This window comes from Rhyacophila brunnea, unplaced genomic scaffold, assembly GCF_057557595.1.
Source record: "Rhyacophila brunnea isolate RB1 unplaced genomic scaffold, BYU_Rbru_1.0 scaffold_13, whole genome shotgun sequence".
Lineage (NCBI taxonomy): Eukaryota > Metazoa > Arthropoda > Insecta > Trichoptera > Rhyacophilidae > Rhyacophila > Rhyacophila brunnea.
In genome coordinates this window covers 14,708,659-14,780,747 of record NW_028232785.1, presented here as the reverse complement: position 1 = coordinate 14,780,747, position 72,089 = coordinate 14,708,659, and the positions used below count along the sequence as shown (strand labels likewise).

Sequence of the window (72,089 nt, the reverse complement as noted above, 5' to 3'; positions counted from 1 at the left end):
TAACAAAAGTAGTCTATGGTTAAGGATTCCTTAACTTTATAGTATATAATTACCAGATGGTTTTCGGTTACTTACCAATTTTACTGTAAGTACGAATTGAGCATCGGGCTCCAAGTGCCAGTTAAATTTTATTACCTGTCATAAATTGGCAACTCTGGCGGAAGCAATCATGGTCTATAGTCACGGCTGCCATATTGGTTTGTGGATTTCAATTCATCGGTGTGACTCGACAATCTTTGATAACGAACATTTTCAATGAATAAAATGGACGTTAAACGTAAAGCAGGTAACTTTCAACCCAATGCAGATGAGCAACATCGGTTCAATGTCTCCTTACAGGGAAATAATCCAGTATTAAATACTTGCATCAAACAAGAATATGTTAATGATCTCTGCCACGCTGCAGAGGTTAGTTTTTCAAAGGTTATTTATTATAAAAACTGCCTACCTTTTAAGTTATTAGCGATAGTTTTTTTTCCAACCATAATATTTGTGTAGGTAATAAATTATATTGTAAATCTCTAGACAATCAACATATAATGACGCCAACGATATCAGTAAACAGGAACAAAGTTTATTATCGTCATAAAAACACATTGATATCCTTTTTTTATTTATAAAATAAATGTATTTTTGTAGATCCCTTCAAAGTACCCTTCCACTGTAAAATTTGAGACTGATTTTGAGTGGGTAGACTCAGAGAATGAGATTGTTCAAGAGGATGTAGTGCAAAGCAATTATGATTACCCCCAACCCACTTGCTCTTATTCTGAATGCAACCCAGGACGTCAGGTAAAATATAACTATCTATTAATTTTAAATAATTATACGACCATAACAGTAACACAGAAAAAATAAGATGCGCAATAGGGCAACGAATTCGATTAGATGTGGCGAAAAACATCGGGAAAGGCATCGGGACAACCTGTATATAAGAAACACCGCTCTTTTGGAATACCATGACAAATATGCATTATTTAAAAACCTATGTAAAACTCATTGTTATTCCCACAACCCTGCTACTACTAAAACCTCAATTACATTGAGCTTCTTTAAGAGCTGTTTATTGGCGAATTTAAAAGCGGGCGATTCAGCTACTGTGATTTGATGATTACACACAAAACTTTCCATTCGCTGAGAAGCAACAAGCCAGCGACTACGTTGACGGAACGTAGTTCGTTTTTTTATCGGGAGGTTGGTACTGCGCTCTACTGCGCAGACGCAGTAGGCCCACACGCCGGCGTGTAGCGTGTAAAGTTGACCGGCTTTCAACTTTTCTCGGTAGAGTGTTTACAACCTGTTTATTAGCTTATTCGATGATTACACTAGGCGACTTTACAGGCAGATTGTAAATTCGCCAATAAACAGCTCGTAAAGAAGCTCAATGTAATTGAGGCTTAAGTCGTATACTAATTTACAGGAAGTTGGTTTTAAGAAAGTGTATGTTGCTGATACAAAACCCTAAAGCAAACATAAGAATCATCAACCCGGCTGCTCTTATTTAGAATGCACAACAGTAAATCAATTATATACACTATTTTCTATGAAATAACAATAAAGTTAGGTAGTATGACTTAAACTCAGCAAGGAGGTACTAGTCTTCTGCTAAAAAATATGTAGGTCGTCAGTGAATAAGATTGAAAATGATTAGCATTATTCAGCGCTCGAAATGGAAAATTTTACGAACCGGAGCGCTTGATGATTTTACGAAAATATTAACATAGTTATCTAAATTTATGAGTATTTTATAACAATAAGTGTTAGGTTTTTATGTTTTATGGCCGATCTAGCTCAGACGGTCAAATTATTTTCCTACGAGATTTTATTAATCGGAACGGCGCTCCGGTGCGTTCCGGTCCATTTCGAGCCCTGGCATTATTTGTAAACATAGATGAGAGACTGGTTTTTTATTATGAACCCCTAAGTCAAGTGAATACATGCAGCCAGATTCCGTCGAAGTGCTATCTTTAGGTCTAACGCACACTTAGAAATCTGAAGCAGATAATATGTCGTATTTGGAATATAAGCAACTTGAAATAAACATACTGATATAAATTATCAACACACCATTTCTTTCAAAATTTTATCCTCCCTGTATGTCAAAATTCCTACATATCTTTAAGGTGTGTATTTTTTTTTTTAAATATTATTCTCCTATATATCCATGTTGTTTGTCTTATTCTTAATGCAATATAGTCTACGTTCTTTTAGTTGATTCCTGCAACCACTGCCATGACATACGCTAGTCTCGGATTGACAGAGAGGATCCTAAAAGTACAAGAGTCATACGATGAAATACATATTGACTATCAAGACATTAAAAAGGAAATGGAGTGTTATGAAACGAATACTAATAAAGTCAGTCGCACTGCTAAACGTAAGCATATACAATCTTACGTCGAGGATCCCAAATTATTTTTAGCCGTACTAAAGTTAGAAAAAAAATCGTTCCATAACGAAAATTTTGCGTGCAGTTTTTGTTTTGATTTTTTTGCATCGTTATCTCTATTGAAGCATCACAAAGCGTATCATAAAAAATCAATGACGGCTAAGACAAAACATTACAAAACTATTCGTTCTGATTTTAAAAATCTAGACCTAGAGAATGATTCTGGTAAAATGCCATTTAAATGTGACCAATGTGATTATTTTTGTAGACAATCTTGTCATCTTAAAAGACACAAAATGAGTCATTCTGGTGAAAAACCATTTAAATGTGACGAGTGTCATTACTCTTGTATACAATTTGGTGATATGAAAAAACACAAAATGACTCATTATGGCGAAAAGCCATTTAAATGTGTTCAATGTAATTATTCAAGTACAACAACATCTAATATGAAAATACACAAAATGACTCATTCTGGTATAAAGCCATTTAAATGTGCCCACTGTAAATACTCATGTATTCGATCAACTACCATGAAAGTACACAAATTATCTCATACTGGTGAAAAACCATTTAAATGTGACCAATGTGATTACTCTTGTATAACATCTAATAATATGAAAAAACACAAAATTACTCATTCTGGTGAAAAGCCATATAAATGTGATCAATGTGATTATTCAAGTACCGAAATATCTAATATGAAAATACACAAAATGACTCATTCTGGTACAAAGCCATTTAAATGTCCCCACTGTGAATACTCATGTATTAGATCAACTACCATGAAAGTACACAAATTTACTCATACTGGTGAAAAGCCATTTAAATGTGACCAATGCGATCACTCTTGTATAACATCTAATAATATGAAAGTACACAAAATGACCCATTCTGGTGAAAAGCCATTTAAATGTAACCAATGTGATTACTCTTGTATACAATCTGGTGATATAAAATTACACAAAATGATTCATTCTGGTGAAAAACCTTTTAAATGTGATCAATGCAATTACTCATGTGTTAAATATAACAGGATGAAATCGCACAAAATGGTGCACTCTGGTGAAAAGCCATTTAAATGTACCCAATGTGATTACTCTTGTATACGATCTAGTGATATGAAAACACACAAAATGGTACACTCTGGTGAAAAACCATTTAAATGCGACCAATGTAATTACTGTTCAACAACATCTGGTAGCATGAAAAAACATAAAATGTCTCATTCTGCTGAAACCATGTTAGTGTGCCCAATGTAATCACACATCTATAAAATCTGATTCGAAGAAAAAACACAGAATGACTCATTATGGTGTATAGTTATTTCGATGTTGTCAGTGTTATTCACATTGTGCACGTTCGGAAAACATGAAACTACAAAAAAGTTACTCATTCTGGTAAAACGCAATTAGAAGTGATCAATGTATTTACTCATTTACTTCTAGTTTTATAAAATCACAAAAAGGCTCATTCTCCTTCGACTTCGTAAACATTGACAGCACATCACTCAACTTTTGTTTATTAAGTTTTGTTTATTATTTTTAAATTATATTTTATTTTTTTAAGCATGGTCAGGCATGGATCCTAAACACCCATACAATGTTCTAGCCTGCACGTTTTGGGCGCCGATTTGAGATATCCCGAGCTCTGTGCTAGCTCAGGGTATTGGTTGAACTCAGGATTCACAAAAATAAATTAAATAAAACGTCTTTTTTTTTTGGTGATCATGTGGCTTTGTATTTTCAAAGGTAATCTTTTTTACAAAAAAAGAAACTTATGTTAAACAGTGACATATGTATTAATTATTATCGTCTCTATTGTTCCTGAATTAACTATATCTTAATATTACTTTTATTCTAATTATTAATGGCCGATATTCATTTTATTTTTGGCGCGAGAGTTCGCGGACTCAATTCCGCGTCTGCTGGCGACTACGTAATTTTTTTGACTCCTTTAAATGTTTTTTTTCGAACGGTCGCCTGATAGTTCGGCGTGTACATCTATGCAAAAGAAATCTCATGCTATCTCTCTTCCACTCTTGCATCTTTTGCATCCATCTCTTTCATACTCATAAAAAATCTTTCTATTACAAAATTATTTACAATTTTAATGCTATGAAACTTAATATTGTACTTAAAACCACTGGTTTGAAATTTTATATCTAGGTACATATTATAATTAGTATTCTAAATCTAACATTTTCCTTTTATTCGGATAGTCAAGTGATTTATTTATTTCGGCTCTTTTACTCATCCGAGTTCACTGACCGCAGAGCAAATATACACTCTGCTTGAAGATACGTGAAGTACCCACATATAGACAAGTTAGTTACATAACTGACTCTTTTATAATAATTATTAATATTCTATTTTTATATTTAATATTTCTACTATTCTACTTTACTATCTTGATCTACTTGATTACTGTCCGACTACAAGAAATCGGCGACAATAGGACGTCGCTGTAGTCGATAGAAGACTTCTCAGTGATGTACTTGTCATGGCGACAACGCGTGCTAAAGGCGTGTTTCAATAATGTTACGGCTCTCTTTTTAGATGCGGCTCCTTTCATTCTTAGCAATAAACCAAAAGTTAACAATATAATAATAATTATAACATCACTGTAGCGAAAAATGAAATGATAAATTTGGGGGCGCCTCTTGAATTTGAAAACGGAAGTGCGATTAGCTTTATTGGTAGGGATTGTTAGTTCATAGTTTTAACTTTTAACACGTGGACAAGATGTTCTTGATCCACAATATAATATCATTTATATATTAATATGAATACTTTGCTGATAGTTTACCAATTTATTTCCCAAACAATAATTTTAGATAGTACTTGTAAGTGTTTGTACGTACTTATTTTTTGTAATACTTTCTTAAAGATTGATATCGGAAAATACAAAATGTTTTAAAAAATATGCATACAATTATGTATGTTTTTTGCTTTAATAATAAAATGAGACAAACATGCAAAACTTTTTCTTTTAAATAATAAATATAAGTAATATGGCACCTAGCGTTTATTTTTACACAATAATTTTAATACTCACAATCTTATTTCTTGGAATCACTTTTGTGGGACCCACGTGCTGTAACATTATATTAATGTTTGAATTGAGTTATCTAGGAACTGTAGTCATTTAGGTCATGGTATGTGATTCATCATCATGCATTCACGTTTTGGCAACGCTATAATCTTTATTTCGCCTATCAAAATCCAAGTTAAATACTTCTCGGTTTGGTTCAAACAATACACATTCCAAGTAGGTAACTACTAATGAAATAATGTATACTAACTAATGAAAGTACTGAAACATTCACAAACACACAGGGTTTGAGAAAATCACATGAATACGTGTATTGGCGCTAAGTACCAAAAACAAAAAAACTGACATTTTTATAGAAAAGTGTTCTACATACTAACGCCAATAACTTCAACTATGGTCTAAGTGCCTCAAGCAAGTAAAAAAATACAGCAAACTATTAAAACCTGTCGACGTTGTAAGTCCGTTTGCCTGTTTTATTTATAATGGTGTAAATATCACTACAGTGGTCAAACTCATTCAATATAAAATGGCTGACGATGGTGTGTTGACACTTGCGAGTTCTTAATACCTAAAATTATAGACGCTGCCGTGATTGCTTCACACTGTAAAACCACATTTTTCAAAAGGTCTGCTTCATGAAATTTTACTGCAATGACTCAGTATTTCGTAACTACAGACAATACTACTTTTTGGTACTTAGAGCCTTAATTAACACACGTATTCACATTATATAGGTATCATTATGTGTTCATTATATACACGTGTATTTATAGAGTTCTACACGTGTATTTATTCGTACTTTCTATTTTTCATTTTAAAGTGATTTCAGGCGGAAATAATTTTCGACTCTATATCAAGGTCTAATAATATCACTGCGCTAAGATAGTTATTGAATTCTCACAGCGTAATTCTCGATTTCTAATATGACATTTTTTACATTAAAAATTTGTTGTATATTATTAACTTGTTTAACATTAACATATCATTAATCCTTAACTACTGAGTGTTATTATTCTTACATATTATTGCTTCTTTATGGCCTTTCGGCCGACTTTATTTCTCTTTCATCCATAGCTCAATCTGAGAAGTTGTTTAGCCTTGTCAGTGAGAACTATGGGACTTATGTACATTTTATTTCTGCTTTGTCGTGAGGTTGTCGTACTATTATTTAGTGGCAGAATTGATTATAAGGCTAGATTTGTATAGTTATCGTCGCTATAGGATTGGTTTCCCGAATATCCGGTCGAAATTGACCTCTTAATGCAGAATATTTTTTTGTATCCAATTGGACGAGAACCATCCTTTTCTTTAAATTACTTTGTAATGGTAATGAATACATCATTCATATGCTGTAAAAATAACAATTTAAATATCTCCATGTATTTAAATATAGGATTATGAAATTAGTTTTTTGTCTCCTGAACATTTAGTCTATTCGGGAAACCAATCCTACAGCGACATTATGTCGGCAAACTATACTCTTTTTAAACACCAACTAAAGGTCGGCGTTTTGATTTGTGTCACTCGGCATAGAAGAATCTCTGAGTGGTGGACGTAAACGCAAGTAAAATTCTACGATTTCAGGTAATCCGTAGGTGCGAACCATGTTCTAACTATTTTTAATTATGTATTATGAATATTAGATAAATAAAGTTATAATAAACTATAATAAAATACCTAATAAAAAATTTATATCAAATACATTACCAACGAATTATTTACGTTATATCAGATCGGCTGGATACTTTAATTTTACTCTAACGCATAACAAAATGATGAATAAAATTTTATAATAATTATTAGATGCATTATAGTTAATAATTTTAATTTATGAACTACACAATTGTGTACAATTTTGTGTGTATTTTTTTTATTCTATGATAATAATAATTATTAATTGCGAAGCCAGAGAAGATTACGTAATAAAGAAAATGCGAAACAGGACAATCCTTAAAATAGATAACACTCCACCCGGATCAACTGATAGCTATTTTTCGTAATAAAGGGTGTCAAAAATCAAAATGTCCAAATTTCAAATTAAATTGATAGGTTTACAGTATCCCAGCTCCCGTGATAGTATATAATGTGTTCTCCGTTAACGGTAATTTACACTGTTTAGATGACGTCATGTTATAATAGTGTAAAATATTGTGCTCTGAATGTTTAAACTCATTTATGTGTAGGTATTTTTCCTTAAGGCTATACTTCAGTTGAGGCATGGTCTAAAAACATCTGGCTAGGCGATGCGCGGATTGTGCAAATGACGCGTGCCGAACGAAATATAATTTGTCATAAAAATTCAACATGCATCCATTTAATATTATGTATATTGTTATATTACTAATAATAATAATAGTACTTATATTCATTGACATGTTTTCTTTTTCAATTACATAACTAAAGTTTTTTATTCATCTTTACACGATTTAAGAATATATTCATCCGACGCCATGACAAAACAAATCGACGTGCGCACACCTCGACTATCGGTCTCCAGTTGGCGACGAGTGCGAAATTTCGTCGCACCTACTGCTGAAAATTATTTGCCGTTTCACTGAAGTACGGTCTTAAGTAAGTTGTTCTTTCTGCGATATTGAGGTAAGGTGAGAACACACATTTTTAATTACAGAGATATTTTTATTTGGCATTTATTTTTACATAAAATTAGTTATTCGTTTAGTTTTTAGCACAGTTTTAAAGCAGTAATATTGTATGATTCCACTCAGATAAAAGATGTTTTATTACTTTTGCTCAAGTGTTATGCTGTCCCTTCAAAAAGACCTAACCGAGGCGAATTTTGGCGCTCTTTGATGCGTATTGAAACACCGATACTATTTCGATAGACGGCAAATATTTGCCGACCAACGAGTATGTCGCCTTTCATAATGGAAAGCAACACGTGATCACTAATATTCACCTGACTTGAGCCACTTTGAAGAGCCAGCATTATTTTCAATTACCGAAAAAGCATTTAATTACACATTTTCACACTTATTGGTACACCACACAGGTATTACACACACTTACAAAGATTGCCGAAGCAAAGCGCCGGCGGCGGAGGATTTCCTCCAGGACATGCTGCAGTACATGCCGCTGCTGAGCATGGACCTGTAAAGAAGAATTTAAAGATTCGTTGAATTTGAAAAAATATTTACTTATTGCAGATTTCAATGATTAACACTGGCCACGAACCGAGATCGATATCGGCCAGAATGTCGAGTGTTGTCGGAAAACTCAGAATAAAGTACAACAGTATCACAAAGTATAGTCGGATATCGACAACATTAGCATTGAAACCAATTTAATATGGATTTTTCGTAGAACATTTCACCGAGTAGTAACTTACGTTTATTTTTTAATTAAAAAGTTTATTCTCTTGAGAGGGGGTAAAATTCTTGTAAGTATATAAATTAATGTAGATATTAATGCGTACATACCTACTTTTAAAATAAATCATCCACAATTCTTCAGGGAACCTATTTACAATTAGATTTTATTATAAATATAATAAGATTCTGAGGCATTCCTTACATATTTATGTTGATTTTGCTTGCCAACTACGGATTTTGTGTATGAGTTAAATAAATTATTGTACCAAAAATGTTATTCTTATGTACCTTAATTCCTTAATTATATTATAATGAGATTTGATATTCCATACAGTACCGACTACCTATTATAATTTAATTATGTATAACGTAATATTGTTATTAATAAAATTATTTTATTATACCTACATCTGAACTTTTTCTCCCTGATCTGAATTTTAAGTTCCTCTTACTATCTCGCCGAATTAAAAGCACTCTTTACAAGACATTTGTAAAGCCAGTGCTCACCTACGCAACGGAAACCTGACATTAACTCTGCAAAATGAACGAGCCCTGAACATCTTTGAAAGAAAAATTCTCCGCCGTATATATTGACCGATCAGGGATGGCACCAATTGGAGGAGAAGATATATTACTGAGAACTACGGGCTGTACGAAGATTGCAGCGCAGTTATATGAATTAAGATTGGGAGACTGCGATGGCTAGGTCATGTGCACCGTATGAATGACAATGAACCGTCAAAGAGAGTGATGTCCAGCAATCCAATAGGACGTAGAAGAAGAGGGAGGCCAAAGATTCGCTGGTTAGATGGAGCTGCCAGTGACTGCCGTATTCTGGGGGTACCAAACTGGAAAGCGGCTACACTGGATAGGGACAGGTGGAGAGAGCTGTTGGAGGAGGCCAGGACCCACACCAGGTTGTCGCGCCCCTGATGATGGTGATGATGAACGTAATATTGTTATTAATAAAATTATTTTATTACACATCTGAACCTTTTCTCTAGATATTTATGTACTTAAATATTATTTTTCGTCATAATACAGGAACTGTTAGATAAGTTGTTTTAAAAGAACAAGTCGTCACTGTTTTAGCAAAACCATATGTGCACTTTCTCAAATTATGTAGGAGAAGGATAAAACTGAATAAAAAAATAGTATTACAATTAAACATTAAAATTATGAAGATTACTTTATTATAATCAGAAAATGGTCTAAGATTATTTTTTTTTATAAAAATCTTTTATTTTTAATGCAAAAATAATAAAAAATACAATTTGTGATGTCACATAAGTTGTTTTGAACGTTTTGTAAATACACATAGTTTAATTTATTCATCAAAATGTGAATATTAATAAATGTTGCACTCCTGAAAAACTGTTACATAAATAATAGTTAAAAATGTATTTCGACTGCGATATTGGCAATGATTCATTATATACCATACCATTATTATATCATTATACAAGGCCATCGAACGGTTGCAGTGATAAAGTTGAGTTTGTAAAAAGATTGTTCCATCTGGTAGATACATTAACATTTTAATATCATATGTGTCGCTAGTTTTCTCAAATACAGTCACATGACAAGGGTGAAAGTTTATATTATTTCGAGTATGGAATATTTAAAATTAATAATTCCACATTTTGATAATGCAGAAATGTTAGAAAGCAGTAGTTCTTCAGCAATTCACAAAAAAGTCAAAAATACCAAAAAGTGGACTTGGCTGATTTTGAAATGTAACGACACATATACAATAGGATCTCCGATTCGTTTTCCTGGTCTGATTGAACTTAATCCAGATTTAATCTTATCATAATTCTTAAAAATTAAAAATCAATGACATTAGTTTTATAAGGTTGTTTTGGTCTTGCCAGCCGCATACGTGCTATACTTATATACAGACGGTGAATATATTGGAGGCTTAAAATACTTTTCCAAGGTGGCATGTACACTATCGGCCTCCATCATGCTGTGGCCTTTTTCTAGAAAAAGCTGTTGAATCTCGATGTTTTCTCTCTCTAGAGATGTCACTTAGAGCAGTAGCGAATAATTTATTTCGGTTTTGATATCCACACCCATCCGATATTAGAATTACTTCATTGTATTTTCCTGCTTTCGATGAGATGAGACAAATTCATTAGCCCCACCCATACAGAATTATTCCCGACCATTTCCCTCTTGCCATACATATAGCTCTACGTCGTCATTATTAAGAATATGGTGAAATTGTGTTGTTGCAGCTTTTGTTTATAATACATTGTTGATGCCTGTGTTTATGGACATAGCAGCACACTTTGGAGACCCACCTTGATTACTAACCGTCCAGTAATACTTCTGGTACTCTCCTTCATTTTTAGTCTTTCTAGCATCATTTTCTTTTAAATAATGTGGCTATTGTATTCCATTTCTGAAACAGTCTTCATTTTATAACCACAGCAGATGGCAGCGATGGCACACGGATCTTTCCGTGGTTGGTGGATACTGATTTTTTGGTATTTAAGAATTAAAAAAAAAAAAAAAATTCTGCTGCTTTATGACTATTTTCCAGAGACCATTTTTTATATTCATCATGCATTTGAAGATCTTGGCATAAAAACATCAAATGTCCACTTTTTTCCATTTTCATTTTATTGCATTTCTATATTCCCTGTGTATGATTACACACAACTGTGCAAAGATATATTTTTAAAAAAAATCCTAAGTCCCTCAAATCTGCTCTCCAAAATATGCCACTTTTCTAAAAACAGCAATAGTCCAGGCATTTTTGTGTAAAAACAGTAAAGGTCCAGTAGTTCTACACTTTTATCACCAGGCGGCGTTAATAATGTTAGTATACATTCCATACAATTTAGTGTCTGAGCTGTCAAATTATCCTTGATTCTTTTAATTATTGCTTTTAAAAACGTTTTCTTATGATTTTTTTAATATTTTATCATGGATATTACTAGCATAGACATCTGAAACGTCTCGAAAGAGAAAAATTAACAACACCAAGCAACGTTTTTGCCAAAACGGTGACTTTCATTATTGTTTAGTTGATAGTTCAGATCAGTTGAATAGGGTGGTATTGGATGCAATAAGGAAAATTCTAGGCCCTTCATTATAAAATCTAAAAATACCGGAAAAGAGATTTTTTTAATATCAAATATAGGTTCAAACTTTGGCATTTTTCGGTAAAAATTTGTAGGCTAGTTATAATGTACAGTATAGACCAGGATAGTAAGGGAGAAGTGCTTTGCGAACATTTCAGTTTCTCTCTGGGCTGTGGGATAGATTTAATGTAGTGAAGAAAAATCAAATGCAAGTCACGATTGCATTTAAAACAACACAATGGTGGATTAATTCCATTGAAAGGAGCTAAAAAAAATATATTATTAGTATTATGAGCTAAATATTTACAAAACCCAATAAATGCATCGTTTAATTTGCTGATAGTGAAGGTGTCAGACGAAGCTAATCGGTTTTCTTTTATCGTGTTAACTATCAATTCATGGTGGAAATCCATTGTGTTAATGATTTAATTTAATAAAACACATTTTTTTAGTACTTATTCCACTTTTAATAAATAAATCTGGATAGGTTTCGTCCGCCTTAGAGGGACATTTTCAACAGAGGCGGACGAAACCGGTCCACATTTATTTATTTAAAGTGGAATAAGTAGATAATAAAAAAAGTATTTTATTAAATTAAATCAATAATAATAATATGAAGCTAATCATTATTAACCCGCACATAATTAAAACATTTTTTTAAATATTTAATTCTTGAGTTTTTACATACATTGAAATCGTTTGTTAATAGGTAAATAATATGTTCAAACCTTATTAAAAGTTGTATTATGATTAAAAAATAACAGAAATATATATTCTTTATTTTATTTAATAAAATTATAGTTTTAGTCATACTATTTACATTTCGATCTTTTCAATTTTGCAATAAAAACAACAAATGTCCATAAATTGTGTAAAAACAGCAAATGTCACACTCATTCTTTTTTAAATATCTATTTAACCAAAATAAATTTAATATATTTTTTACATTCATATAGTGCATATAAGGTTTCTCTATAATTCCTCATTGTTCAATTAATAAAATTTTTCTTGACAACCAAGATATTACGTTTTTACCCTCTCCTGAAAAAAAAGTGTTTTGTGACATTTGCTGTTTTTATGCCAAGATCTTCATTTGTATTTTGGATCGGAAACACGATTCCATATACACCCTGGAGGTATTTTCTCTGAAATAATGGCTGGGAACTTTGGGAATTAGATCCTACCACAATGTAACATTTTCTCCACAAATCTCTCCCGTTTTGATTTTTGGTTGCACTACCAATTATTTATCTTCCGTCAGACCCTTATTACCTGTCATTGTTGCTTTCAATTGGCCACCGTCATCGAGACGTTTGTAGTTGTTTACCCAACTTTTAAATTGCCGTCAAATTCTTCAACATTGCCAATGGGCGATAACTTTGCCCATAGCACAAAATTATCTGTAATAGCACAAAAAATGGCACAAGTATGAACAATTAAAAAAAATTGGGAAAAACATTATGATTTTTCTGACAATACTCAGAGTTTGGCCTGTTATGCCAGCGCTCCATTGGCGAGCCAAAAGTCCGACGACAATAAGTCTTCAGATTTTTCTACGTTCTGCTACTGGCCAACAGACGTTCAACGAAACGAGTATATAATTAATTTGACGAGTAAAACAGTCGACTTTGACAGCATAGATAATATACGTATATCTGACAGTTAAATCGTGATGGCGTTAAATGATACCGACGTTTTATGTTTTTTGGGTTATTGGGTGGCAGATAATGTAATAACGAAGCAAAGGGTACACAAATACTGGGTGAAACATTGGATAAGGAAACGAACGACATTATCCCACACAAATTTAATACGAGAATTGCGTTTGCAACCGAGCGATTTCCGCAATTATTTGCGAATGTCGGAGGATGTATACACAGAACTGTATAATTTGGTCTCCCCATTTATTAAAAAAAAAAATACTATGATGAGGGAAGCTATTTCTCCTCATGATAGATTATGTGCAACCCTGCGATTTTTGGCTGCCGGCGGAACATTCACTGACTTGCATTATAGAACTGCGATTGGAAGACAAACTCTGGGCAAGATAATTCCCGAAACTTGCCAAGTCATCATTGACGTTTTGAAAGGAGAATATTTCAAGGTGTGTATTATATTATACGTCATCTAATAAAGTTGGGCAAATTTACAAATATATCATTAACAAGTAGACATTGGTTGGTCTTATAAAGTGAACGCTTAGTGGATTGTTTTACCTATATAAATCATAGACGGCAACATCATAAGAATGGCAGACAAGATGCATTTGAGATAGGTATATATATAGTCACAAATAAGGCCATCGTTGACATGCTAAATATTCAATAGACCATTAGAATGCTGTACCTAGCCAGGACTCTCCATATAGGCTGTAAGCAAGCTGCTTAATTATTCCTGTTGAATGTATTGTAATACTAGTCATATGCTTCGAAAAGCAAGCATGGAATTTGATTTCTAAATGAGGCCACATAATAATATAGGTTTGCTAACATAGCTCAAATACTTACCATTTGTTGTATCGCTTAAGCTAAGGTTTATAGGCATAAAAACAAACAAAAAAACAAATATTTTTACAAGATATTTATTCATACAAAAAACATTAATTTATTATACCGGCTTTTGTACATTTTTGCTTAATATACGATAAACTGGTTGAGTATGAACAGTAGTTGCTGGCATTATTTTGTCACTTTGTCCCATAAAGGCAACTTCATGCATCAGCTTCTCGGCCAGCAATCTTTGTCCCTGTGACATCGATCGTAGTTTCATGGCCATCATTTTGCCAAAAACATCAAATTCATCTTCAGTCTTGCTTAGTTTGTCGGTGATTAATTCTAACACTTTGTTGGCGCTATCATTCGATTTTTTTCGTTTGAACGATGGGGGTTCTGGTGCTCTATTGAGATTCGACCTTGGAGTAGTCGACAACGTGGATGTTGAAGGCGAATATTCTATCTGTAAATAAAATGTTGATTATTTTTTGTTGCAGTTCCCTGATACGCACGAAGAAATGGAGACGATTGCAGAAGAATTTAATAGTAAATGGCAATTTCCAAATTGCCTGGGCGCAGTTGATGGGAAACACATTGCAATCGTGCCACCTGCAGGCGCCGGCTCCCACTTTTATAATTACAAACATTTCCACAGCATTGTTTTGATGGCGATTGCAAATGCTAATTATGAATTTATTTATGTTGATGTTGGAACAAATGGACGTATTTCTGATGGAGGCGTACTGAGAAAATCTGATTTTTTCAAACGTTTAGACGAAGGCAGATTAAAAATACCTGCACCAAAAAAACCTACTGCTAATTCTGATGCACTGCCATTTGTTTATATTGGCGATGAAGCCTTTGCATTACGTAACGATTTCATAAAGCCGTATTCACAAAGGCAATTAAATCACAGTAAAAGAATATATAATTATCGGACATGCAGAGCCAGGCGAATTATAGAAAATGTTTTTGGCATTTTAGCTGCTAGATTCCGCATTTTTCAAGCTCCAATAAACATGAAAATTGAAAATATCAATACAGTTGTATTAACTTGCTGTGTGCTGCACAACTTTCTTCGTCGCAAATCAACACATACTTATACTCCTTCTCATGACCTTGATAGGGAAAATCCTGAGACAGGTTTAATAGAGCTCGGACTGAGGTCACAGGACACCTTAGCGCCTTTGGAAGCAACGACTAATCGGAACTCGACTGCCAATGCTAAGAAAGCGCGAGGAGATTTCGAAAAATATTTTAATACTACCGGGGCTGTCACATGGCAAGAAAGTATGATAAGCAATAGATAAATTAAACCAATGTAACAATTTAGTTAAAATGTTTTACCTCAATACAATCTTCGTTGTTTAACGAGTTGGAGTAACTCTCATCAGGAGACATGTTTTCCAAATCGTCCACCATGCTGGATATTGAGCTCGATTCTGTAAAACAAAATGTAAATTGTTAAAATACAACATAATACTCAAACTTGTTTTTTATTATCTCTCCCCTAAGTACCCATTCCTTCATACGGTTAATATTGATATTGGTATAATTGGTGTAATCCAGTATATCGGGTATTTTCAAAATGTGTTTTCCGCTGTATTCCTCATAACCAAACTGTACCATTAATTTTGATTGATGATTGACGATTTATTGATTGTCTCTGAAGGAACCTAACTCGAGCGATTTTTGATTTTATGATCATTTCTTTTCTTCTTCTTTCGACCATGTCCGATCATAATATGGACCTCCACGGTGTGGAGGTTTGTATTGACAGATTTTGTTTTTACGAGAAATGGATGTCAGCCACTTGCTCAACATATTAGGTCCATACTCTGACTCATACACAAATTGAAATTCAATGTGTACTTGTCAGACCCAGGATTTGAACCTGGGACCCGACCACGACTCAATAAGCCGCGCTTCCACCGCCATGATCGTACCTATATATTATTATTTCTTACCTACCTCAGCAAAGAATAAATAATTTTATTGTGACTAGAAATGATTCATAGCTGTATGTTTTAATTGCTTAATAGTAGCTAATCTAATGCGATGTCACTTTCAGAGATACGACAATGTCATAGTCTGCACGTGTATAATAAATAGCTTTAAAGCATTCCCTCGTACCTATATATTATTATTATTTATTACCTACCTCGGCAAAGAATAAGAAATTTTATTGTGACTAGAAATGATTCATAGCTGTATGTTTTAATTGCTTAATAGTAGCTAATCTAATGCGATGTCACTTTCAGAGCTAGGTACGACAATTTCATAATCTGCACGTGTATAATAAATAGCTTTAAAGCATTCCTACGTACCTTCCATTTGGTCGTTCAAGAACTCCAAATTTTTATAGTACCACAGTTTGGGTAGATAAACTGCGTCTGTGCCGGCTCCGCTTCGATAGGATGTCCTTACTTTATTTCTCTCCTTTCTGTAACCCGACCTCAATGTCTGTATTTTCTTTTTAACATCGTCGACCCTTGCCTGCGGCTCCACCTTGATTAAAATCTCCAAAAGTTCCGCATACGCCAAGGACTTGGCATCACGATTCTTTTATAGTGGGCTGGTCGTCTTCCACAACGATGGGTTGTCTTTAAAACAACTAATAAAATCTTCCAAGAAACTTTTCGAATGCACTCGTAGATCTACCATTGTTGTTATCGATGTGAGATGTCCGAACACTTTGAATGACAGTAAAATAATGATGGCGCTGTCGTCCGTCGGCATAGATATAAATAATGTGACGGTAAAGCGTGGTGAACGTACGAATTTCAGCTGCTCGGCGAGTAAAATATCAAACATGTTTGAAATCCAACGAGCCTGGTCTGCGGATTAAAAAGTCCGCAGACCTGGGGTGCTCCACGCGAAAAAAAAGTCCGAAGACTGTAAATCGTCTGACTTGCGTGCCAATGGAACGCCGGCATTAGTAGCTTCACTCAGTTGCAAGTAAAGTTGTATCCCATCGGAGTTGGCGGGTATTTGAGTGGTGCCAAAAATAATAAAGTTCTAATTGTTGCTACTGGGTTTACACATAATTCACGTAAGTTATTCTTGTTACATATTATTGATTGCTATATAACAAACATTTATCTTAGGGTGTTATTCAATTATCTCGTCAGAAACACGAACAAATCATCTGGGCAATGTTACCGACACATTCTCAGAGTATCCTCTGTCAACATTGCCCACCTTTAGGGTTATCACTTTTGCAGTATATATATACTTATATATATATATATATTTATTAGGTAATTTATTTGAGTTACTTTTTGTTGCGTGCTTTAACATTTTTGTTGTTTCTAGGATGAACAATACTGGAAGAGCCAAACCTCGTATTAAGAAACGAAATAGCAGACGCCAAATAGGTGCCCGAATGTACAAAAATTATTCAAAAGAAATGTTGGAAATGGCAGTTGAGCTGGTTAGAAAGAAAACGATTAAGTACGTCATCAATTAATAGATGCAGAAAAACAGTTCAGCATACCCAGAAGAACAATTTTAAACAGAGTCAACATGTGCCACTCAAAAGATGTTGGATGTCCGAAAAAACTCTAATTAGAAGAGGAGCTAAAGCTTGTTAAAGTTTTCATAGTTGTTGCAGACTTCGGAAGTCCATTAACAAAACTGGAACTTAGGTTATTGGTTTTTGACTATTTAAAGAAAAATTCACGATAAGATATTTTTAACGGGAAACCACCCGGAAAAGCTTGGGTTGAAATATTTTTGACAAGACATGCTACATAACTAACTGTCAGATCTACGCAAAACATTAAATAGGTTCGGGCTGAAAAAGGATAACATGATTTAATAGAGTATTTTAATAATTTAAAGGAAGTTTTAAAAAACATACCTTTAATGAATATAATGAATTTCGACAAAACAAACCTATCAGACGACCCAGGGGGAACGAAATGTATATTTCGAAGCGGTGTTAAATACCCAGAAAGTATCGTTAATTCAACAAAAGGCTCCATATCCATAATGTTCTCAGCTACAGCTAATGGTACATGCTTGCCAACTTATGTTGTGTACAAAGCTCAAAATTTGTACACAGCTAAATGGTGGCCCATCTGATGCCAGATATAATTCTACTAAATCCGGGTGGTTTGACTCACTTGTATTTTAAGACTATTTCAAAACAATTATACTTAATCTATCCAGCCACCTGAATGTCGATGTGATAGAAATATGTGAAAGAAAAAATATAAAATTCGTATTTCTGCCACCAAACTCCACGCACCTGGCGCAGCCGTTGGATGTACCCTTCTTTGGACCTTTAAAAAAAGAGTGGAGGAAAATTTTGTTCAAAAATATAAAATAGAGAATCTGCAACAGATTACTAAAGAGTTTGATTGAAAATATTCAGTTGAATGAAAGCAAATAATATTAAAAGTGGCTTTAAATCAACTGGAATCTATCCATTCAATCCGCAGCCTGTTTTGAAGAAGATTCCTGAGTACCACGAATAAGTAAATACATATGGGATTGATATAACCTTATTGAAATACCCGAAGGAAACAAAATCTCCGAAACCTATGGATTTTAAAAGTAACAAAAAAATTGTTATTGAACCAGGAAAATCAATAAGTCTATATGATATTATTCAACATTCCACCTACGAACCAAATCAAAATTCTACTGGTTTCAAAATGGAACAGTTTTTCGATGAACAATCTAAAACAAATCAAATTAAAAGCAAATTTACTATCATCTCAAACGAAGTAATGAGAGCAGCGGTTCCCATAACCATCCTTTGCTAAAAGACAGGAACCATGATGCATATTACCACAATAAATCGTGGTTGTGTTGAAGAAAGTCATACAGACGTCAGCAGCTGCTCTAAAATACAAACACAAACTATTGTTAAGCGTGTTCAAGACCAAGTGAAAAGCAAACGTACAACTAAACTAAATAAATTGATTGCCGATAGTTCGTATGAATCAACTGAAAATAATTTAATTGACTATTCTGTAATGGATTCGTATTATGGTGAATTACAATTTTCTTCAGATGATGATCTAGAGGATATTTTTGAAAACAAACCCGAAGAAACTACCTGCTTAGACATGTCTGATGAACCTGCAGTTGGAAAATATGTCTTAGTAAAATTTAATACTGATAAAAATAAAAGATATTACGTAGGTAAAATTTTGACATATAATGACAATAACTGTTTTGCAACAAAATTTTTAAGAAACAAAATAAAAGCTCGTTGTTACTGGCCGGCAGTGGATTATGTGGCTGATATTTATTCCGCTGACATAGAGAAAGTATTGACGCAACCTAAAATTAACCGTCGTGGTGTACTGGAATTTGGCTTTAATTTTATGAATTATTCAATTCATTAGATTTGTATTTGCATTTTATGGGTATGTACCTACCTGTAATATATAATTTTTATTCTGAAGCATTATTTTCATGGTTATTTTGTTACTTTATAAAAGCAGCATTATAAATACTACTTTACCTACTGCATTGAAATATGAGAATTTATGAAAATTTTAGTCAAATGCTACACACCTTCGCCTATTCTCAATTTAAGTATGGAAACAATAAATATCTATATTTTTCAAGATATAAAATCAAAATCACTCACAATATGTATGTACCTTAGCCAAATGAAACCAACGACACCAATATTTGAACAAAAATTGTGAGTATGGAATGTTGCAGCATTTAAAAAACAGGCAATTTCCTGTTTTTTAAAGAGGTTTTAATTCTTATTTCTGTATTAATGTGTTTTCTATCAATACTGTACACGGTGACAAATTCTCTATCTAAATCAATTTTAAGATACTTAATTACCCTACTGATAGTCTATATACTGACGTCCCAATTTATTTTTAAGTTATTACTTATTATGCATGTTCTTTTTTATAAACTTTCTTTCCATTCTCTTAAACTAGGTACCTGTTTTTTTTCTCTTGTCTCATTTTTAACTTCTCCCTCTACTGTATTTATGCGATTTTAAATAACAGTACCTAATAATGGTTGGTTTAAATAATGCTTTATGTGTCCATTTATTGTTGGGACTTGGGACCATCTCGTTCATGTATTTTATATTCACCTTAACTCTGATTGATTGACCTTAATAAATAAAAAAACACTAAAAAGGATTTTTTTAAACATACCTACCTAGCTAACTATATATTTTAATTTCTTACCTAGATGTTCTGTGATAACCCTGGATTAATGCTAATATTTGTATGAAAAAAATCCATAAAGGGGTTTGTAACATTGCCCAAAGATTTATTCTACAAAGTATTGTTTATTATGCCTCAAACTTTATGGGATCGGTAAGTTTAGCCAGTTCTACATAATAGTTCATAAGGACGTAAGAGTAATGACTATTATTCAATGTACAAGATCAATGGGCAATGTTGACAGAAATGGCTGATAATTTTGCCCGCTTCAAAAAATTCAAATATTTCCTAAAATAATTGCTTGTTTTGTATTTTAAACAGTTTTTCAAACTTATAATGATATTAGTGATAATTTTTAAATAAAAACGCCAGCGTACCATTTTTTTTTTTTGGTAAAAATGTACAAGTACGTTAAAAAAGTGCGCAATGTTGGATGATTTGGCGGTAATTCTCGCCTCAGGGTATATATTATTAAAAAAAATGGCAAACGCGTAATCTTGAATAATTGCGAGTTATATTGTTTTTTTATCTGCCATGTAGGCATTTTCCAGATATTATTGAATATTTCCTGTCTCGCTTCTTATGAAAATTCCCTACAAAGAAATGTCCTGACGGTTTTTTTCAATCACCATAAGTGAGCATGCATCTTTCAATCTGTCGTGCAAAACCATTATGCACAATATAAAACCAAACTATGTGTGGCTACACTGTAAAAAAACATTAAACTCTCGATATCAAAATACCATCTATATGTTACTATAATATACACATAGTGTTGTTTTTGTAAACTGTTGTTTTTGAACCTTAGGCATAAAGTCCACTAAAGCAGGCTTTCGGGGCGCACGCGCATTTTCTATGTGAAATACAACGTAATCAAATACGCCAGCGCACACTGGATTTGACGACGCTTTGTGCCCGCCTGCCCCATGAGTCAGCGTTTTTGGCTTCTCAGCGATACGAATTAACGAAAATACAACGTAGTTTATTCATTGAACACGGCAAGCTAAATCACGCTCCTCGAAGCGTCGTCGATAACATGGGCGAGAAGCCATTATTTAGGAACAATGAACTCTTTGTTTAGTTATTGCGTGTCCGATATTAATTACAAGCCCCGAGAAATTTAATAATATTTTTATTGCTTTGTTATGAGAGACGCTGATAATATTAATTATTTTGTGCTCCTTGAGCCCCTTATTACATTGGTGAAGGGTAATGCGCGGGTGGGAGGGGGCCTACTCAGTAGTTAGCGCACCGAACGCTTTTTTGGTGGGCTTTATGCCTTACACATAGCTGTTTTTTATTTTAGAAATAACTTCGGAGCGAGTTTACCCAACACATAGTTAATTTTACTGGCATATAGAGAAAAAATAAGGAATGACACGGTATTTAAAAGCATTTTTGATAAAAGCAACACATAGCTGGTTTTGCTAAAACGGTTACGAAATGTAAAGTGGTTATTTTACTGATGCGATCATTGCAGAGCATTTTAATGAGCTGGAAACAAGAACGGCAATATTTATTTTTGTAAAATGTCCTTATTATAGGTATGTACTCTATTATAAAATAACATTTTAGAATAGTGTTTTAAGAAGGTATACATGTTATAAGAAAGAAAAAAAAGATAAATTCTTGACTTGTATTGTTTCAACATTTAACGTTCAACAACATGCATTTACCTGCTATGTAATCATCGTAAACACCAATCAACATCGCATTGGAATATTTCAGCCAAAATGCGTAGTAAAGTAAATAACATTTAGAATCGAAGGCGATGATTGGATGCACAAATACATTCACTGCCATTTGATAAAATTTATTTTATTCAGATATTATTATAAAAAAATTGAAATTGAACCACTTTTTTTATTCAACAAATATGTACTTAATTTATAAGATTATATACTTAACGTACATTTTTTTATTGAGCATACACATATCTCAGAAGTGTCTTCAAATTATGTACACCACTGAATTATCTTTTTAATCCCGAAATCGTCAAAAATTATTATCAGCAAAAACTTACATTCACCAAAAAAAAAAGAAAATTTTTTTTTTTACGTTTACACAAATTCAAACTATGGTACAAAATTAGATAAATAGGCGGCAATATTTGATCGATTAGTTGAAAGAAAATAAAATGTATTTTATTTACTTACCAGGTATTGTGACTATAAATGGCACAAGCGGTTTGCATTTTTTAATGGAGGCATTGCAAACTGCTGCCGTGACAATTAATGCGATGACAAATACGAATTTCATTTTGATACAGTCAAACAAGCTATTTTTCAATGTATCAATACATCAAACTGCGAGGGGAATATAAAAAAATATTTTAACGCAGCGATCTTATATAGTGTAAAACCTACCACTGTTTTTCAAGCGGAGAGAATATTTATTTTTGTTGACAAAAATGTAGTGTCATAATATATTCCATACCTCTTTTTCTTCTCATCGTATTGAACATTTTCTTGAATAGCAATTAGTATAGAAAGTGAGAAAATCATAAATTATAATTACTTTAAAGCAGTGTTTCCCAACGTGGTCGTACGCCCCCACCAGGGGGCAGTTTGGATGTTTTGAGGGGAAATGACAAATCATTACTATTTGGTAAATTTTAAAACGTATTTTTGTAAATATTTTTTTGATATTGCAACCATGACTTTCCGAGAAAATTACTGCTGCCATTCCCATCATAATATTTAGTTGAATGCTGTCCTTTAGCGCTGTAAACAATTTGTTACTCGTAAGAAATCGTTTTATCACAAACTGTGGAGATTTAAGATTAAAATTGACTAAATTAGTACCTCACATAAAAACTTTTTGCAGCTAACATCAAGCACAAGGATGGCACTAATTTTCTTCCGAGTTGTAGGAACATCTAATATCTATATGTATATTAATACATAGGTACTTACTTAATTAGGTTATTGATGCTTTACATACTTTGGCCGGATTGAAATGAATGGTCTGCATTCGTTCGTAATTTTACCGAATATGTTGAGGCGTCTAATTCCAAAAAGCGATAAGTCCACATTTGGACAAAATCGAGAAAAAAATACGGACGTATTCTTTGTATAATTTTACACAATATGTATTGATCTATAGATTCCAAAATGCGACATAACCCTACGAAAAAAAATATTTTAAGTCTCGATTTATTACAAAAAGCGCCAAGTCCGTGTTTCATATTATATTTAAAGCTTGGTTGATTTCGCGCGTGTTTAAGTCAACCAATCTGGTAAACTCGTGACAGTACCACGGAAATATGTGCCTTATGCGGAGTAAATTATAAAGTGAGGTGCAAATAGCGCTACGTCCAATTTTATTTTGCCTATATTTATTACATTCAAGAGTTTATCGGCTGAAAAAAATTGTTATTTGGTTCTAATTTCGACATAGAATACAACGGAAAAAATAATCTCACGTTAAAACAAATAATTGAAGCTTGAAACATAAAAACATTGTTTCCCGAAAATATTGAATTGTGGACTTGTCGCTTTTTGTAATTAGAGGCCTCATATGATTTCTGTGAGGCTTTCTACCAATACCAGATGGTAGTATAGCATTGATATCAAACTCCACGTTTCTCACTCATTGATAGTGTATCATGTTGCAAGTAAATTAAAATATATAATTTGACAATAACTTACAACAATAATGTTTTCTGTAACAAAGGAGAGCCAACATACTTCCGGATCATTGTAATCGGCCTACTTACAATTTTTTTTTATTACAAATATAAAATATTTTGTGGTATTCCTTAGCAAAATTCGTTCGTATTTCTAGTTTATTCCTGTGTTTGTCTTAATATTGTAGGAGTCATCATCATCAGCCGGGGTCAATCCACTACTGGATGAAGGCCTTCCCAAGCTTTCTCCAACTCTCTCGGTCTTGTGTCGTTCGCTGTCACGCATTACCGCCGAACTTCACCAGTTCGTCAATCCAGCAGTTTTTAGGGCGACCTGTGGCCGTTTCGTGCCCCTTGGGTACTAAGCTTCAAATATTTGTATTAACATGAGATTATTTTTTCCATTGTATTCTATGTCGAAATTAGAACCAAATGGCAATTTGTTTCAGCCGATAAACTCTTAAATGTAATAAATATAGGCAAAATAAAATTGGACGTAGCGCTATTTGTACCTCACTTTAAAATTTATTCCGCATAAGGCACATATTTCCGTGGCACTGTCACGTGTTTACCAGATGATACAGCATAGGAGACGACCTTTTCAATATTGAACGTTCCCTTATTGATTGACTTAGACACGCGCAAAATCAACCAAGCTTTAAATATTATGAAACACGGACTTGGCGCTTTTTGTAATAAATTGCGACTTAAAATTTTTTTTTCGTAGGATTATGTCGCGTTTTGGAATTTATAGATCAATACATATTGTGTACAATTATACAAAGAATACGTGCGTATTTTTTTCTCGATTTTGACCAAATGTGGACATAGCTTTTTGGAATTAGATGCTCAATAATTGTTAAAGCCGTCAGAGGCAATAACTTCTTAAAGTACCTACAAAACTTCATTTGATATCGATTCTGAAGAGCATGATATGAAGTTTTTGACTAAAACTTCTCTCCTAATATACCTAGGTACCTACCAGAACTTCAACGTTGCACCATCTGGAGTAGGTAACAGGGAAAAAGAAGTAATTCATAATTCAAATAAGGTGGAAGAGTAAATGCCTGCAATTAGAATGAGGTTTTATGTCATTCCAATAGTGTCTTATATGTTTAAATATGGTTGCATAAAGATATAGGTATTACATTTTTCAAAAATATTTATACATACCAGCTTATTGTATTATAATAACTTGCCTATTTTTTATTATGGATCATAAAGTTGAAAAACCGTAGGTTAGTATACCTAATTATTATTTATTGGTTGCTTTTTTCCTTAAGAGACTGACATTGCTACAATCAAAATCATAAATAAAAAGACAAATGTTAAGTTTTATAATGAATTTTTTTGTAATATAACACTTTTTTGTGTAATCGAAATATCAATTTTAAAGTACCTAATCTATTATAAACCGTAATATTTAGTGAGCATTACACCGGTTTGGTTGTTTTTGTTCGGGATATTTTGACGGGGTACTTAGTGAAAATAGAAAAATGCGAACTTTTCACGTAATTTCAATAGAAAACTTACATGAAAAATCATGGAATTAAATTACTCAAAGGTATTCATTTGAAAATTGTGGAAAAAAATGGCTTTGTCATAAAACTTGACGGCCGAAGCAATACAACATAAAATTTAATCAGTTTTTTATAACATTATATATTTTTGCTTACTTTAACCATTTCACTGATAGACATTATTTTACAAGGTGGACACTTGTAGGCAAGCTATTTTTGAATTAAAATAAAACCGTTTAAAATATGAAATAGGTAAAGAACGATTAATATTATATGTGCACACCTACCAAAACAACATATAGTTTCCGAAATTTATCATAATATTTGCACATAAATAGGATATCTATATTGTTGAGAATATATACACAAACAGGGTTGTCACAACTTCCTTGTTTTTATTTTCTCGTAACACAACCGTGGTGACATCAACATAAATGTATTGTTCTTCAGTTGATGTTTTAGTAGTAAAATTATGACGACATAACTGCAAGGTTTTCTGCCTTCCTTCCTTCATGAGCCTTTCCCGACCAAAAAGGCTCATGAATAATTATATGTAAGAAATATGAAAAGGTATCACATAAGTGTGATTTTTATAATTTCATAAGTGCCACTCGCATGCTGCGAGTTAATATGTATTTGAATTATGTCTATAATATTATTAAATTAAAATCGCTGATCAAATTTAAAATGTTATTTCCAGTGTATGGGATTACACCGCGAGCCACACGTTCGCGTGAAATGGTATTTCACTTTGTAATTCGTATGAATGATGTCAGATATCTTCTTTCTCAAGTAAATGCTGTATAACCCTTTGTGTTAAATATAGATAGCGCTATTCATGTATTTTAACTCACACCTTGTTGTATAAAGCCTAGTGAGTAAGAAAGAGAACACTCTAAAACAGTTTCTCTATAGTCAGATCTCGTACGTGTGAGCGAGACAAATTCACAAACTTAAAATTTAACCGATCCCGAGGGGAAATCTTTTGTACCAAACTTTTTAGATGAGATTGTTGATTTATATAACTTAAATGAAAGAATGAATATTGTTTATGTTATTAGACTGAATTAATTAAGTATTCTTATAAACTTTATTATCATATTGTAATGGTTTTAGCTGTAAAGAAAATAATTCATACAACATATTGTCGCCTCACGTGATGAATTGTATGAAGAACTAAGAAGGTCGAAATATTCTATTTCCGATTATTCTAGCTTTCTTAAAAGTATCCAATTTACTATCTATTAATTAATTCTGCCTTATGCATACATTTTCTGAGTAAATCATCACGTATTTACCTACAACCACATATTTTCTTTCTTACAAGAAAGAGACAGGAGGTTTTTCCCTCTTTGGCAAAACCCCCTCTCCGAGGTCCCTTTGAACCTCTATAAAAGAGCATAATCTCTTTCAAAGATCAGGAGAGCTAGCAAACGCCTAGCTACCGAAAGCCCCGATCTCAAAATTGCAAAAAAAAACAGCTAAACTGACACCGAAAAAGCCAGACATGCCAATCCTCAAAACGGCAGAACCAACAAATGACAAAAAAACAGACAGACCGAAAAAAATCCCGCCGATCATCCTGCATGATAAAAAAGTATTCAGGAATACAATGGCTAAGCTGAAAGAGGCTGGTGTCACTATTTCTGATGCGAAAAATATCAAGGTAGGAATCCTACTCACCCTGCCAGACTCAGACTCCTACAGGCTAGCAGTACGGATCCTGGACGCAGACAAGACAGAATACCATTCATACAACCTCCAAGAGGAAAAACCACTAAAGATAGTGATCAGAGGTATCCCTGAAGAGACGACTGCCGAAGAAATTCGCAGTGAACTCATTGCACTGGGATACCCGATCAAGAACGCCTTCAGGATGACCCAAGGGAGCCAGAAGAGACAGATCCCGCTGATTCTCCTCGACGTCGAGAAGAGCGGCGAGGCCAAGAATATCTACAAGCTCACCTCCATCTTCGGATTATCCATCCAGGTGGAGCCGCTACGCAGAAGAACGGCGGATGGACAGTGTCATCGCTACCAGGGTTTCGCCCACTCCGCCTCCTGCTGCCACGCAACTCCGATGTGCGTCCGATGTGCTGGCGAACACCTCACCTCGGACTGCCAGAAGAAGAATACGACCGATCCCGCCAAATGCGCCAACTGTGGTGGCCCACACCCGGCCAACTACAGAGGTTGCCCAAGGCACCCCAAACACGCCAGGTATGCGTTTGCAAACGCCGACAAACAATTTCAACAACAGCCCAGACAACGCGAAGAACCGCAAAACACATTCATACCAGCTTGGATGAACACCACCACCAGAACCACGGAGCCAGACCAAATCAATGAAGCGCTGATGGCGCTCAAGAACGCCATCGATATCGCCAACGAACTCATGAAAAGACTAACCAGCAAAAGGACCTAGATCCACACCAAAGTATAGATAGAAACGAACGAGCGCCGACAAGAGTGAAGAAAGAAGAAAAAGAAACACAATTTTAATTCTAACCAACAAGCCAAGATGCAGACAATACAGAAAAACCCGTAGACTTCCATCACACGCCATCATACAGATGAAAGGGATATGGGGCTTGCCCCGGTGCCCTAACACGCCAAACATACCACAACAACCACAACATGAAGTTAGTTCCGTAACGTTCGGACCCTACAGCCACGACGTTCTCCGTAACCCGCGAGAGGGTTTCGATAATTATTCTAGAACTACGCCCACGCGTACAGTTCTCAGCGGAAATCCCGCTCGTGCTAAAGTTGACGTCATACGTACATGACGTCACTTTCACAGTAATACGAAACGCGTACAAAATTTTATAAACGTCAAAGTATATACGCGAATAATCTTCGAACTTACCTAATTAAACGTTTACCGCTCGAACTAAATAGTGTTTAAAGATTTAGTTTTGATAATAACTAAATATAAGAATATTTTATAAATTATAAATATGTGTTAAATAAATTAAGATTTTATATAAATAGGTAATTAAATAAATAAATAATAAGTTTTTCTAATTTTAAACCTATAACCTGAATGTGTAACCAAAAGACTATTTATGCAAAAAACATTTATAAATAATAAATTAATTTCTACAAATACTTAAATATAAATTTTAATAACTTTATATTATGAACAATATTCTGTGACCTTGACTTCTGTAAAGGATTGTGCCATAGACAATAAAAAATATAAATATTTTAAAAGCGATTTATCAATAATAAAGTGCCTTTAGTGGAGCACCATTCTCGAGTGCATCCACCTCCCACTCCAAATCCTCACTGGATGAAACTCCTCTTCAAGACTGAGCTTCTGAGGGATTGATAACATCCTACTTCTCATCACGAGGCTTGTTATCTACCCTCGGTGGTAACACCCCTGAAGGGGGGGTGACAGTGGCCTGAATCGATAACTCGGCTCTGGCACTGATCAGGAACATTAGATAATTACCTAGTATTACTCTCTGAAAGTGAACACGATATTGTCATTTCTGTCTAGGTATTTACTTTCGGCTCTCTCTCTTATAGTATCCATTCCTTAATTTGTCGCCCTTAAGAATAATTAGTGCATAACCTGGGTACTCCTACGGGTCGTTGCTGCACTCATGCTGAGAAAATCACAGTGTGACCCACCCGAGAATTGAACTCGGGGCCTACGGATGGAAGTTCATGATGTTTTGGTACGTACTGACGAAAGCCGATTCGTCACACAATTTGGGTTTACGATCCACCCAAGATGAACAGGATTTACCTTACTTACTATTTAAACAGTGTTTTTCAGTTATATTACAGGAAGATTGGTAAAAAGATTTTTATTATTTAATAAATATATACAATATACCTACATACTTATTATTATACATTATCTATATTATATTACATTATTTGTCATAAGCAGGGCTTTTTTGTCATGTAACGCGGTGGAACGGTGTTGTGGCACCTTTTTTTATAATGTTTCAAAAGCAATTAGAAGAAACAATGTTCGCGCTTATAGAGTTCAAGCTAATTTTCTTGATATGATATGAAAGACCCTGGAAAACTATCGCATTTGATATATCTAGGCATTGAATTCTTTTACCATTTATTCAAGTGAAAACGAACGCGAATTTTCACAAATGAATCTAATAAAATTATTACCACGTTATGAACTTCGTTGAAGACCAAAACAGTTTCGGCACTTTTGTTCATCAAACTCGTCGGACCACTTTTGATACTTTCCTTCAAAATACGTTGATCGGTGGTTACTCAGTAGAAAACATTCAGCCATAGACTCTAACACTAAGAAAAGGAACGAGACGATTTGCAGACGAGAATTGGACTGAACTTTGGAAATCACCATGGCACCAACAGGGCTCTAGCCTAGGGGATCGACCAGATAAGTGAGATAAACACACAATATCACAAATTTGTTATAATCATAAAAAAAATCGCCTGCGGCGCTAATTTCCTACAAGCGTATCAGTATTTTTAAATATGACGTGGTTGTGTAATTGCATTTTTGGTAAATGTTTGTTAATACCCTTAATTTTACCTCTAACACCATTTGAAAAACGCTAATATAGAGCGTTACACTGCCTTTATGCTTAGTGATAGGTAGGGGGACTGCCAAAGATCTTGGACTGGGGCCCGCTTCAGGATATGGGGGCCTTGGTAATTACTAAGTATATACTTTTATTGTTTTATTCAAATATAATATGTTTTTACAACTTTATTTGTATAATTTTTTATGCGTTTCGTGGCATAGGAAAAGTTGCTTTAAATGATTTTTTGATATACTTAATTTTTTTTGTAGGTAAGAAGTTTGGCAAGAAGTGAGTTCCGGCACCATTGTTTTTTTAAAAAGAAACCCTGGCATAAGAATAGCCTTTCCAACCCAATATTTAGAGATGTACTCATTTTACCTACTGTATTTTATGCCTTATTCAGTAGAAATGCAGAATATAGGCTATTAAAAGCAAAGTCAAAAGTCCCACATAGTCCTATAGGACTTGCTGCCTTTTTTACTTTTGCTGGCTTTGTTTGATCGTTTAAAAATAGCACGACGTGTACATAGTTGAATTTACATAAATTGACAATAAAAATTTCTATATTTACTGCGATAATTACGGATATAAATGATAAGTAACATATGGGATAGAGTTTTAGCGTACTCAGGGAAAGTTTCAACACCGAATGGCTATATACCAGAATGTGTAAAAAGGCGGAATATTAAAATCATCTTTTCATGTTACGATAATAATGTACGAGTATCTTTTTATTGTTAATCAGATGCTCTATTCATACAAACATGAATTAATAACAATTCAATAAGGTTGGTAGGTAGTTAAACTTTTTTAGACCAGAATGAGGCATTTTGTGTTATTTCAATTTACTAGATTGTACGCACGACTAAAAACAGAGTTCACATTAAAATGTTTTTCTATCAGAATGTGTCATTTTGTGGATTTTTAGGTAATTGGATCGTGCACATGAGTAATTGCATATATCACATTGAAATGGTTTTTTATCAGAATGTGTCAATTTATGTGTTTTCAGGTAATATGATCGAGCACTTGAATAATTGCACATATCACATTTAAACGGTTTCTCGCCAGAATGGACCATTTTATGTAATTTCATATCAGACGAGCGTATGCATGAATAATTACATTCACTACAACTAAATGGCTTTTCACCGGTATGCTTCTTTTTGTGAATTGTCATTTGACCAGAAACTATGCATGAGAAATTGCACTCATTACATTTAAATGGCTTTTCACCAGAATGGGTCATTTTGTGTGATTTCAAATTACTTAGAAGTATACACGAGAAATTGCATTCGTCACATTTATATGGTTTTTCACCAGAATGAGTCATTTTGTGTGATTTTAAATTACTAGATAGAATACACGAGAACGTGCATTTATCACATTTAAATGGTTTTTCACCAGAATGTGTCATTTTATGAGTTTTTAAGTCACAAGATCGTACACTTGAGAATTGACATTGGTCACATTTAAATGGCTTTTCACCAGAATGAGTCATTTTATGTGATTTCATGTGACTAGAAGTTATGCATGAGAAATTGCATTCGTCACATTTAAACGGCTTGTCTACAGAATGAGTCATTTTATGTAATTTAATATTAGAAGAGCGTATGCATGAAAAATTACATTCATTACAACTAAATGGCTTTACGCCAGTATGTTTCATTTTGTGAAATCTCAATTGAGCACCCAGTATGCATGAGAAACTGCATTCATCACATTTAAATGGCTTTTCGCCGGAATGCGTCATTTTATGTAACTTTAAAGCGCAGGCGCGTCGGCAGGCATAATTACATTCATTACATCTAAAGGGCTTATCTCCAGAATGTATTAATTTATGTGATTTCATGTTGCCAAACCGTTTGCAAGAATAACTGCATTTGTCACATTTAAACCGGTTTTCACCAGAATGAGTCTTTTTATGTGAGATCATGTTTTCAGACTGTTGACATGAGAAATTGCATACATCACATTTAAATGGCTCTACCTCCAAATGGCTCGCTTTTGCAACAGATACGCATTGCGACGCCTTGTGATGTTTCAGTAAGTCTAATGATGCAAAAATATCTAAACAAAGTGAGCATATAAAATTCTCTTTATGGAAAGATCGTATTTCTAACTTTATAAATGGTAACAATAATTCAGTATTTGTCGCACTAGGTTGAATTACATATCGTGTGCCAACGAGTGAGATGGCGTCTACATTCCTTATCCTTTCATTACAACCTCCTTTGAGTTCTCTTTTAATGTTTTGATCATCGATTTGTATGTTACCACGAGCTGGGTGTACTTCTGTCTTATTCCACGACGTTTTGAGAACCGTTTTATTCGCGAAGACGGCACTTGTAGTAATAACCTAAAAAAAACAAGCATAGAAAAATAAAGTTAGATTTTCAACCCAAGATGTTAGATCAAACTATAGAAATTAGATAGGGGCGGCAGGTTATATGAAAGTATGGTGAAGCAGGCAAGTATGGTGAAGAAGTATGGTGAGGCAGGCTGGTAATCAATTTGCGGCAAAATTTCCACGTTAACATTATATTATATGGGTATTATATTACATTATATTATATTATAATGACCAAAGTAAATCCTACGTGATGCCATGCATTTTTTTTATCGCATCGCTATTTCTCGTAAGTTGTCGGCTATTGTTGGCCTGCTTCATTCAGTTGTATGAGAAAGCCGATTCCTTGCCCCTCTTTTTATTTAAAACCTCTATGGAAATTAGACTACATATAGAAGTCTTCGGTAATAGGTATTTTAAAGACAGTTTTAAATCAAACAATAATTATATTATACGTATTAGTAAATGGTTTATTTTTTTTCTTTTATTGGCAGCCCCAAAAACAATTTGGCGGGTAATATTCTGATTTAAATCTGCTCATTTGTTTAACCAGCGTGCATTTATCGGCGATTATTCATCTAAAAAAAAGATCAATGTAACGATTTTGCCTGTCCACATAAAATTAACAAAATAGTGAACATCTTTCCAGATATTTATAGATAAATTTGTGAACTATATTCTTAGCTCTATGGGGTAGGATTATCACCCGACCAATATGTTCATGTGGCGGAGAACTACGGGATGCAGGCCACATCATCTGTGAATGTTCGGAAAGGGAAGAAATGCTCAAATGTCCGGCCGGAATAGCCACGAAGGTCAATTTACTGCTTTAAAAAAAATCGGGTGTTATTACCGAGAACTCGAGTAAAACTTCAGTATTGTTTTTTAAATATGTAGTATATGATGTTTGTTAAGTAGACATTTATTTTTTGTTAATTCGGAGTTCTCTCATCCATTGGCACTTTACGTTAGAATAAGTTTCAGAAAAATTAGTCAAAGCCACACTTGAATGCGTGTCGACATTAGTCTCCTGAGATATTTCCCAGAAGTAAATACTGCAAATGCTTCACAACTAAACGTGGGGCCTTTCGTGATACTCTCGATTAAGACCAAGTGTAGTGCAGAGGTGTTTGGTTAAGATTGGTGTGTTATTAATTAATACGTAAAGCACTTGATCACATTCGCTCCCTTGCTCTCCAAGCAAACGCTTTCAATACCCCGCCAAAGTATCCTACCAGTCTTTCGTTACAAGTGCAAATTAACTACGCGCAATAATCCAATCTTTGGGTTCCATTACCTCCAAACGAAGATTGACTACACAATTTTCAGCTGCACACTGTCATAACGGATGGAAGCTATAATGGAAATATTATACCTATGGGATTAATTAAATATTTGAAAAATACCTGATTTTCCGGCACGTATTTGGAATACGAGCAACCAGGCAAAGGTTCTTCATAATTGTAATGGCATTTTGCATCCTCAATAAATTCCTCTTTGAAGTCACCTGGGTCGAAACTAGTCTCACATTTAATATTGTCCACGTGAGGGCTCTGAAAAATACATATATTATGTAAGAATGTAAGCGTATATGTCACGTAATCATAATGGGAGAATTTAACGAGGGGGTTGGATCTTATCACCGAGACAGTGTAGCGGTCAGATGCTTTGTTTACGCTCCCGAGCTACCGGTAGCTCGTATTGGCATTTTCTATAGCTCGCGTAGGATATTTTATCATATTATTTTAAAATTTGCCTCTCAAATTTTATTATTTGAATCCGAAATGAAATAAAGGCATTGTTTTGTTTTACCTACTTATGTGAAACAACCTTTTTCAATATGAAGGTGGTTAAAAGTAGAAACAGACTCACAGATGTACATCATGATAATTGCATTCGGATGGGAGTGACAAGGTACCTACTCACCGAGAATTGAAAAAAATGTGGAGGAAAGTTAATGTCATTCGTTTCATTAATTATCTTAGCTAAGGACGCCTACTGTAATGCGTCAATTAGATTGAGCTACTTTACGAGCTGTTTGTTGGCGAATTTAATAGCGGGCGATTCAGCTACTGCGATTGTGATGATGACACACAAAACTTTCCATTCGCTGAGAAGCCACAAGCCAGCGACTATTTTGACAGAACGTAGTTTGTTTTTTTACCGGGAGGTTGCTACTGCGCTCTACTGCGCAGACGCAGGCCTACACGCCGGCGTGTAACGTGTAAAGTTGACCGACTTTCAACTGTTCTCGGTAGATTGTTTACAATCTGCTTGTTAGCTTGTTCGATGATGACACTGGGCAACTTTACAGGCAGATTGTAAATTTGCCAACAAGCAGCTCGTAAAGTAGCTAAATGTAATTGACGCATAAGGTCTGCAACAAGAAGCTAGCTATAGGACACAGTCTCAAGGTAATGATTATCATAAGGTGTTCTTCGCATCTGGTCATCATGATCATCAAAATTGACAGAATAGGTCAAAATATTCTTTTTTTCTTCTTCTTTTGAACAAGTCAGATCCTAAAAGGATCATATGGGCCTCCACAGAGTGGAGGTTTGTATTAACAAATTTTTGTTTTTATGAGAAATGGATGGTTGCTCAACCTATTAGGTATATATTCTGACTCCAAACAGATTGAAAAAATTGTATAGTGTATTTGCCAGACCATTAATTAGAACCTGGGACCCACAACGTTATAAACCAATGCGTAAGCCGCTTGGCCATCGTGAGCTTATTATATCTAATGGCCAAACGCAAACTGCAAACGCGCCAGTTGCGTTGTTAGCACTAAATGAGTTATTACGTGCAGTGCTCAAAACACTCCTGGCGAGTGGCCATGAGATACATAATACATTCACAGCTGACCAGTTAATTACCACATTTAATTATCATCCTAATTGCTACTCGCCAGGCATGTCTTGAGCACTGACTTGATTAAAGTACGCATTTTAAGGTTTATTGGAAGTCCGATGTCCTAATTTATTTTAAGTAATACAATAATATTATGTATGGTACGATAAAGAACGATAATAAAAAAATTATAAAGAAGGAATATGTATAAGTAGCTCACCAGACAATTTCAATTTCTGAAAGTAGCTCACACCCTTATTGAGTTTGGAGACCACTGCTCTAAATGAAGGCAGAAGGGACATGTCTATGGAATTAACCAAATGTGGTAACTTCCACAATATCATGAACTCATTCTTAAAGAAAAACCTTAGACTATAGATACATCTAGACGCCACCCATTGCATTGCTAAATGAAGCTGCGTGCCGTGCGTTTGGTTTGTGTTACAAGTGTTTGAGACCATAGACCATTTCGCTACTGCTCGCATAAAAGCGCCTTATGCGAGGCGCTCAGAATTAAAATATAATTTTCTATTTTTTTTAACGTTATAATATAGTATTTTGAAGTAACACTAGGTCACTTGATATTAAAATATGTAATAGTATTCAAATAAATTATCACGAACATATTGTATCAACTTACCTATGAAACGTAATACCATCTTCAAGCTTGTCGGTACGGATACCACATTTTAACCAACACACAGAACCATCTTTTCTACTTAATTAACTATTTACTTAATTATTAACTGACTTTATGTTTACCACAAAAAATATCAATTTTCGCAACACGCGCTCGCAGGTTATAAACGCTTAGTTAAGAAACAAACTAAGATTTGGCGGCGACACCATAGCAAACCATCTCACACATCTGTAAACCTTGTATCTTACTCTAGCGCGTGTCGCAGAGATTATAAGGATGCCAAATACTTCCTCACTCGCAGTTATGCATGGTTTTTGTTCAAGCCTTGAGAAAAAAACCATTCCTTAAATGATACGTGGATCAGCCCAGTACGATAGATTAGAGTGAGATGTGATATTTTTAAGACTGTACTTTACTTAATCTGTTTAGTACTGTTAAAGCGTCAATTACAATGAGCTTTTTTACGAGCTGCTTATTGGCGAATTCAAAAGCGGGCGGTTCAGCTACTGCGATTTCATGATTACACACAAAATTTTCCATTCGCTGATAAGCCACAAGCCAGCGAGCGATTTTGACGGAACGTAGTTCGTTTTTTTGCCGGGAGGTCGCTACGCTCCATAATAATGTTTCCATTAAACGTCAAAAAGGTAAATTTCAAAATGAGTAGTTCGTTTTTCCACCACCACGCTCTACTGCGCAGACGCGATACGCCCACAAGCCGGCGTGTAGCTTATAAAGTTGACCGGCTTTCAACTTTTCTCGGTGGAGTGTTTACAACCTGCTTATTAGCTTGTTCGATGATTACACTGGGCGAATTTACAGGCAGATTATAAATTTGCCAATAATCAGCTCGTAAAAAAGCTCAATGTAATTGACGCTTAACGACCACCATAATGAATGAATAAGAATGTAAGTACAATATCAAAAATTAATAAATAATGTGGCAGTAAATACCTGATTTAAAGGTCTGCTTTCGGAATAGGAGCAACCAGGTTGAGGTTCGTATTTAATATGGCCTGCTGTGTCTTCAAAAGATTCCTCCTTGAAGTCAACACATTGAAAATCAGTTTTACATTTTATATTGGCGACATCCGATTCGGTGCTCTGAAAAAACAATTGTTTGTTATGTTCATTATTTTTTTTTAATTTGTTATTTTTTTAAGTATGTTATATATAGAAGAATGGAAGCTAAGCCAAGAGATGTCACGGAGACTTGAAGCTTTCGAGATGTGGCTGTATAGACGCATCTTCAAAATTCCTTGGACTGACCGGGTGACAAATGTTGAAGTTCTCAATCGAATGAGGAAGGACCGAGAAGTTCTACGTAGTATCAAAACCAGGAAACTACAGTACCTCGGCCACATTATGAGAGGACAAAAGTACAGCATTCCCAAACTTGTCATTCAAGGAAAGATCAACGGTAAGCATAGCAGAGGACGGCGCCGCATTTCTTGGCTTAAGAACCTCCGTGATTGGTACGAGTGCAGCTCCACTGAACTGTTCCTGGTAGCAGACGACAAAGATAAGATCGCCTTGATGGTGGCCGACCTCCGCTAGGGGATGGCACAATAAGAAGAAGAGGATTTATTAGGGTTTGATGCACTAATCAGCGGATCACGCTCGCCAACGTGTGTTATTTTGATCTCCAATGACTTCTTAAGAACAGGGCACTCTCAAGGAAAACCAAAACAACGTTATATAAAAACCTTCTGCGCCCAGCAGCGTAACGTATGGATTAGAATGCTGGACACTCAGCAAACAGGATGAGAGACATTTGCATATCTTTGAGAAGAATCTTTGAGGCTGTTCAATAGTGTCATTTGGAGGTCAAAGTATAATGAGCAGCTGTAAGTACACACTTTATGGGTGCGAAAATGTCATGTGTTTGTTTTTAGATTCCTAGATTGTGCCATATGATATTTAATAATGTTCGGTTACAGCAACTGGAGAGCGTCGGCGGTCGATCGTCCAGGATGAAGGTTGTAGAGACAAGAGACATTTGTATGGACGGCACACGATCTCAACGCGAATCCTGTTGTTGCTCGAGTTCTCGAGCACTGCGAGCGCCTTTGTGTTCATGTGAAAAATCGACAGCCGATGGATCAGCGCGAACGCCGCTACGAGAATTAAGCGAAAATAAAAATGAGGCGCATGTCGCCTACTGTCACGCTATTGCCGCGAGAAATTTAATCTATGGTTTCGTCATTTTGCAGAATATTTTGAACGATTACCATCTCTGTTAATTCGCTGAAGAACAGCGCCCGAAATGGAAAATTTTACGAACCGGAGCGTTCGATAATTTTACGAAAAATTAACATTGTTATCTAATTTTGTGTATTTTCCAAAAAAAGTGTGTTTGATTTTTTGTTATTTGGCCTATCTAGCACAAACGCTCAAATTAATTTTTCCACGAGACAGAACGATAATTTTGGGGATTTTATGAACCGGAACGGCGCTCCGGTTCACTCTGGTCCATTTCGAGCTCTACCGAAGAATGACACTAATGAAGAGTGCCAACTATAATGTATTAGTAATTTGAATTATTAATAATTATGCATGCTAATTTCAATTAATTTTAACAGTTTCAGTAACAGAGACACAGATGAATCAGTGGGTCTATTCTATACCTATCGAACACTAACTTGATAAATAGTATCAAACTTATGGTAGGTTTGTATCAAAATATTAGCACTTATTGTAACAATTACACGAAGCTGGTTTTTATTGTTGCAATAAGTGCGATATTTTAACAGCAGCAAGATAGGTGCTGTTAAAATATAGCACTTATTGCAACAATAAAAACCAACTTCGTGTAATTGTTACAATAAGTGTTAATATTTTGATACAAACCTACCCTAAGTTTGATAATATTTATCACTTTACACTTTAGCGGTCGATAAGCATAGAATAGACCCACTGGTACGTTTTCATCAACCTAATCCACTGTAATATTAATAGACTCAGGTAACGGCTTATTTTGTTTTGTTACGCCAAAGAAGTATTACTTATAACAAGCGTACATAAGTACACACACTGATTATTTATGTGAAGGTATACTTCAGTCACCACTAGACTGGCACTAGGCAGCCATAATTAAAAATATTTCTTGCACTGATTACACCCAAGATCACTCTACATCAAACGCACTAACTGATACCAACGACTGCTAAATTATATCGCATTTACGATTTTTACTATGTGTTAATAATATTTAACTTATAATATGTCAAATATACTGTGTTCAATCCGCCATCTTGGCAAACAAAATCTGACAATAAAACATAGATATTGAAAAACTAACCTCAAATGTACGTTTGACATCGTCGATATTCTCTTCGTTTATATTATTAGTAAGAATATCCGGGCAGCTGGAATAGATTGTTGATACATCAGAATTGTCATGCTCTCCTACATCAGATTTGAATTCATGGTGTTCTCGTTTCACTTCCATTTTTCTTTTTATTTATTGCATTAATTTAACAATCGCAGTGGCACTGCTTCTCTGCGTCATAGAGAGAAGTATTGCCAGGTAATGTAATTTTCCATATTCGAACAGTGCTGCCATATTTAGGACACCAAAAAATAATAATATTGATCAAGAAATTTAATAATGAAAGTATTTTGGTCAAAATTATAGGTAGAACGCGTTGTCTTCGGTTGATAATATTATTGTCGGTATAGGTAGGTTTTGTGTAATAAAAAAAAAACACTCGTAATTTGAGAAATTCAAAGACCCATTTTCATTAATTTACTGCTGCACGCTAAAATATGTTTACAGCAAAGTGATTGAAGATCTTTTTGGTTTACGGGCAAATTTGACAAATTAATTAACATTTATTTTTGCTTCTTTTTGTATCTTATCACAAGATAATTATAGTACCTAAGTAAGTAGGTTCGACGTCAAGAAAAATAGAGGAGGAGATCTATGCCTTCAATGTAATACTATAGTTCGGTGACAAGATGGCAACACTGCTCATTGCTTGTCACTGTATTGAAGGAGGCTAATTTTTGTTATAGGTACCTACCTAGTTATTTAAAATGGATGTAAAACGCGAGCCTGATGAAGTCGGTTTCTGTGCAGAAAGGCAGCATTGGTTCGAAGTGCCCATAGATGTCCATTCTAACACTCCGAATATCAAGGAAGAAATCTCCGATGACATGACCCGTGCTTTTGAGGTTAGTTTTTAAACCTTTTTTCAAGACAGTCTTACACCGATTACCATTTTGTTTATTATCGACACCTAATGAAATGTGCATCCATCATAATAGCAAACACATTATATTTGTTCGGTTTCTATAATAATAATATAACAACTGATATATTATATATTATATTTATTTTACTGGCGAATATTTTTTTTAAAAACACTTATATAATATCATCATCATCAGCCGGGGTCAATCTACTGCTAGATGAAGGCCTCCCCAAGCTTCTTCCAACTCTCTCGGTCCTGTGTCATTCGCTGTCACGTATTTCCGCCGAACTTTACCAGTTCGTCAATGTATTCGTCGCTGTCACTGTGGCCGTTTCATGCCCCTTGGGTACCACTGGATGACAGATGACAGTATTTTTCCAGCGGCCGTCCTTTCGGCGAGCAATGTGCCCCGCCCATATCCATTTCAGCTGTTTGGCAACGTCTATTACATCGTGTACTCCTCTCTGCTTCCTAACCCATTCGTTTCTCTTACGGTCCTTTCGCGTGATGCCCAACATACACCTCTCCATGCCTCGCTGTGCGACTCTTAGTCTTTGGACATCTCTCGTATTGAGGGTCCCCGTCTCGCAGCCATACCTGAGCACTGGTAGCATACATTGGTTGAACACCCTACGCTTAAGACATAATGGTAGGTCACTCTTGAAGATACTATTCAGCCGTCCGAAAGCACTCCATTCCAGCTTTGTTCTTCGAGCAATTTCACCGCGCATGCTTCCGTCTATGGACACCTACTGTCCGAGATAGACGTAGCTACTGACTTGCTCGAGTTGGGTGCCATTAATACAGATAATCGCAGGGTCCGTAAAACAGTTCCTCATCACGTTTGTCTTTGAGACATTTATCTTTAGGCCAACCATTTGACTGACATCCGCGAGTTCTTGCATTCTATATAATATGAACGATCTTATTCGTACATTATAATATTATAATATGTACCTATGTTTGTATCATGAAGCGAAAATTACTCTCACACGAATATCAATAAAACTTGCTAATTATAACATACTCGTATTATAATGCGTGGTCTTCTGTGGTCTTCTTGCAATATCAAATCAACGTGTAAATAATATTATGCCATCCAGAGAAACATTGAAAGATCCGATAGGTATATTGTTATAAAACAGTGTGGATAGATTGTTACTTGGCGCGTAGGTACCTATCGTAAGAAAGGTTCCGTCAAAACGTATAAAAATGTACTTTTTTGTCTGCTCTATTCAAGTGTCGGTAATCACTGATACGTTTACAACTTTAGGTAAGAAAAATAGATGTGAAACTACTCAATACATCCTGTCAAAATAGTAGATAGGTAGGTTCCGAAATGGTGGTTTCAACACCCTAACATGTTGGCTTCTGAGCGAGTGGAAAGTTTTGTGTGTCATCATCACAATTGCACTAGCTGACTCGTCCGCTTTTAAACTCGCTGACAGGCAGCTTGTAAAGTAGGTAGCTCAATGTCATTTACGCATAACCAGTGACGTCCCGTGGGGGTAGGCAGATTGAGCGTCGCTTGGGTGCGGCAGTTACTCGAAGTGCGGCAAATCGAGGAAAATCATTTGGAATATACAGAAATAGCTAGGTATCTAAATTTAGTAATAACGAAAATATCTTTCCATTAAAAAAATCAGCTCACTGGTTTTGTTCGCGATATCTAGTTTACTTCCGTTGCCCTCCGACGTCCTTGGTGACCAGAAACGACACGACGTGCAAATTTGCGAATAATTAGTCTGATATTTTGTTAGTAATGTATCCATACAACACATTTCGTAGATATTTGACTCATGAAAGGATGATAAAAATAATGTATAAAAAAATGAGGTGGCATTTTGGCGCTGCCTATGGGCGGCATTTTATCTAGGGACGTCACTGCGCATAAAAAAGATTCTATCAAAACGTATCAATAGGTAGGTATGTACTTTTTGACTGCTCTATTCAAAGTGTCGGTACCTAATCACTAATAAATTTCTAACTTAAATAGGTATGCGAAATGGATGTGAAACTCGAGCCAGATGGAAGCGAATCCTACAAACAATGGCAGCATTGCTCTGATATAATAAATAAGCAAACTGACAGGCCGGAAACCTGCCCTTACGTCAAGCAAGAGGGTGCTGACGATTTGAATTGCAGTTTTGAGGTTAGTGTTTTTGAACGAATGTCGTTTATGTTTTAGATTTAGATCATTGTATGTATGTGTATTGCAGTTTCGAAATCATCAATTTGAATAATTTATATGTACCTAGTTATTTGTACGTGACACTGATATTGGAATAGGTAGGCTAACTTTTAGTATGTGGCGGCTCTCGTGGTGCAGTGGATAAGGCACTGGCCTTCCGCCCGAGAGTTCTGGTTTCAATTCCCAGTGAGGATACAATATTTATGTGTTTTTCTCAAAGCCTGGGTGTTTGTGATTGTCCAAAATTACTAACAACTACCTTCTACGAAAAAAACGGACATGGTTATTAATAATTCAAAAAAAAAAAAAAAAATGGTATGTGGTATCACAGTCAGCGCTTGAAATATAAAATTTTACGAACCAAAGCTCTCTATAATTACGACAAAACGAAAATATTTACCTATTTATTTAACTTTATGGGTATTTTATAGAAATAAGTGTTAGATTTTTTGTTATATGGCCTATTTATTTAGCTCAGTCGGTCAAATGATTTTTTCGACGAAACCGATAATTTTGAGGGTTTAATGAACCGGAACGACGCTCCGGTGGGCTCAAGTCCATTTCGAGCCCTGGTCACAGTATCTATTATTGTACTGCCCGCAGGAAAACTTCAAAGTCAAGCTTCGAACCCAGAGAAATCAATATGCTAATCTTGAATTCTCGAGAAAACACAAGTTCTTTTTATGACTGATGTTTTAGTCTAAAATAATTAAATTTAATTTATCTTTATTCCCAAAATGCTTTCATAGAGCCAATCATCAATATTTTTCAGAACCCTGAATCAGACCTGGCCAATAAAAAATCTGAGAGTGATTATCATCTTGGTGACTTCAATGTTGAGTTTGTTAAAGAGACTACAAGCTCACTCAAATATGAAGAATCTCAACCCGGTTGCTCGTATTCGGAATGCATGCCGGTAAGACAAACCATCGTATTATTCGTATATCGTGTATTAATTTTTTATTGAAATAATTATTGTTACAAGTAAAAATGTTCAAGTGTGATGTTATATATATTTATGTACGATGCGTCAGCTCAATGCTCTAATTTTCCGACAGCCGGCTGCCTCGCTTGAGCTTGCAGGTCGCTTGGCGGCCTAACCTAGTCGTGAATTTTTATGCAATGATGATATTATAATGATTACTTTATGTAGTAGGTAGTTTGGGTGGAGTCATGATTTTTTTGCGTCAATTGTATCCAATTGGAATAGTCTTGTTTGATTCCAATTTAATACATCTGGACCCAAGTCACCTCAGTTAATGGAACGCCGTCTCCTATGCCGTGCGACTAGGCCGTTGCATGTTACCATTCTCGCGCTTTTGTGATTGAGCGAGAGAGTATAAAATATAATATGTATATTTATAGTCAATATCTTAACGGCCCACGTGCTCGTCGTAGGTGAAAATTGAGTTTTTATTGTATTTTCAAACCATGATCCTGGACACTCCTTAAACGTTGTAGATAATCTATTTATATAATTTTGAAGCCTTATTATCCTTTATAGTTATTTTAAACATTTGATGACTGCATAAAGTATTTTTGTTACATAAAATAGTATTATTTTAAACCTCTCGCTCTAATGTTTTAGAATATAGTCATATTTCGGTACATAACTGTGCAGTGGTGTTAAGATTTTTTACGTTTATTAATTTTTAAATGCATTTATGAAACCATTAGTATAATTTATTACGAGATAATTTTTGTAAAATATTCACGATAAAAAATTATATTGATAATTTCTGTGATCCCAAATTTGACAAGAATTAGACATTTTATTATTCAAAAAATCGGCAATATTAACACATTTGAAGATGATTCTTAAGATACTTATTATAAGCTATGTTTTTGACCATTCAAGTGGGATATACATTTTATGGATAATGATTTCTTTATAATAATTATTGACCTAAGAATAAGGTAGTGTTTTTTTTGAAATACGCCATTTCTTTTGTCATTCCCCTGTAGTTAAGCTGCAACATACGGCCGTAGCCATAAATTGACAAACTATAATTAAAGTAGGGAGTAAAATGATATTGACGTGCGTGTTTGAACATGTACCGTTTAAAAAAAAATAAAAATAAAATCGGTTAGGTACATGTTCAAACACGCGCGTTAACATAATTTTACTCCCTACTTTAATTATAGTTTGTCAATTTATGGCTACGGCCGTATGTTGTAGCTTAATTACTAGGGAATGACAAAAGAAATGGCGTATTTCAAAAAAACACTACCTTATTCTTAGGTCGATAATTATTATAAAGCAATCATTATTCATAAGATGTTTATCACACTTGAAAGGTCAAAGACATAGCTTATAATAAGTATCTATAGAATCATCTTCAAATGTTTGAATCTTGCCGATTTTTTGAATAATAAAATGCCTAATTCTTGTCAAATTTGGGATCACAGAGATTATCAATATAATTTTTTATCGTGAATATTTTACAAAAATTATCTCGTAATAAATTATACTAATGGTTTCATAAATGCGTTTAAAAATTAATAAACGTAAAAAATCTTAACACCACTGCACAGCTATGTACTGAAATATGACTATATTCTAAAACATTAGAGCGAGAGGTTTAAAAGAATACTATTTTATGTAACAAAAATACTTTATGCAGTCATCAAATGTTTAAAATAACTATAAAGGATAATAAGGCTTCAAAATTATATAAATAGATTATCTACAACGTTTAAGGAGTGTTTAGGATCATGGTTTGAAAATACAATAAAAACTCAATTTTGACCTTCGACGAGCATGTACCCCCTTAATATATATTTCTGCTCAGTTTTCGTTTACAAAAATGGCGTAGTCACTATTTACAAGTCAATAGTAAATCACGTAACACTAATTGTTTAATTGTTTTTAAATTTTTCTGTCTTTAGAACACTGTCATACTGTTTAAAATACCTACTTCTCCGTTGTTTCATCCATAATGTTAATATGACGTTCTTCTTAATAAGCGTACCTATCTAATATCTATATATTTTTTGAATATATTATATTGTGTTTACTGATGCCATGTTTTGTTAATAACCTACGTGTGTATTAAGTATTAAACTTATTTACGTGTCGTTTATGGTTCATTAATTTAAAAAAGCTGTAGTTGTTTAAATATTTGCAAAAGGCGATATAATAGCATAGAAACACAAAAAAATAAGAAAAATCTTGAAAGTTATAGTTCTATTTTACAAATGTTATAATGCTGTAGACTCTACAGTGTTGAGTATACTTCACCTAACCTTAACGTAAGTAAACCAATCAAGTGCTTGGAATTTACTAATCCAAGTATACGGCGTAGGTGAGTAAACCAATGAAGTGCCTGGCTTTTACTAATACAATTTTACGGTTGCGTATACACACAAATCCTTGTCACTCTGTACAATGGCAAGGTTACGTAGAGGATACTCTACAGTACCTTTCGCTCAACGGAAAAACTAAACTGGCCAATGACTGATGCTTCGCACACGTCGCTACGGAAACCCATTCGAAATAATAATCATATAACCATTCAGACCCATTTTCTTTCCTTCTTCGTTCCAAGCCTTTTCCGTTATATCTTTACAGGAATATTCTGGCAGCTAGTAACTATACAGGCAGGGGTTTCTCTCGACTTCTGCCATAAAGTTTAAATTAAAAATCGGTTCGCCTATCTTTAACTTCTGACGTCTTGACTTATAGTTATTGCTTGTTCAGTTCAGTTCTATCAATTTTGAAAAATAAAATATCATTTTTCATCGAATCTACTGAAATTGGTACCACTGTTTTATGGAGGACTGAAAACTGAGAGACTAGCATAATATACTCTTTAGTGTAGGCGTGAACGTTTTGAAACGGAGTGATTCCAGTCTTGCCGTGGGTAAACCGCCATTAAAATTAGTATATAATAGAAATGCCATAGAAACTGGTTGGAATTTTAGTTTTAGTCTCGTATTTTTTGAGTATTACTATGAGCGAAATGCCTTAATATTAATATGATTATGATGGGACTATAATAACCTAGGTCCTAGGCTGATATAGTTGGTAAAATTTTAAGAGAGTGGTATTCAGTTTTGATATAACTGCTAGCTGAACTGTTCAATCACTGTTACTTGTATATTCAGCAATAATCAATATATTTCTCCAAATTATATATTTATTACAATTAACTGTCAAAACAGTATCTATGTTGCTTTGGCAACACAATCATATTTCAATTCTTTAAATATTATTTAATTGAATATATCAACCATATTCTTTTTGTAGGTCTCTACACAGCGATGTTTCACAGTACGTCGCAGCAAGCCACTGGACATCATTAGAAAAGATGCAGTTGACGATAACCTGGTCAACAACAGAATAACACACGCAATAAAAAATAACAAAAATATGATGATTCAGCATTCGGAAATACCTATCCATGAACAAAACGACAAATGGCAAGATCAGAAATTATACTTGCCAAAGGTAGTTCGAATTAAGTTGAGACGCGTTAAATATTTTCCGCGTAACTTTATTTGCATTAATTGTTATGGAGTGTTTGAATCTGCAAATCATCTAAATATTCACTACATTTTATGTATGAAGTCTCAGCATCTTCAGTTATATAACACATATACTGGTGAAAAACCACATCAATGCGAAGTGTGTTTTAAAACATTCATCCAAATTAGTGATCTCATAAGTCATAAAATAACACATAATGTTGAAAAACCATATCAATGCGATGTGTGTTTGAAAAAATTCCTCAGACTTGGTAATCTCAAAATACATAAAATGTCGCATACTGGTGAAAAATCTCACGAATGCGATGTATGTTTTAAAAAATTTCTGCTCATTGGTCATCTCAAAATACATAAAATGACACACACTGGTGAAAAACCACATAAATGCGATGTCTGTTTTAAAACATTTCTGCAAATCGCTCATCTCGAAGAGCATAAAATTACACATTCTGGTGAAAAAAGACATCAATGCAATGTGTGCTTAAAACAATTTGGGCGCATTAGTAGTTATAATAGACATAAAATGACACATACTGGTAAAAAACCACATCAATGCGATCTATGTCCAAATAAATTTTTACAAATTAGTACTCTCAAAAGGCATAAGATGACTCATTCTGGTGAAAAACCACATCAATGCCATGTTTGTTTCAAAAAATTCATCGAAAATGCTGATCTCAATAGACATAAGATGACGCATACTGGTGAAAAACCACATCAATGCAATGTGTGTTTTAAAAAATTCATCCAAATTGGTCATCTCAAAACGCATAAAATGACACATTTTGGTGAATAACCACGTCAATTTAATGTATGTTTAAAAAAAATCTTAGAAAATAGTGATATCAAAAGACATCAAATTTCACATACTTACTTGTTTTGTGAAAAACCACTTAAAAAACAAGCTAACAGGTAGATATTGTATTATTACTTTTTTAATAATAGAGAATAAAATATAATAATAATAAAAGAGTAAAACAAAATAAGTTACAAAAGGTGTAAAATTAAACGATATCAAATAGGTAATATATAAATAAAGAATAAATAATTATAAAACTTATATACCTACTAGATTTCCTTAAGTGTATAAAATATCTCCGCCATTCCCTTCAATACCTCAAGAGTACCAAATACAGCGATTGCATTACCTCTATGGATTTCTATGTTTATTCGCTGTCTCAGTTACTCAGGTGAACGGCACTCACTTGTTTTATCAGTCAAGCGACGATCGACCCCAGCCACCGTATTCAAAGCAGACACTTGTGTCCAGATGTCTCAAAACACAGAGGAAAGACAATATAAATAAGTGAAAAAAGGAATATATTTTTTGGCTTTTTTCGACTCAACATAATAAACGAGCTGTTGAACTGATTTCATCCTGGCATCCAAATCATACATGCCTCTTCCTTCTATGGAATCATCGTGATACTATCAGGTATTTTGCTATCTTGCTGATAGACACCAAGAGGCCACTGCTTTGATGGAATTCCCGATGACACCTAAGATCGACATATCAAATGAATGTTGGCAGAATGATGAATGTCTCCAGCACTCTTCTGGCAGCTCAATTTATGTTGACATTCTGCAATGACAGTGGTAACACGAAATCGGATATCAACGGAAATGCGTAACCGGAACCAAGGTTTGGAATGGTAGAGAATTAAACCAAAGACCCGACTCACTCCGTTGAAATTGCCATACATCGTGCAGTCTATTTTTCCTTCCGACAATAATAATTGTATTGCATTAACAAATAAACTTGCTGGCTAGCATTAACCACAGATCACACTAAGGAAAGCAAACGTTAATTTATTTATTTAAAAAGATAAATGTAAGATGTAAATATATACTAAATTTCATAAATAAATACTTAAATATGTACCTAATTACGTGTGTAGTTTATCTTTTCATGTATCCTGCGCACTACATAAGTACTATTAAATTTAATATGTGCAGGAGGGCACAGGCAATAAAAGTTGAAAAACACTGTACTATTTTCTAATATTACGATAACCGTATGTATATAATATTTTATATACATATTGTAGGTTTACACTCAATGACGAATCGCCATGATATAGAAGTGTGAACACGTTTGTAAATCCTGTCATAATTACATAATGTTTAATCTATGCCTGTCATTTAATAGACCTAATCATTGCTGACTCAAGTGACCGATGGCGCTGACCTAATCGATTGTCTCCTCTCAAATTATGTGACACTCGTTCCTTGTTTGATTGATAATGGGTAGCCATTATATTGAATCCATTAAAAAAAATCCTAAATTTATTTTAGAAGCCTTTGCAACGAAGCCATGGAGGAAGGTGTAGGTACTATTTGCAAAGGTGTTCAACAAGGCAACACAATCTCACTAAAACTATTCACGGCTCGTTTGGAAGACCTACTAAATCTTTCATTATTACTAGCGCAATCTTGAGTCAGCAATGATAATACCCAATATACACGAATACCTCAGTCAGCTGCGCTTTGCAGACGATATTAACGTCTGCTCAACATGCAGGATGTCTATTGAACACAAGTTGTGTTTCCGAACCTTTTTACAACTACACAGGTCCGCACCGATAAAAATGGAAGACAAATTTCAGGGGCTGCAGAAAAAAAACTATTATAATAATATACCTACTTAAGTAATATTTTGTTTATTATGTAGTTTTCAAATTTAAAAATATTATGTTGGTAGGTACCCTAATTACATAGCCTGAAAACATTGAAGTATGTTTTTTTGTAAGGAAATTCAATTGTTAATAATTGCAACAATCAGTTACTGATCAGTACAATAATAATATATTGGTGGGTACTATCACACCCCCGATTATACTCAATGGGGATGTCTCTGAGGGTCTAGAGAAGCCGGAATCGTTTATAGTTTCTGAAACGTTGAAAACAAGTATAAAATCCTTGTGAAATCGCTGCTAGACCCTAGTCATAAATAATAATTAATATGGACAATAATTAGGTATTAGGTAGGTATTATTTAATAGTTTTGTAACGAAAAATATTTGTATTAGTCTCTGGATGTCATAAAGACATCTCAATTAATATTGTCCTAATGTCGATTTTAAATTTCGCATCGACAGACGATTTCCATGAAGGGTTACCTTTTTTTTATAATTAGAAAAATATCTGTACATCGATATAATTAATAAGGCTATCGATATATGGGCATCGATGTGGCTATGCCACGGAGCCTCACTTTAAATTTGTTGGTCTTTACCTACTAATTATTGAATTACGATATAATTTGTCTGATTTTGACCATAAAAATGACAAAGACAATTAACAGTGACAGCACAAGTGTAGCATAAGTTTCATACTTATTGCCATAGATTTTGGACGGTGCTACATTGTTAATCTGTATTTAAAAATAAATTCCAATTATTTCGGAAAAGGTTTCATCTAAAATCAAATCAGAGACAATTTTTGACTTTTAGAGCCATAAATATTATTCTCTATGGTAAAAGTCTTCTGTCATTTTTAATATTAAAGCGTCTAGTGTCATTGTTTCCACAAAAGTAAGATAAATATTCTTGTATTCATTTTAAAATGGATGTGAAACGCGAACCTGATGAATTCGGATCCGCAAAAGGACAGCATTGGTTCGAAGTGCCAATAGAAGTTCATTCCAACAGTCCGAATTCGCATGTCAAGGAAGAAATTAGCGACGATGTGAGTCGTGCTTTTGAGGCTAGTTTTTAAAATCTTTTTTCAACAGTCTTGCACCGATAGCCGTTTGTTTATTATCGTTACCTAATGAAATGTGCTATCACCTATCATTTATCAAATAAATTACATTGGCTGCTAGGATAATATTATGTTGGCTAATATAAATATATAAGTACCTACCTATTTACATAGGTATATATTTTTATCAGCGAATAATGTTTTAAAAAACATCTAATTATTATGTACGATCATTATACCTAGTCGTACATTATATTATAATAATATGTAGCTATGTTTGTATCATCTGAAGCTAAAATAGGTAAGTAACAATTAAATTTTCTAATTACAAAACATTCTAATGCATGGTCTTCTTCTTCTTGCAATTTCTAAGCAGCACAGGATTCGAAATGGACCGGAGCGTACCGGTGCGCCATTCCAGTTCATGAAATCCCTAAAATTATCGCTCCGTCTCGTAGAAAAAATAATTTGATCATCTGAGCTAGATAGGCCATATAACAAGAAATCTAACACACAATATTATACTTACATAAAATTAGATAAATATCTTAATAGGTACCTACCTACTTAAGTAAAGTTGTTGAGCGTTCCGGTTCGTAATTTTTTTCAATTCGAGCGATAATCAAAATATAAATACTATTCCATCCAGGGGAACATCTAAAGATCAGATAGTGTCAAAACAGTCAAGATGGATTGCTGCGTGTCGTGTACATATCATAATAACTCGATGACATTGAGCTACCTTACAAGCTAAAAGCCACTGAATTTACAATCTGCTTGTAAACTCTCCCAGGGTGATTATCGAACTAGCTAACCAGCAGATTGTTAACAATCTACCGGAAAAAGTTGAAAGCCGGGCTACTTTACACGCTATACGCTGGTGTGTAGGCGATATGCGTCTGCGCAGTAGAGCGATAGTAGCGACCTCCCGATAAAAAAACGAACTACTCAATACGTCCTGTCAAAATAGTAGGTAGGTACCAAAATGACGGTTTCAACTCGCTAGCTTGTTGGCTTCTGAGCGAGTGGAAAGTTTTGTGTGTCATCACAATCGAACTAGCTGACTCGTCCGCTTTTAAACTTTTAAAGTAGCTCAATGTCATCGACGTATAAGAAAGATTCTATCAAAACGTATCAATATGTACCTACTTTTTGAGTGCTCTATTCAAAGTGTCGGTACCTAATCACTAATAAATTTACCATTTAAATAGGTATGCAAAATGGATGTAAAACTCGAGTCAGATGGAAGCGAATTCTACGAACAAGGGCAGCATTGCTCTGATGTACGAGTAATAAATAAGCAATATGACAGCCCAGAAACCAGCCATTACGTCAAGCGAGAGGTTGCTGACGATTTGAGTTGCAGTTTCGAGGTTAATTTTTCTGAACGAATCTCATTTATGTTTTGAATCATTGCATGCAGATAGGTACTTTGTGTATTGAAATTTCGAAATGATAAAATTGAATTGCTAGGTAGGCACCTAGTTTATTTTTACGTGACACTGATATTAGAATTATATGTTGTCCTTCATACCCTGTTTAAACGTGCATGGATGTACTGTGCACAGTAAGAAAATGTATGGGGAAATATGTATTATCCTGCAGTTGGAAAAATTGCGTGCATAAATCAAACAAGATTGGAAGATTCCAAATTGTGATGATTTATTGCGGGCGATTTAGATTATTTTCGATCTGCGCCTGCGCAGTAGAGCGATAGGGGCGAACATGCCGGTAAAAATAAACTACTCATTTTGAGCAAATTTGGAAAAATGACAACCTCGCGTCTCGCTTACCCTTTAAGAATGAGATTGGAGAGACAGTCAGCACTTTTACGTGTAAACAGTTATTGCCATGACAGTTTTAAAAAAGCACAATTGCCGACAGTAATTCAATGCATGTGTACATGCGCTATTAGTATGTGATGTCACAGTATGTACTATTGTATTGACTACACAGTCAATTCATCGTTGTTCAGGAAAGACCGACTGTGAAATGAAACCACTGAAACACATTGTAAATCAACGTAACAACATGGATTCGAAGCCGGGACCCACGTATAATGTCGAGGGTCGATCTATACCTACTGCCGACAACACCCAGAGTTTGAAAAAAAAAATGTTGTGTGTACTTATGTACGCGCTTTCGAAGTTATACGTATTTGGCGTAACAAAATAAAAACAAAACTAGATTCTTTGACTAGCTCTTAATTATCTTGTTAAATTACACACTCAAGAAAAAGCACCGCTTATTGGAACGCCGTTGGTTTATTTCTATACACTATAACTTATATTACTAAATTATATAATGGTTTCTCGTTGTTTTTGTTTTTAAAGTACCAACTGTCACTCTGACGTTTAATCGTTTGTTTACGTAAGGAATTGCAAATGGCCGACAATAATAAATTCGCTGCCTAGGCAACGGGACAATTCTAAACTCTAATATTATACTGTATAATCGTCACGATTGCAGAAACATATCGTGGCCTAAAGATAGTGCGTTCGGCTGATAACTGAACAATCGGTGGTTAGAATGCAATCGAGTGCGTTTTTTTCGTGTGAAAAAATAAATTATGTGTTACATGTCACACGCCAAAAATAGACTCTGATCTGATTTCCCAAACGCGCCAAAAGTTGCATAACTTCAAAAATTGTGAAACAAAATTAGAAATATTTTTTTCACAAAAAGTTTTTGGCAGAATGAGTTAACAAATTAATTCTCTCGAGTAGGTAGGTTTGTAAATAAAATTTCTTAAATATCACAGTAAAATATTTTTTATCCGACAGGTTCAAACCCCGAGAAATCAATAAACTAAATTATTTTTGAATAAAACATCAGTCACAATAAGAACTTGTGTTTTCTCGTGAATTCGATATTAGTTTACATTTACATTTAGTCAGGACTCGAAATGAACGCGCACAGGAGCGCCGTTCTGGTTCGTAACATCGGTAAAATTATCGCTCCGTCTCGTGGAAAACCCACATATTTTGACCGTCTGAGCTAGATTTCTGAGCTATTTTTATAAAATACACATTAAATTTGATAACTTCAGAAATTTGCCGAGCGCTACGGTTCGTAAACTTTTCCATTTCGACTGCTGCATTTATTCCCAAAACGCTTTATTAGAGACAATCATTACTTTTTTTAGAACCCTGAATCAGACCTGGCCAATATAAAATCTGAGACTGGTTGTCATCTTGGTGACTTCAATGATGAGTTTGGCAATAAGACGAAGAGCTCACTCAATTATGAAGAATCTCAACCCAGTTGCTCGTTTTCAGAATACAGTCCGGTAAGTCAAACTCTCACATGTCATGTTATTACATTTATTTAAAACGATGTCATTTGATCGTGTATATTCTTATTGAACCAACTAATTTTAAGTAAAAAAAAGTGTGATCAACATTTTGTTTTCATACGATGCATCAGTTAAATGCTGCCATTTTCAGGTCCATTTATCTGGATCACCCAATGTTAAAACTCCAACTTTTTTTAAGATGCGTTTGTTTATGCATCGTTAGTGCACGTTTGTGCACGGGTTTTTTCGTTTGTGCACGCACATTAAGGGGGTTATTCGAATTTCAATTTGGGTGACCCAGCTAAATGCTGGATACTTATGTCACTAAACTTGGTTTTTTTCTTAAATTTAATTTATAAACACTTGTGCGTCGGTAGTGAACGTTAGTGCATGATTTTGTTTTGCTTTTTCACCTATATTCAGCGTGCTATTTCAATGGTTTAAGTATCAAGTCACTAAATTTAAAAAAATAATATCTCTCACGATATAATCTCGAAAACAAAAAAGGCACGTGCACAAACGTGATGACCTAATAAAAACTTAAAAAAGTTTTTCGGATGGTTCTACTTAACGTTCATCAAATATTTCATATTGAATAACTCACGCTCTATATGAGAAAAAAAATAAAAAAAGGATGCAGAATTGCGCATTAGCTATGCGACAAGAGATTTCATCAACGATTTTTTTTTTAAACCCACCCAGTCAGATTTTGCATACAAACTTGAAAATGAAATAGCGCGCTGTATATAATTAATTATAATAATTTTAACTGTTTCTTGATTTTCTGTTAATTTATCTGCTTGCTCTTGATTACTCAAGTATATACATATTCTTCCCTGGGAAATCCTAGATACATATCTTATATGACATGGACCTACCTTATTTCCGATCGATAGTGTGTATTCTCGTATAGAGATGCCATCGATAGCATCTAAAACGATGGCTTGCTCCTTCTTCAGAAATTTCATTTTTTGTGCAACTGATGCATACGACATTGTTTGTTGGGTTTCGTTTTGGTGATCCATTGCTGGCAACGTTGTATTTTTTTTTGATTTTTAGTAAGCGCCCCTGTAGTCAGAGACACTTAAAATGTAAACAACTTTGTAACAATAATTTATTATTACGTCCGCACGCTTAACCGGTTATTATTTGTAAACACTCGCTAACTCGTTAGTGCAGACGTCCGACTGTCGTCGATCACACGGAACAACTAGCCTAGGCTGATATAGTTGGTAAAATGTTAAGAGAGTAGAATTCAGTTTTGAAACTAAGAACTGTTAGCTTTTCTGTTCAATCACTGTTACTTGTATATTCAGCAATCAACATATTTATCGAAATTGTATATTTATTACAATTAACTGTCAAAACAGTATATATGCTGCTTTGGCAACACAATCATATTTCAATTCTTTAAATATTATTTAATTGAATATATCAACCCTATTCTTTTTGTAGATCTCTACACAGCAATGTTTCACAGTACGTCGCAGCAAGCCACTAGACATCATTAGAAAAGATGCAATTGACGATAACCTGGTCGACAGCGAAAAATCTCACGAATGCGATGTATGTTTTAAAAAATTTCTGATCATTGGTCATCTCAAAATACATAAAATGACACACACTGCTGAAAAACACCATAAATGCGATGTATGTTTCAAAACATTTCTGAAAATCGCTCATCTCGAAGAGCATAAAATTACACATTCTGGTGAAAAAAGACATCAATGCAATGTGTGTTTAAAACAATTTGGGCGCATTAGTAGTTATAATAGACATAAAATGACACATACTGGTGAAAAACTACATCAATGCAATCTCTGTCCAAAATTTTTTTTACAAAACGGTACTCTTGAAAGGCATAAAATGACTCATTCTGGTGAAAAACCACATCAATGCGATCTCTGTCCAAAAAATTTTTTACAGATTAGTACTCTCAAAAGGCATAAAATGACTCATTCTGATGAAAAACCACATCAATGCCATGTGTGTTTTAAAAAATTCATTGAAAATGCTGATCTCAATAGACATAAAATGACGCATACTGGTGAAAAACCACATCAATGCGATCTATGTCCAAATAAATTTTTACAAATTAGTACTCTCAAAAGGCATAAAATGACTCATTCTGGTGAAAAACCATATCAATGCCATGTGTGTTTTAAAAAATTCGCCGAAAATGCTGATCTCAATAGACATAAGATGACGCATACTGGTGAAAAACCACATCAATGCAATGTGTGTTTTAAAAAATTCATCCAAATTGTTCATCTCAAAACGCATAAAATGACACATTTTGGTGAATGACCACGTCAATTTAATGTATGTTTTAAAAAAAATCTTTGAAAATAGTGATATCAAAAGACATTAAATTTCACTTACTTGTCTTGTAAAAATCCACTTCACTTAAAAACAAGCTTACAGGTAGATATTGTATTATTACATTTTTAATAATAGAAAATAAAATAAAATATAATAATAATAAAAAAGCAAAACAAAATAAGTCAGAAAAGGTCTACAATTAAACGATTTCCAATAGTTAATATATAAATAAAAAATTATAAAACTTATGTACCTACTAGATTTCCTCAAGTGTATAAAATACCTCCCCCATTCCATTTAATACCTCGAGAGTACCTAATACAGCGACTGCATTATCTCTATGGATTTCTATATTTATTCGCTGTCTCAGTTACTCAGTTGAACGGCACTCACTTGTTTTATCAGTCGAGTGACGACCGAACTCAGCCACCGTATTCAAAGCAGACATTTGGGTCCAAATGTCTCAAAACACAGAGGAAAGGCAATTTAAATAGGAGACGGGTCGTATTTTTTTTTTTGCTTTTTTTGACTCAACTAAACGAGCTGTTGAACTGATTTCATCCTGGCGTCCAAATCATACATGCCCCTTCCCTCCATGGAATCATCGTGATACTATCAGGTCTTTTACTATCTTGCTGATAGACACCAAGAAGCTACTGCTTTGAAGGAATTCCCGATGATACCAAATATTGACATATCAAATGAATGTTGGCAGAATGATGAATGTCTCCCAGCACTCTTCTGGCAGCTCAATTTATCCAATTACAGTGGTGTGCATGACAAGGCATACGAAATCGGAGATCAACAGAAATGCGTAAAGCATCATCTTTCAGAAGGGTGCCGAGGTTTGGAGATGGTAGAGCATTAAGCCAAAGACCCGACTTACTCCGCAAAATTGCCATAAATCGTGCAGTCTCTGTTTTTCCTTCCGACAATAATAATTGTATTGCATTAACAAATAAACTTGCTGGCTAGCATCAACCACAGATCACACTATGGAAAGCAGACGTTGATTTATTTATTTAAAAAGTTATATGTAAATGTATACTAAATTTCATAAATAAATACTTAAATAAGTACCTAATTACGTTTGTAGTTTATTTTTTCATCTATCCTGCGAACTACATAAGTAGGTACTATTAAATTTAATATGTGCAGGAGGACACAGGCAATAAAAGTTGAAAAACACTGCACTATTTTCTATGATTATAATATTACGATAACCGTATCTATATAATATTTTATAAACATATAGTAGGTTTACACTCAATAACGAATCGCCATAATATAGAAGCGTTAACACGTTTGTATGTCCTGCCATATTTATATAATTTTTAATCTATGCCTGTCATATGAAGCGCCAAGTTTCAAAACCCCTAAAACTATTTTAGGTAGTTCTGAGAAAAACGATTTTAGGTAGTTTTGAGAAAAAATCATATCTATTAAATCTGTGAACCTGTGTTTCAAAACCACATTTTGAAATTTACCCCAATTTTTGATCATACGTATTGACGGTTTTTAGCGTTCTTTAAAGTTCAATCTTTGGCCATCATATAGGTAACAAAAATATCTATCTAAATACATATTATCTTACTCAAAAATTTTCAAAAACCGTTTTAAAGGCTTTGAAACTAGGCGCTTCATATAATAGACCCAATCATTGCCGACTCAAGTGCCCGATGGCGCTGACCTAATTCATTGTCTCCTCACTCAAATTATGTGACACTCGTTCCTTGTTTGATTTTGTTTTTTCCTTGTTTGATTGATAATGGATAGACATATTTTGATTCCATTAAAAAAAATCTAAATTTATTTAGATGTCTTTGCAACGAAGGAATCGTTTAGGTTAAGACGGTATTAGAGAATCTACATACTGAATAACATAATTTATAGTAACAGTGCTCTTTCAGGTAGCGTAAAACTTCATAAACCATGGCAGAAGGTGTTGGTACTATTTGCAAAGGTGTTCAGCAAGGCGACACAATCTCACTAAAACTATTCACGGCTCGTTTGGAAGACCTGCCCTCGAAATCGTTGAATAATAACAGTGCCATCTTGAGTCGGCACTGCTGAACATACAGGATGTCTATTGAACACAAGTTGTGTGTTGTTTCCGTATCTTTTTACAACTCCGCAGGTCCGCACCGGTAAAAATTGGAGAAAAATTTCGGGGGCTGCAGAAAAAAAAACTATTATTATAATTATACTAGGTATTTTGTTTATTATATAGGTAATTTTAAAATTTAAAAATGTAGCTAAATACCTATTATTCGAATTTGACTTTGAAGTCCTTGAGATAGGGTTTGCTCTTTCTTCTTCGCGTGAGGATATATTCTACTAATTTATTTTCCCTTTTCCTTGTCGTTGGTCGTTCCTGTTTTTATTTACTGGTCATACCCGCCCGTAAATTTTTTATGTATGTAATTTGGGATTCTTTTGTCCTCATTATGGATTTGGCTTTCTTATAGTTTGCATGTTGCGCTGACAGTTCATTCTAACTATTAAAAAATTTATCTTAAACGAACGTTAAGTGATAGTTAAGTGAACGTTAAGTGATCAGTGACTATGGCGCAACATCTGAATTACCGTGAGGAGGATATTCTAAAAGCAATGGACAACAGACGGCGAAGCAGAACTGCTACAGGAGGAAAAGTTCAACGTACGAGCGTCGATTAAGATGCTAATGTTTGAGGTATCCTCGTTACGTACCTTATTTCAGCAGGGGGACCAGCAAGGAGTGGCACTACGCCCAAAAAACAATTCTTGCCCCTACGGTCGTAGAGTTAGGTCTAAATGACAAGTTGCGTCGGTGCGACCACTCGTCATCAGCTAACCATCTGACGAAGAGGACCATCGCGGCCCTCCAGAATGCGATGTTTTCCCATCGGGATAGCTTCTGAAAGGGTATGCAAGGGTAGGTGGATTGGGCAACCAATCCTCAAAAAATCATAACAGCGATGAGCCTGTACCAAAAAATCGAAGGGGGTTTTGGGGACAACACATAATAAAATTTGCGAGAACATGACTCAGATCCTTACCGGAAGGATACCTTCACTCGGGAAGCACTATCAAGGATTCCTCCGAGCTTAAAGTCCCGGAAGGCCCTCGAACTCAAATTATGGCCGGGGTACTCCCAAGGGGCGACGTCCTGTGGGAAGGGAGTTCTCCATCGGAGGTACGGGTTCCACCAGGGATCCGTACTCTAAGCGAAGGTGACCGCATCTGGACGACCAACAACATTGGGGACCGCCTAAGAGACTTTCGGGGAGTCTGGATGGCGTAGTGTACCCCCCCCCCCCCAACATTGGTAAAAAATAATAGCCGTAGCCCGCATACCTTTTGTGCGGATACCACTATTGGTAAGTCCTTCTTTACTTTTACGGATAGATTTTAAAACGCAACAATCAGCAGAGGTCACTCTCGAGATCGAGGACTTAAAGAACTCAGGGGTTCTAGAAGAAGCGGGTCAAACCCCCAGTTTTTCTCTCAACCCTGTTTCTGATCAAGAAAAAAGACGGGGCTCTATGCCCTGTTTTCAACCGAAAGCGTTTGAATGCGTTCCTACAGCCAAAGCCATTCAAACTAATTCACCATTACGAGGTTGCAGCCGTCTTACAAACAGAAGACTGGCTAGTAATAATAGATCTAAGCCAGGCGTCCCTCCAGGTACCAATGGCTTCTCAACATCGTCGATTTGTTCGACTAGCCTACCAAGGGGAGCTCCTACAATTCACGTGACTCCCGTTCGTGCTGCCAACCGCTCCGATTATGTTGGCATCCCTGACCAATTGGGTCGCCGAACGCCTACGGAAGAATGGCTGAGAATATTCACTTACCTAGACGACTTCTTAGTAGCCAACCAATACGAGAAACAGTCTCGGTTCAGGTGGAATACAGGATAACCTTCCTACAGTCTTTAGGGTGGTTAATAAATATTAAAAGATCCTGTCTGAACCCAAGCCAACAATGAGGGTCCCTGGACATCACGTAGGACACACACACCAAGCGGAGGTTCCTGTCGCCGGAGAATTGTGTAGCACTCCGTCACCATCTGCTAATGCAGGTACAAAAAGGCAGTTGGTCCCTCAGACAGGCACATATCCAATCCCTTCTGGGGCGACTCAACTTCACATCCTACCTCCACGAGGAAGGTTGCATTGCCGACGGCTACAACGCTCCAGTCATCAATATGGCCGAGGTCCCATCCTCGCCAATTGATGACAATCCCACCACAGGCCCAACGGGACATCACGTGGTGGCTCTAGGCGATAGGATCCTCAGAGTTGACATAACGCAGGTACAAAAAAGCAGTTGGTCCCTCAGACAGGCACATATCCAATCCCTTCTGGGGCGACTCAACTTCACATCCTACCTCCACGAGGAAGGTTGTATTGCCGACGGCTACAACGCTCCAGTCATCAATATGGCCGAGGTCCCATCCTCGCTAATTGATAACAATCCCACCACAGGCCCAACAGGACATCATGTGGTGGCCCTAGGCGAAAGGATCCTCAGATTTGACACAACGCAGGTACAAAAAGGCAGTTGGTCTCTCAGGCAGACACATGTTCAATCCCTTCTGGGGCGACTTAACTTCGCATCCTACCTCCACCTGGAAGGTTGCATTGCCGACGGCTACAAAGCTCCAGTCATTAATATTGTCGAGGTCCCATTCTCGCCAATAGACGACAATCCCACCACAGGCCTAACAGGACATCATGTGGTGGCTCCAGGTGATAGGCTCCTCAGAGTTGACACACATCAATCACTTCCTGATGACAGACGCAGCTGACACAGGCTAGGGAGCCCAACTGAATGAACACCACCTATCAGGTACGTGGGAACAAGACCAGTTACCATGGCATGGCATTCCAACAGGAAGGAAATGTTTGCAATTCAATCTCAGGTACAATCAATCATAGGATCAGATCTGCTTCTGCAGACAGACAACAAAACAGTGGTGCCATACATCAACAACGAGGGCGGCACAAAATCTGTCACCCTCCTAAACCTATGCCGACAGATACTAGTATTTACCAGTCTAGCCAACATCATGTTTACTACATTATACACAACTGCGTGGCAGATCATCTCTCCCGCAGACAACTCATTCCCGAATGGCACCTCATCAACACCGCAACCACCCCCCTGTTTCTGTTCCCGAGGTGGATTTATTCGCAAGCGAAACAGCACATGTCATTGCAACGTATGTGTCACGAGACCTTACAGACAGTGGCGCGCTGTTTCACGACGCCTTCAGCCGAGTGTAGGACTTCAGATTGGCGTGGATATTTCCCCCACCAAACTTAATTTCACGAGTCCTAGCGCACCTGAACTCAGAAAAAGGGAAGTACTTACTAGTGGCACCGAGCTGGAAATAATGCTTTTGGGGAGTGGACTTACGAAAAAGGGCGATAGTACCTCCTTATACAATGCCGCACCTACATACGACACTTGTAGGTATGGAGACCAACCGTCCACCTCCAAGGACCCAGGACCTGTTCCTTTAACTATGGCTAATTTCGGGTGGGGTGGAAATAACATCAAATTGAATGGTGGAAGAAAGGGCACTCCTTACTTTCAGATGGCGGCCTTCGACTCTAAAAACTTACAAACCAGCTTGGAACAAATGGAAGACAATGACATGAGTAACAAGAACCTAATGGATCATAATAGCCCTCAACGAATGGAATTGGCCAGATACCTAGGCAACATGCACAACAAAGAGGGTTTGTCGTACAACACCATCCTGGTGCATAAGTCAGCCATAACCACTTTTTGCAAACCGATTATCATTGTAGATATCAGCATCAACGTGGTAGTACAACACAATATGTTACAGGCAATTTCGGTACATAAAACGAAACCCGTCAAACCACCGGTTTGGGATCCAGGACGAGTGGTAGATCATCTTAGGAAAACAACACCGGTGGAGTACAACCTATTCGAAACCTCTCGCAGGACAGCTACCTACTCGGCTGCTTCTCGCATCGGGACGAAGGGTTCATGGCCTCACACTACAAATAGTAGACAATGGATTGGTGGAAAAACGTGACTACATAATTGTATGGCCAATGTTTGGCGCAAATACAAATACCGCCAAGCATCGTCAATCGGAATGGAAGCTAAGCGCTTCCACGTGTCAAAACATCGACCCAGTATTATTCTGGTTACGGAAACTCGTCTGCATGTCAAACCCTAGGAGAGGGAAGGTAGGGATATTTCGGAATTATTTATATCTTCAAGAGGATCACCAAAACCAGCCACCAGGGCAGTTATAGGGAATTGGATAAGGTCAGTACTGTTGGAAGCAGGGGTACAAGAACCACCAGGCAGTGTCCGCTCAGTGGTGACTTCCTTAAACTGTACATATACCCAATGATAATCTTAAAGAGAGGTATCTGGCGTAGTGAGTCAACATTTCACGACAACTACCAGAGAACGATGGATACACCACCATCAGAAGGGGAAAAGAACCCATTAACTTCTCTATTCAACCATATACATGGAAAGTCACGATGGTCTTTTACCTCGTCAATGAATCATTGTCACATACAGTAATTTGGCATACCCAACACCAGGTGATAACAAACAGATATCTCAAGGACTTTAAAGTCAAATTCGAATAATGAAAGGGGTTTTACCTACCAATAAAACTCTTATTATTCATGTTGACTTTGAAGTCCAGGTAACTTCTACCTGGTTCCTTGAGTCATATCATAATGAAGACAAAAGAATCCCAAATTACATACATAAAAAATTTACGGGCGGGTATGACCAGTAAATAAAAACAGGAACGACCAACGACAAGGAAAAGGGAAAATAAATTAGTAGAATATATCCTCACGCGAAGAAGAAAGAGCAAACCCTATCTCAAGGACTTCAAAGTCAACATGAATAATAAGAGTTTTATTGGTAGGTAAAACTCCTTTCAATTACATATTTTGATTACGACGAAGTATGTTTATGTGTAAGGAAATTCAATTGTTATTTGTAACAATCAGATACTGATCAGTAAAATATATAGGTGGGTACTGTCACACCCCCGATTATCCTCATTGGGGATATCTCTGAGGGTCTAGAGAAGCCGGAATCGTTTATAGTTTCTGAAACGTTGAAAACAAGAGTATAAAATCCTTGTGAAATCGCTGCTAGACCCTAGTCATAAATAATTAATATAGACAATAATTATTATTATTTAATAGTTTTGTAACGAAAAATGTTTGTATTAGTCTCTGGATGTAATAAAGACATCTCGATTAATATTGTCCTAATGTCGATTTTCAATTTCGCATCGATTGACGATTTCCATGAAGGATTTTTTTTTTAAATGAGAATTTACTTGGATTTTTGGGCCACAATCTTAATATCAAATAAAAATATCTGCAGGTACATCGATATAATTAGGCTATCGACATAATATGGGCATCGATGTAGCTATGCTGCGGAGCCTCAATTTAAACTTTTCGGTCTCTACCTACCTATTATTGAATTACGATATAATTTGTCTGATTTTGACCATAAAAATGACAAAGACAATTAATAGTGACAGCACAAGTGTAGCATAAGTTTCATACTTATTGCCATAGATTTTGGACGGTACTACATTGTTAATCTGTATTTAAGACAAAAATCCAACTATTTCGGAAAATGTTTCAACTAAAATCAAATCAGAGACAATTTTTGACTATTTGAGCCATAACTATTATTCTCTATGGTAAAAATCTTCTGTCATTTTTAATAATCAAAGCGTCTAGTGTCATTGTTTCCACAATGGCAAGATAAATATTCTTTTATTCATTTAAAATGGATGTAAAATGCGAACCTGATGAATTCGGATCCGCAAAAGGGCAGCAGTGGTTCGAAGTGCCAATAGAAGCCCATTCCAACAGTCCGAATTCGCATATCAAGGAAGAAATTTCCGACGATGTGAGTCGTGCTTTTGAGGTTAGTGTTTAAAATCTTTTTTCAACAGTCTTGCACCGATAACCATTTGTTTATTATCGTTACCTAATGAAATGTGCCTCTATCATTTATCAAATAAATTACATTGGCTGCTAGGATAATATTATGTTGGCTGATATAAATATATAAGTACCTACCTAATTACATGGGTATTTATTTTTATCAGCGAATAATGTTTTAAAAAACATCTAATTATTATGTACGATCATTATACCTAGTCGTACATTATAATAATATGTAGCTATGTTTGTATCATCTGAAGCTAAAATAGGTAAGTAACAATTAATTTTGCTAATTACAAAACATTCTAATGCGTGGTCTTCTTCCTCTTGCAATTTATTAGCAGCACAGGACTCGAAATGGACCGGAGCGCACCGGTGCGCCGTTCCGGTTCATGGAATCCCGAAAAGTATCGCTCCGGCTCGTAGAAAAAATAATTTGACCATCTGAGCTAAATAGGCCATATAACAAGAAATCCAATACACAATATACCTACATAAAATTAGATAAATATCTTAATAGGTACTTTAGTAAAGTTGTTGAGCGCTCCGGTTCGTAATTTAAAAGTAAAACATCTAAAGATCCTACACTAAAGATAGTGTTAAAACAGTCTAGATGGATTGCTGCGTGTCGTGTACCTACCTATCGTAATGGCTCGATGACATTGAGCTACCTACTTTACATGCTACAAGCCAGTGTATTTACCAGTGGCGAAGGGTAACTTTTTGAAAGAGATAGGCTGTGGAGATCAAAGAAAAAGAGCACACTTGTCAGGTATACTCACGGGAACTGATACGATAATACGATATTACTACTGATGAATAGGTACACACTAATGTCAACGTCACACAAAATTGATGAAATTTCAATATCTCACTGACGATATAGAATTCAGCAATGAATATAAATTATGTATTTTCCTATACCTACACGTAACATACTCGACACTAAATATATAAGCTTTGCCTTATAAGCCTATCGATTCGTATGAATAAAAGCAGACTGGCCCAATGCCCTTGAGACGCAGTTCATACAATAAGCTCGGCAAATTATCGTCGAGTGAATCTATATTAATTCAATATTCGCTAGAGGCGCTGCTTTGTCACTTATTATTTATTTATTCTACATTATTCTAACGATAGATGGCTCTCATTTATACCTATTTTAAATATTAATTATTATTCTGACGATATATTCAATTGGTTTCCGCACATTTTTTTATCTAAGTATTTAAATTTAAATACTTTCTATCTAGAAATCTATCTCTTAGAAGGTAGGCTTCAAATAATCGCCTACTATGGAGCCTTCGCCACTGGTATTTACAATCTGCTTGTAGACTCTCCCAGGGTCATTATCGAACTAGCTAACAAGCAGATTGTAAACAATCTACCGAGAAAAGTTGAAAGCCGGGCTACTTTACACGCTACATGCTGGCGTATGGGCCGATATGCGTCTGCGCAGTAGGGCGATAGTAGCGACCTACCGGTAAAAAAACGAACTACTCAATACGTCCTGTCAAAATAGAAGGTAGGTACCAAAATGACGGTTTCAACTTGCTAGCTTGTTGGCTTCTGAGCGAGTGGAAAGTTTTGTGTTTCATCATCGCACTAGCTGACTCGTCCGCTTTTAAATTCGCTTACAGGCAGATTGTTAAGTAGCTCAATGTCATCGACGCATAAGAAAGAATCTATCAAAACGTATCAATATGTACCTACTTTTTGAGTGCTCTATTCAAAGTGTCGGTACTTAATCACTAATAAATTTACAACTTAAATAGGCATGCAAAATGGATGTGAAACTCGAGCCAGATGGAAGCGAATTCTACGAACAAGGGCAGCATTGCTCTGATGTAATAAATAAGCAACATGACAGCCCAGAAACCAGCCATTACGTCAAGCGAGAGGTGGCTGACGATTTGAGCTGCAGTTTTGAGGTTAGTTTTTCTGTACGAATCTCATTTATGTTTTGTATCATTGGATGTACTATGTACATTGGAATTTCGAAATGATAAAATTGAATTATTAGGCCCTAGTTCATTATTACGTGACACTGATATTAAAATTATAAGTTGTTCTTTGGTACATATGTGGTGTTACAGTAGGTACCTACATAATATTGTATTAACTACAGTCAGGTCATCGTTGTTCAGGAAAGACCAACTGTGGAACTAAACCACTGACACACATTGTAAATCAACGTAACAACGTGGATTCGAAGCCGGTACCCACGTATAATGTCGCGGGTCTATCTATACTGCCTACAACACCCGAAGTTTGAAAAAATCATGGAACAAAATGAGAAATAATTGTATCACAAAAACTTTTGGTAGAATGAGTTAAGAAATTCTCTGTTGTAGGTTTCTGAATGGAATTTCTTAAATTTCATAGTAAAATATTTTTATCCGACAGGTTCAAACCCCGAGAAATCAAAAAACTAAATTATTTTAGAATAAAACATCAGTCACAATAAGAACTTGTGTTTTCTCGTGAATTCGGGATTAGTTTACATTTACATTTAGTCAGGGCTCAAAATGGACTGGAGCGCACCGGAGCAACGTTCCGGTTCCTAACATCGGTAAAATTATCGCTCCGTCTCGTGGAAAACCCACATATTTTGACCGTCTGAGCTAGATGTAATAGAATTTATTTTTATAAAATACACATAAAATTTGATAACTTCAGAAACTTGTCGGGCGCTCCAGTTCGTAAACTTTTCCATTTCGACCGCTGCATTTAGTCGCAAAACGGTTTAATAGAGCCAATCATTATTTTTTTAGAACCCTGAATCAGACCTGGTCAATATAAAATCTGAGACTGGTTGTCATCTTGGTGACTTCAATGATGAGTTTGGCAATAAGACGAAGAGCTCACTCAATTATGAAGAATCTCAACCCGGTTGCTCGTATTCAGAATATAGTCCGGTAAGTCAAACTCTCACGTCATGTCATTTTATTACATTTATTTAAAACGATGTCATTTGATCGTGTATATTCTTATTGAACCAAATGATTGTTGTAAGTAAAAATAAAGTGTGATGAACATTTTGTTTTCATAAGATGCGTCAGTTAAATGCTTCCATTTTCCGATATCCCGCTGCCTCTCTAGAGTCTATAGCAGTGGTTTCCAAACTTTATGTCACTATGCCTCCCTTTTTAAAAAATTCAATCTTGTGCCTTCCCCTCCTTTATTTCATTATCATTAAATACTATAGACACCTTTTTAAATACCATCATACACAAAAAATTATCATTTAAGTATATCAATCATCATATAGGTATCACATCAAATTGCAACGCATAACCACATATTTAAAATAATTAATAGCTTTGAAACAAAGCAGCGCCGCAGACGACTTTTTTTTATAAAATAACGTGAAAAGTGCATTAGCAAACTAACCAAGAACTCAGTAAATAGATTTTTGTTTGCTTCAGTATATCTGGCGCACAAATTATTTCCAAAGCTCCAATATTTTATGAATGTCTTCACTACGTCTTTTTAAATCAGCGAATGCAGTAATGGTTAGTTTCAACCAAATAGACAAGTTTAACAACAAAATAATCGTTCCTAAACAAATTTGCCTCAAATTTCAACATTATGATTTGACCTTTTTATTTCACTTTTTCACGAGATAGCCAGCGTGCTTCACAATATACTATAGAAGTGTGGTATTAAAAAATTAGTCTCCATATTTTCAGACAGGTTTGTAAACAACCTTTTATATGACTGTTTTATGTAGTTTATATCTAGCGGCCGTTTTATAAAATAAACATTCGCAAACTGCAAACCTGTGGCTACATTAATTGTGTAAAACTTTTCGCGCCTCCCAGTTTGGAAATCGCTGGTCTAGAGCGTGTAGGTCGCTTGGCGTCCTAATTTAATAGTGGTTAATTTTAATCTAACGATGAAAAATAAATCTAATAATCGTGAAAGACAATGACTTATAATATGTTATGTATGCTAATTACTTTATGTAGTAGGTAGTTTGAATGCAGTCATGATTTTTTCACCAGGACAGTTTTTCGCTCAGGTTGGTTATAAAAGGGCGAATAAATAAAAATCTTTATCGTGCATTTAGATGTATGCATCAATCCATTTTTTCGGAAATATTTAATAAAATTTAATTTATATAAAATTGAGTGTGAAAAAACCGTAGGTACTATATTATATTATATGTGTCGCTACATTTCAAAATCAGCCAAGTCCACCTTTAGGTATTTTTGACTTGTTGTGAATTGCTGAAGAACTACTGCTTTCTAACATTTCTGCATTATCAAAATGTGGAATTTATTAATTTTAAATATTCTATACTCGAAATAACATAAACTTTCACCCTTGTGACTGTGTATTTGAGAAAACGAAAAGCTGTTTTTCTCCTATTCATCTATTATGGACTTGGCTGATTTTAAAATCTAGTGACACATATATGTCAATATCTTTATATAATATATTTTTTCTCTCTTCTTGCTCACGATAATGGCTTAGTCATCCAATATCTTATTTAAGTTTTTTTTTTATAATCTAATTCAGCATAAATTTCGTAAATCGCATAAAATTTATTATTTCTTTAATTTGTAAATCATTTTTTTTGTCTTTAAAACATTGTCAATATACCTACCTACCTCTACGTTGTTTCAATCATACTAGTACAATAACTTTATTCTTAATAAGCGTAAAATTTAATTTATTTACGTCTAGTTTATGGGTATTTGATTTCAAAAACGCAGTAGTTTAAATATTTGCAAAAGGCGATGAAATAACATTAAAACACAAAAAAAGAAGAATCCTGAAAATGTATGCCTAATATTACGATGCTGTATAGTAAATATTAGCATGATTGTTAAGATAGAGCTATAATAACCTATCTAGGCTAATATAGTTAGTAATTTTTTAAGAGAGTAGTAAAGTTTTTAATCAATAACTGCTTTCTTGTACTGTTCAATTACTGTCACTTTACATTCGGCAATCAACGTATTTCTCCAATTGATATATTTATAACAATTAAATATAATATATTTGACTAATATTGAATATACAAATCCTTTTATTTTTGTAGGTTTCTACCCAGGAATGTTTCACAGTACGTCGCAATAAACCACTGGACATCATTAGAAAAGATGAAGTTGACTATAACCTGGAAAACAGTTTAGCACACGAAATCAATAAAAACGAAAATATTATGTTACAGCATTCGGAAACAGCTATCCATGAACAAAGCGTCATACAGCAAGCTCAGAAATTATACTTGCCAAAGGTGGTTCGAATTAAGTTGAGAAGAGTTACATATTTTCCACGTAACTTTATTTGTAATGATTGTTATGGAGTGTTTAAATCTATTAATCATCTAAATAATCACTACATTTTATGTATAAAGTCTCAGCATCTTGAGTCATACAAGACACATACTGGTGAAAAACAACATAAATGCAAAGTATGTTTTAAAACGTTCTTACAAATCAGTCAACTAAAAGAACATAAAATTACACATTCTGTCGAAAAAAAACATCAATGCGATGTGTGTTTGAAAAAATTTCTTCAATATAGTACTTTCAAACGACATAAAATGACACATACCGGCGAAAAACCATATCAATGCGATGTATGTTTAAAAAAATTCATCGAAAAAAGTGATCTAAAAAAACATAAAATGACACATACTGGTGAAAAACCACATCAATGCGATGTATGTTTTAAAAAATTTCTGCAAATTGGTAACCTCAGCAGGCATAAAATAACACATTCTAGTGAAAAACTAAATCGATGCGATGTTTGTTTTAAAAAATTCAGTCAAATTAGTAGTCTCATTAACCATAAATTGTCACATTCTGGTGAAAAACCACATAATTGCGATGTTTGTTTTAAAAAATTCAGTCGAATTGGCGGTCTCAAAATACATAAATTGTCACATACTGGTGAGAAACCACATACATGCGATATATGTTTTAAAGAATTTTTGCATATTAGTCATTTTAAAACACACAAAATGACACACTCTGGTGAAAAACCACATAAATGTGACGTATGTTTTAAATTTTTTCTACAGATCTCTCATCTCAAAGAGCATAAAATGATACATTCCGATGAAAATAGACATCAATGCGATGTGTGCTTAAAAAAATTTGTGCACATTGGTAGTCTCAAAAGACATAAAATGACGCATATTGGTAAAAACCCATATCAGTGCGATCTTTGTTCAAAAACATTTCCGCGAATTAGTAATCTCAAAAGGCATACAATGATACATACTGGTGAAAAACCATATCAATGTGATATGTGTTTAAAAAAATTCACCCAAGTTAGTCATCTCAAAAAGCATAAAAATACACATTCTGGCGAATAACAGCATCAATGCGTGTCTTTTTTTTTTAAATATTGAAAATGGTGATCTCAAAACACTTAAAGCGTCGCGTAGGTACTGGTAAAAAACCACTTTCATGCCAATTCTGAAATTGACATATTTATTTCTCGACTTTCCCTCAATCAATCATTCATCAAATTGTTTGAAAACTGAGTTTTTTTATTATACTATTTTTAAATACATAGACTGAAATGTTATAAATATATAGATATATTTATATATACATATAAGTAGGAATCTGTCCTCTACGCTCTGGTTTGTACATCACTGATGTCACAATACCTAGTGAATGTTCAGATCGACAGTATCATTCAAAAAAATAGTCTTATTATTAACATTATTGTGAGTACCGCGCCGTCCTTAAATGTATTATGATCAAAATAGTACTGGTGTACCGACTTCCAAGTCTTTTACTAAAGGAAATGGTCGAAAAAAAAATACCGGGACAGAAAGACCATAACAGGAATCTATTAATATCTTTGAGAAATCATAGGATACTTTTGATAACGTCATAGATATACTAAGAAACTGTTTTATGACGCAGACATCATAGATTAGATATACTTTCGTATTCCTTATATAATTCAATGTATTAATCTTTTGTGAGGATAATACGCTTAACGAAGTTCCAAAGATGAATAAAAATAATAATTGGTACATTGGATAGTATTCAAAAACGTTTTGTGATTAATACTTTTTCTCGATAGTAAATTACAATATAGCGTGTGTGTTTATAAGAGGCCATCCATGGGCTGAAACCGTATGCGGTTTAGATCCGTGTGCCATACTAAACTTATGATTTTTGTTCATGAAAATATATTATCACTGAATTAAGTGTATGGTATAAACGGATACGATCAGATGCTTATAATATAATTTGTGAAAATATATTTCCATGAACAGAAAAGATAAGCTTAGTATGGCACACGATTCGAAACCGCATACGATTTCAGTCCATGGATGGCCTATAAAGCTCATCAAAGTCAAAACTTTATTTACATTATTAATAAATAATAATCCTTCCGACGTCGTTGCCAATTGTAAATTTTGTCCTTGCATGCAGTGAAATTTAATATAAGTATTACGCGAAATATTTTTAATAACTTAATATTATTATAAAAAATTGTTTTTACTATATTTGTTAAAAGTTTTATTTTATTATAATTATTATTATGTTGTTACACCCCAGCAGTTGGGCCTCTGCCTGTGCTAATAATTGTCAACTTTTAATAGGCCTAAACATAACCCTGATCTCTCTAATAATCGGCTTAAGAGCGTAAATATGTGAAACGGCAAATAATTTTCAACAATATGTGGAATGAAATTTCGCAATCGTCGCCAATCGCAGACTGACAGTCGAGGTGTGAGTACGTCAATTTGTTTTGTGATAGCGTCGGAGGAATGTATTCTTAAATCGTGTAAAGACGACTAAAATACGTTCCGCATGTACTTGAAAAAGAAAACATGCCAATGAATATACTGTTATTATTACGAATATAATAATAAACATAACATTAAAAAAACGCATATTGAATTTTTATG

At 34.8% G+C, this 72,089-nt stretch overlaps 2 protein-coding genes and 1 long non-coding RNA gene across 3 annotated transcripts; 2 read left to right on the top strand and 1 right to left on the bottom strand.

Annotated features, from left to right (window-relative positions):
• Positions 1-29,555: 29,555 nt before the first annotated feature.
• Positions 29,556-39,551, bottom strand: LOC147076606 (uncharacterized). The gene is made up of 4 exons (XR_015069333.1): positions 39,336-39,551; positions 36,989-37,138; positions 33,948-34,094; positions 29,556-32,550 (listed from the first exon to the last, which is right to left on the bottom strand). It is a non-coding gene; the product is annotated as an uncharacterized LOC147076606 (long non-coding RNA).
• Positions 39,552-50,454: 10,903 nt separating this feature from the next.
• Positions 50,455-56,381, top strand: LOC147076605 (uncharacterized). Its single transcript, XM_085940376.1, has 4 exons — positions 50,455-50,596; positions 51,823-51,984; positions 53,757-53,900; positions 55,362-56,381. The coding sequence occupies exons 1-4, from the start codon at positions 50,474-50,476 to the stop codon at positions 56,211-56,213; spliced, it is 1,281 nt and encodes a 426-aa protein (XP_085796502.1). The 5' UTR covers positions 50,455-50,473; the 3' UTR covers positions 56,214-56,381.
• A 7,653-nt stretch (positions 56,382-64,034) lies between these two features.
• On the top strand, positions 64,035-71,760 carry LOC147076604 (uncharacterized). The gene is made up of 5 exons (XM_085940902.1): positions 64,035-64,175; positions 65,971-66,126; positions 66,970-67,113; positions 69,246-69,443; positions 71,740-71,760. Exons 1-5 carry the CDS (start codon positions 64,035-64,037, stop codon positions 71,758-71,760), a joined length of 660 nt encoding a protein of 219 aa, XP_085797028.1.
• The last annotated feature ends 329 nt before the right edge of the window (positions 71,761-72,089 follow it).

Excerpts from the sequence above, each read along its gene's own strand:
- LOC147076605 (XM_085940376.1), top strand. The coding sequence starts at position 50,474 with ATGGATGTGAAACGCGAACCTGATGAATTCGGATCCGCAAAAGGACAG. Across the intron at positions 50,597-51,822 it reads AGGAAGAAATTAGCGACGAT|GTATGCAAAATGGATGTAAA; the intron begins GTGAGTCGTGCT and ends CCATTTAAATAG. Across the intron at positions 51,985-53,756 it reads ATTTGAGTTGCAGTTTCGAG|AACCCTGAATCAGACCTGGC; the intron begins GTTAATTTTTCT and ends TACTTTTTTTAG.
- LOC147076604 (XM_085940902.1), top strand. The coding sequence starts at position 64,035 with ATGGATGTAAAATGCGAACCTGATGAATTCGGATCCGCAAAAGGGCAG. Across the intron at positions 66,127-66,969 it reads ATTTGAGCTGCAGTTTTGAG|AACCCTGAATCAGACCTGGT; the intron begins GTTAGTTTTTCT and ends TTATTTTTTTAG. Across the intron at positions 69,444-71,739 it reads AGAAATTATACTTGCCAAAG|TTGGGCCTCTGCCTGTGCTA; the intron begins GTGGTTCGAATT and ends ACACCCCAGCAG.